Source organism: Piliocolobus tephrosceles, chromosome 13 (genome assembly GCF_002776525.5).
Source record: "Piliocolobus tephrosceles isolate RC106 chromosome 13, ASM277652v3, whole genome shotgun sequence".
Classification (NCBI taxonomy): domain Eukaryota; kingdom Metazoa; phylum Chordata; class Mammalia; order Primates; family Cercopithecidae; genus Piliocolobus; species Piliocolobus tephrosceles.
The window spans coordinates 16321153-16393241 of record NC_045446.1 but is presented as its reverse complement, the minus strand read 5'-3'; the positions used below and the strand labels follow the sequence as shown (position 1 = coordinate 16393241).

The following is a 72089-nucleotide window of genomic DNA, read 5'->3' as shown; positions in this document are numbered from 1 at the left end:
CATTTTCATCACAAATGCACTGTTATTCTTATGTCAACTACTCTAAATAGTCTGCTAACTAAGTTCCATTATCTGGCTTCCAGCTCCTTACTGGATCTCAGCCCACACCATAAAAAACACACAAAGACCTTCACTAGAGAGATATCCCAAGAATTCCCCTTCTTCAGATTCCTCTGTATCATTTCACTCATATTGTGCATAACATTTCACATTTCATTATTTTCTAAAACAAAAAAAGAGCAAATTTTGAGCTTTGCATTCATGTGCTTTACATTTATATTCTATAATCTTTTTAGGCTTAGTTGCCACTATGTGTGCAATCATTCAACTTTCAGTCATTTCAGATGATTAAGTATTCACAGATGGTCTCCTGCCTGTGTGCTACAAAAGTTTCTTATGTCAAAACTCTTAGCACAGTCTTCACCAGGGAGGCAATTTGAGTAAACTTACAAAACTCAAAACTTTTTTCCTATCTCAGAAAAAATCCTCAAATCACAACCCAGTAGAATCCAAGAATTTATTATATTACATATTACAATGGAGAAGTTTAACAAATTTAAAGATGTATTAATAAAAATTGTTTTCTTTTCAGGTAATGTAATTAACCATCATTTGAAATACATGGCAAATAGAAACAATGTGACAGAATTTATTCTACTGGGGCTTACAGAGAACCCAACAATGCAGAAAATCATATTTGTTGTGTTTTCTGTCATCTACATCACCACCATGACAGGAAATGTGCTCATTGTGGTCACCATAATTGCCAGCCCATCACTGAGGTCCCCCATGTTCTTTTTCCTGGCCTATCTCTCCTTTATCGATGTCTGCTATTCCTCTGTCAATGCCCCTAAGCTGATCACAGATTCACTCTACGAAAAGAAGACTATCTTATTCAATGGATGTATGATTGGTGAACATTTTTTCGGAGGTGTTGAGGTCATCCTACTTACTGTAATGGCCTATGACCGCTATGTGGCCATCTGCAAGCCCTTGCACTGTACCACCATCATGAAGCAGTGTGTGTGTAGCCTGCTAGTGGGAGTGTCATGGGTAGGAGGCTTTCTTCATGCAACCATACAGATCTTCTTCATCTTCCAATTACCTTTCTGTGGTCCTAATGTCATAGATCACTTTCTGTGTGATCTAAACCCTCTGCTCCATCTTGCCTGCACTAATACCCACACTCTAGGACTCTTCGTAGCTGCCAACAGTGGGTTCATATGCCTGTTAAATTTTCTCTTGCTCCTAGTCTCCTATGTGGTCATACTGTACTCCTTAAAGACCCACAGCTTAGAGGCAAGGCAGAAAGCCCTCTCTACCTGTGTCTCCCACATCACAGTTGTCATCTTATTCTTTGTGCCCTGCATATTTGTGTACATGAGACCTCCAGCTACTTTACCCATTGATAAAGCAGTTGCTGTATTTTACACTATGATAACTCCTATGTTAAATCCCTTAATCTACACCATGAGGAATGCTCAGATGAAAAATGCCATTAGGAAATTGTGTAGTAGGAAAGTTATTTCAAGTGTCAAATAAGTGTGACTGGAGCCCAACATGATTCAACTGAGGCAAGGGTCAAAAGGACATTTTGGGTAATGTCAGCAAGGAATACTGATTGGATAAATAAAATAATTAACCACTAGGATCAATACATTATGCCTTGAGGGGAGTCAAAATGGGTTCAAGAAAAAGGAGAAAACCTAACCATGTATTATTCTCACCAACTGGGAAAATTCTACCAATCTGGGGCTCAGTTTCACTAGCTTCATCCATATGTATGAAACTCATAGGCCTTCCTTCTAATAAATGTAAAATAAGTAATAAAATAAATATATCTACATTAAGTAACAATGTCCATAACAAACTGAGGGAGGCATTACTCTTATCCCCATTTACCAAAGAGGAAACTTAGAGAAGGAGACGGTGTCAAAATAGAAATATCAAATAGACAGTAACCAGAATCTCACTGATTTCCCAAACCATGTGCTTAACTACCATGATACCCTGCCAGGCAATGATGACAGAAAGATCGGATCATCATAACAGCTATCATTTATTGAGATAGGGACTATGCCGGACACATTGTGTATGTTAGTTCATTAACTAAAAATATAACCTTTTCATTAATAATTGTTTCATTTTTATGTATCAAAATTGATGGCCTTTGTTTTCTGAAACATTATGTTATCTAACTACTTCAGGGCTATAAAAGCAAAGAACTATTTAGCATCTTATGGGTAAACAATGAAGTTTATACCATGATTCCAAATGTCCTTGTAGGCTTCAGAACAATTTTGTATTACTTACGTTTCCCTTTTTATACAGATAATCGACCAGAAAGAGTCATGGTTCAAATAAAGAAGATGGTTTGATATCAAGGAGGAATTTCTATTTATTAAATATACAGTTATACTCCATAAAATACTTGCCTGATAGCTAACAATAGTTCCTACAAGGTACCATGTCTGGTATACCATAAACATGGAATCAATGAATAAAAGGATTCATGAAAATGAATAAATTCAATAAAATATAAAGCAAAAGTAGTAGTGGAGGCTAGGAAAGTTTTTTCTACCTTCAAACTAAGAATTCTGGTTGGACCTCATAGGGAAACCACATTTTTTCACTCTTACTGAAACAATGAGAAAGAAATTGAAACTGCATTCTCAGCATATGAACATATAGTTTATCTTGATATTTTTCCTACCCCCAGTAAGATTTTATTATCTTATGTATATAGGCTCTTTATAGTTTTCTATTAATCAGTTTGCTTTTTGGTAACATTTTCATATTAAAAGCTGTTTTGTTTGTTTGTTTTTTGTTTTTGACATGTAGTCTCTCTCTGTTGCCCAGCTAGAGTACAGTGGCACAATCTTGGCTCACTACAACCTCTGCCTCCTGGGTTCAAGCGATTCTCCTGTCTCAGCCTCCCGAGTAGCTAGGACTACAGGAACCTGCCACCATGCCTGGCTAGTAGAGATGGAGTTTCACCACATTGGCCAGGATGGTCTTGATCTGCTGACCTAGTGATCTGCCCACCTCAGCCTCCCAAAGTGCTGGGATTACAGGTGTAAGCCACCACACCCAGTCTAAAAGCTGTTTTTCAAATCATATAGCTACACACAAAGCAATTTCAGGATAACTGTATTCCACTTATTCCTTGCATTCCTTATTCCTTAATCAACAAATACTTTTTATCTCCAGGAATGTATCAGGCACATTGATAGTTCCTGGGGCTTAGTGGTGAATAAAGAGAAACCAGGGTCCTCTTTTCACAAAAGTTAGGATACTCTGAGAGACTTCAAGAAGAGAACAGAGAATTATACAACATAATACTATCAATAGTAAGATCATGGAATTACAGAGTGCTGTGAAAGCGTGTTAGAAGAACACACAAAAAAGACCTAGGAGATCTAAAAAGAATTCCTAGATGAAAAGACATCAAAAACAGAAGCTGACCAGGCACAGTGGCTCACGCCTGTAATCCCAGCACTTTAGGGGGCGAAGGAGGGTGGATTACTTGAGGTCAGGAGTTCGAGACCAGCCTGACCAACATGGCGAAACCCTGTCTCTACTAAAAATGCAAAAATTAGCTGGGCGTGGTGGTGCATGTCTGTAGTCCCAACTACTTGGGGGACTGAGGCAGGAGCAGGAGAATCACTTGAACCCAGGAGGCAGACGTTGCAGTGAACCAAGATCTCGCCACTGCACTCCAGTCTGGCTGACACAGCAAGACTGTCTCAAAAAAGAAAAAAAAAAAAAAAAAAAGGAAGCCAGAGGGAGAAAAGGAATCAGCAGAATGAGTGGGCATAAGGTTGAGCTAAGAGTGCGTCTATGAGAGGGAATAAGTAACAAAGGCCAGAAGATGAGAAAGAGTAAGCAGGAAACCCAAACAATTCAATATGACTGTAATTATCAATTTATCTATTCATTCAACAATTATTTATTGAACCCCATTGTGTGCCGGTGTAGGACACTGAGATTGTAAAAGGGAAAATACGAGACATGAAGCTGGAAAGTAGGATGTTTTGTAAGATCAAAAAGGGTCTCATAATTGTGTTAAAACTAAATACTAAGTACCGTGGAGAACATAGTGAAAGTACTTTTAAACTAGCAAGAAATATATGTGGATTTGTTTTGGGAATGATAACTCTAGTTACAGTATAGGAAATGGATTGAAGGGTCAAGCCTCCCAAGAGAAAAGCAACTAGGAGGTAATTATAATGATTTAGGTGTGGGTAAATGGGGGTCTGAACTTTGGTGACTCCCAAGAGATACCGAGTGTTAGGGACACTGTTGCATCCAGCTCAAATGCCCTTTGCCTGGTAAGTGAACTCCTGCCCCACCTGCTATGTCTGGGCTGCTAACAGCTCACAGTCCCACCCTTCCCTGAACAATTGCACCACAGAAAATGGGAGGTGCCACACCCAGAAGATTATGCCCACCGTCAGGGCCCAGCAGTGGCCAATGACTAACAGACATGAAAGTTTAAAAGGTTGTTGTATAATACAATGTATCCTCCAGAGCTTCAACGGCTCCAGACTCAAGGCAGACTTCAGTTGAGACCACATCTGAAGCCAGACTCCAGTTGAGATCATGTCCTTTCTTCCCTCTACCATAGCTAGCTTCCCTTAACCCCTTTTCCTTATAAGTCACTTTTGTGAAAATTCTCATCTCAGATCTGCATCTAAGAAATCCAAACTAACACAGAGCAATAGAGACAGTTTAAGATACATTAATGAATTTTAAGGAAAAGAACTTGATATAGGATGAAGATTAGAGAGAAAAGAGTCATGGATAAAACTCCGTTTCTGCTTCAGAAGGAGGATACTGAGAAGATGGAACAGAGAAAAGATGAACCTGCTTTGCCAGCTGAAGAGGCCTCCCCAACTCTAGTAGAACCTTCCCTTCACCCTTAGTGGAAGAAACCTCTTCACCCCCACTGAAGGTTTAACCTCGCATTGCCTAAGGAAATTATATGTCCTTCCCTGAAGCAGTTTCCCAGCAAAACAATGTTGATTTCCCTCAAGACCCATCTTCATCATCCCTCTTTGCTTCTAGACCATAACTAGACTCAAGGTTAAACTCAGCTGTGTAAGGTTAAGCTGTGATGTGGCAGATGGCATCTGAACTCACTCCCAGAAGATGATAAACGTTAACTTCAGAACAAATCAAGAAAACTTGATTTGAATAGAGATAAAGCAATGTCCTTCCCTAAAAAGTCTTGAGTTTATCACACAGTTTCAGTCAGGTTAGCTGAAGGTGGATTAGTAAGGGAGTGGGGAAAGAGAAAACAGATGTAGGATTATTCTATTTATCTCTAAGTGCTCATGGAACATACACCACAGTAGAAAATACGCTGGGCCACAGTACAAGATTCAATACATTTCAAAGGACTAAACCATACAGAACGCATATCTAATAATAGTAGGCTTCAACTAAAAATTTATAACAAAAATATAACTAAACATCCCCTAATTATTTACAAATCAAGCAACACAATTCTAAATTATTCATATATTAAAGAAGTGCCAATAAAAAAATTTTAATGAATTTTAACTGAAAGGCAGTAAAAACAAAACAAAAAAAATACTAGATGCAGCTAAAGAATTGCTCAGCTGCTGCTATAAAGACACATGCACACGTATGTTCATTGCAGCACTATTCACAATAGCAAAGACTTGGAATCAACCCAAATGTCCATCAGTGACAGACTGGATTAAGAAAATGTGGCACATATACACCATGGAATACTATGCAGCCATAAAAAAGGATGAGTTTGTGTCCTTTGTAGGGACATGGATGCAGCTGGAAACCATCATTCTCAGCAAACTATCGCAAGAACAGATAACCAAACACCGCATGTTCTCACTCATAGGTGGGGACCGAACAATGAGATCACTTGGACTCGGGAAGGGGAACATCACACACTGAGGCCTATTATGGGGAGCTGGGAGGGGGCGGGGATTGCATTGGGAGTTATACCTGGTGTAAATGACGAGTTGATGGGTGCTGATGAATTGACGGGTGCAGCACACCAACATGGCACAAGTGTACATATGTAACAAACCTGCACGTTATGTACATGTACCCTAGAACTTAAAGTATAATAAAAAAAGAAATATATAGCTTTAAATGCAAGTACTAGAAAATAAAAAAGATTAAAGGAAATGAACTAAGCTTTCATCTCCAGAAGCTAGAAATAGTAGAGCAAAATAAATGCATAAAATGTGGTATAATATGAATAGTAAGTAGAAGACCGATATACTTGAAATAAAATTAATTTAAAAATAGAGAAAATACATAAAGACAAGGGTGGGTTTTGTGTAAAAATTAATAAAACGAATGTCCTTAGCAAAATGGGTTTTAAAATATAAGAAAAAAAACAAATTATGAGAATCGGCAATGAAAAGGCTATGCTGTAGATTCTACAGATCTTAACAAGATAATAAAAGGACATTACAAATGAATTTTGCTAATGTCCTTGCCAGTTAAAAAGAAATGAACCTCTGCTTTGAAAAACACAGCTTTCTATTTTTTGTCATCCAAAAATGTCTGTAAAAACAATATTTCGATTGAATAAAGGAAATACATGCATCCTCCATTTGCAAAGAGTCTTACAAGTTAATAAGAAATCATTCATCTACAAAATGGGCTGAGGACAAGAACAATTTCCAAAAGAAGAAAAATGAATGGTCAATAAACATATGAAAAAACTTTCAACTTCATTAGTAACCAGAAAAATGCAAATTTAAAATATTTTGTGGTATGCAACTTTTAATTTTTATTGACAAATAATAATTGTACATATTTATGGGGTAAATAGTGATGTTTTGATACTTATAATCTACAGTGATTAATTCAGGGTAATTAGCATATCCATTATCTCAGACATTTATCATTTATTTGGAAAAACACAACTTTCTAAAACACACACACACATATATACACACACACACAAGCAAAACCTGAATAACATACATGTACTAAATTTGCTCTTGAAAAATTTTCCCCTGACTTCTCCCAAAAATATCAAGATTACATGCCATGTAGCTTTATCAGTGAATTCTACATTTCACTCTTAAAAAATACTACCAATTTTATATCAACATTTTCAGGGATTAGAGAAAATGAAAAAGGGCATTACAAGAAAAAATATCAGATAAATATCTCTCATTAACACAGACACAAAAATTCTAAGCCCAATATTTAGCAAATAAAATACAGCCATATATAAAAATAATAATGTATCATGAGCAAGTAAGTTTTGCTCCAGGAATGAAATGTCGATTTCACATTCAAAATCAATTCATGGCCACATGCGGTGGCTCATGCCTATAATCCCAGCACTTTGGGAGGCTGAGGTGGACAGATCGCTTGATCTCAGGAGTTCAAGACCAGCTGGGGCAAAATACTGAGACCCCCATCTATACCAAAAAAAAAAAAAAGTTTAATTAGCTTGGTGTGGTGGCATGCACCATAGTTCTAGCTACTTGGTAGGCTGAGGTGGGAGGATCACTTGAGCGCAGGAAGTTAAGGCTGCAGTGATTGGTGACTGTGTCACTGCCCTCCAGCCTGGGCAACTAAGTGAGATCCTGTCTCAAAAAAAAAAAAAAAAAAAAAAAAAAAAAAAACCAATTCATATAATTAATTGCATGAACAAAATTAAGTAGGAAAAAATGTGATCAATTCAATAAATAGAGGAAAAAACTTGGTAAGATTTAACATACGTTCATGATTTTAAAAAAAGTCTAAGAAAACTAGGAATAGAGCTTCCACAGTTTGTTAATAAAGCCTATTAACAAACATCCTACAGACACATTGTACTTAATGAGAAAATACTAAAAACTTTCTGTGGGAGTCCAGAACAATGCAAAACTATCCATTATAACTACATCTATTCCACATTGTGCTGGAGAATCTAACCAGGGCAATAAGGCAAAGGAAAGAAATAAGTAGCATTTATAAAAATGACTAGGAAAAATTTTAAACTGTCATTATTTGCATACAATAACTGTGTGTGTGTAGCAAATCAAAATTTATAAACTATTAAAACTAATACATTTATGAGATGCTACATGGTACTAAAAATTTACAATTAAAAAATATGCAACTACAAGATGACTGACTAGATTCGGCCGGGGAGCACCTCTTCCACAGAGCAGAACCAAAATATCAAGTAGATATTCACACTTTAAATAGATCATCTGAGAAAGAGCACTGGAATTCAACAAAGAGGCAACAGGAGACACTGAGGGTGAAGGAAGGAAGGAGACATGGGGCTGCCTGTTTGGGGTTGGTAGGAGCCAAGAGCTGCCGCAGACCCAAAGAAGGGGGAAGTGAAGGAACCCCAGAGCTCCACATTCCTGCTGCAGACTTCTACAATCCTAGCTACAGGAGAGTCCCTCAACACCCACAGGCCTCAGACTGGCATAGACAGCTGTCTGGAGATCATGCACAGGTGCGTCTCAAACTTACATGGAGTCTCACAGACTTCCAAGCACTGGGCAGCTGGAGCATGGTGCCATTCTGGGAGCCCATTACCCAAGGATCTCTGTCCTGCCCTGAGGCTGCCACTGCTGGCTGTTGGGCCAGGTAGTGAGAGGGGAGGCCAGGTGCTCTCACGTGCCTCAAGGAGAGGCTCCACTGCTTCTACTGTGGGACTGAGGTCATTTGGACCACATACCCCATGCCTGCCAGTCTCTCCCAAAGCTGCCTGCCTAGCCATTCCTATGGAGAGAGGACCACCCTTCCAAGTGGCAGGCCCACAGTGCAGCCACTGTTGCCCTACCTGAGTGTTCCTCCAGTGGCCAGGGACCAGCTTGCCCTCCCTATCACAGCCAGCACTTGAGTCCAGGGACCCCGAGGACAAGGTTGTTGGCCTGGTCCTATCCCTGCACAATTCAAGCATGTCATCCAGGAGCATGGAGATGAGATCTGAGATCTGCTCTGATGTGATCCGGAGCCCCCACAGTCAGAAGTGAGAGGAGAGTGTGGTGTGGGTTCATGCTGTGGTACAGGAGCCGGGTACCCCTCCCTTCATAGGACCAGACCAGGAAGGGTGTGGCCTGAGAGTCAAGGTTTCTGCCCCAGACAGGGAGTTTCATGGCCTGGGGAGGCTTTGACATCTGAACCCAGATAGCTTAGGATGGGCCTAGTGGTTCTAGACAGCTGCTGGTGGCCTGATGCTGTAGGGAAACCCATGGGGTTGGAGATTTGGGGGCGGAGCAGATCCCACTGCCACTTCCAGCTGCTGATTCATGGCCACTCCTCCCCCTAGCATGAAGGTACTTTGATGCAGCAGAAGTGCCTCTGCCCTGTGCTGGAGGGTTGCCCCAGTAGCCTGAGACCTGACCACAAACCCCCAGCAGAATCAGCACTTGCACCAGCCTTGGAGAGCCTGGTCCAGGACTTCCCAGACCCAACCATGCCTGGCTTTGCCCCATCCAACCACTGCAGCAGCAGAGCATGGGACAGGGAGCCCTGGGAGTTCCATGGCCCCACCCCTTACATAGGACACCCAGACTTTCTGTAATGAACAAAATCCAAGGAAAAATCCCACTGCTACCTCTCTCCTGGAAATGCCACCTACTGGCTTGGAAGTCAACCTGCACAGCTTATTAAACTGCCCACACAACTACACAGTGCTCAGCTGGCTCGTATCACAAGTGCCACCTACAGACCTGGAGGTAAAACTAAACAACCCAATACAATCCCTGCTGACAGAAGTGCACAGTGCTGGGGAATAAAATAAGAGACTTCCCCTGCTGATTTCTGCAGGAGGCAGTGATCCCTCTCACATGCCCAACTGACTGTCGCTACAACCTACAAAAAACAGTATTTGAGAAAACCATTACACTAAGGCTATCTATCATCAAAAAATTCATAGATTTGGCCCCCGGGAAGTACCCAGAAGCTAAAGGACCCTACACAATATATCCTACAGTCACACCCTCAAGAAAGGAATAAAGTTCCATCCAAACAAAAGCAAATCCAAAAAGGAACCACCATTGAATTCTGGGACCATAGGAAAAAAGAGTGTTACGACACACCCAAAAGATCATACTACCTCTCTAGCAATGGACACTGCTCCCCACATCCCAGCTGCTCCAGCTTCAGCCACAGCTCAAAGGGATCCTAGCACAGCTCCAGTTGCCACTCTAGAGGGCACAAGCCATAAGCTTTGGGATTTTCCATGTGGATTAAGTCTATAGGTACACAGAGTACAAGAGTGAAGGTGAGTTGGCAGCTTCCATCTACATTTCAGAAAACGTATGAGAAAGCCTAGATGCCCAGGCAGAAGCCTGCTGCAAGGGTGGAGCCCTTATAGAGAACCTCTAACGAGGCTCCACACAGAGTCCCTACCAGGGCACTGCCTAGTGGAGCTATAAGAAGGGAGCTGCTGCCTTCCAGAACCCAGACTGGTTGAACTTGCAACATCAGCATGGAAAAGCCACAGCGCAGAGCAGCCCAAGGCTTTGGGAGCCCACTCCTCACAACAGTCTGCCCTGGATGTGGGACATAGCGTCAAAGGACATTATTTGGGAGCTTTAAAGCTTAATGACTGCCTTGCTGGGCTTTGAAATTGCATGGGGCCTATACCCCCTTTCTTTTGGCTGATTTCCCCCTTTTATAAAGGAAATGTTTACCCAATGCCTATACTACTATTGTTTCTTGGAAGTACATAACCCATTTTGATTTTACAGGCTTGTAGATGGAAGAAACTAATCTCCAGATGAGACTTTGGACTTGAACTTCGTACTTTTGAGTTAATACTGGAATGAGTTAAGACTTTGGGGGACTATTGGGAAGGAATGAATGTATTTTGCAGTGAGATTGAGGGGGACGGGGTGGAATGATATAGTTTTCATATTTGTCCCCACCCAAATCTTATGTTGAAATATCACCCCCAATGTTGGAGGTGGGGCCTAATGAAAGTTTGGGTCATGGAGGTGGATCCCTCATGACTTGGTGATGTCCTCATGACAGTGAGTGAGTTCTCATGAGACTGGGTTATTTTAAAGTCTGTGGCATCTTTCCCCCACTTTGCTCCTGCTCTGGCTGTATGACATGCCTGCTCCCACTTCACCTTCCACCATGAGTAAAAGCTTCCTGAGGCCTCCCCAGAAGTCAAGCAGATGCCAATGCTATGCTTGTACAGCCTGAAGGACTGTGAGTCAATTAAACCTCTTTTCTTTATAAATTACCCTGTCCCCGGTATTCCTTTATAGCAATGTAAGAATGGTCTAACACATTCACCATCATAAAAACACGCAAAAGTATAAAATTTGAATCTTATAAAGCAGTTACACAACTGAAACTACAAAGCCACTAGGTAACAATTACCATTATGACAGAAACAAAAACATATCAATGTCCATTGTTAATGTAAATGATTAAATTCTTCACTTAAAGGATATAGACTGGTAAAGGGATTAAAAAAAAAAAAATCCAGGCCGAGCCCAGTGGCTCATGCCTGTAATCCCAGCACTTTGGGAGGCTGAAGCAGGTGGATCACCTGAGGTCAGGAGTTCGAGACCAGCCTGGCCAACATGGTGAAACCCTGTTTCTACTAAAAATACAAAAATTAACTGGGTGTGATGGCACACATCTGTAATCCCAGCTACTCAGGAGACTGAGGTAGGAGAATCGCTTGAACCCAGGAGGTGGAGATTGCAGTGAGTGGAGATCGCACCACAGCACTCCAGCCTGGGAGATAGAGCAAGACTCCAACTCAAAAAAAAAAAAAAAAAAAAAAAATATTCAACCAGATGCTGCTTATTACAAACCCATATAGTTGTTGAAGACCATTTTCAGGCTCAAGGTAAATGTCTGGGAAAATATATTCCATGCAAATAAAAACCCAAAGCAAGCAGGAGCAGCCATATTTATATCAAACATAACAAACTTTTAAATCAACAATGGTTAAAAAAAGACAAGGTTATTATATAATGGCAAGGTATAAATTCAACGGAGTTGTAACAATCACAAATATATAAGCATCCAACATGAGAGTACCCAAATACATAAAACAACTACTACTAGACCTAAGAAAAGGTGTACAGTGGAATAGGAATAGATCCAGTCTGAAGCTCCCAGTGAGATCAACACAGAAGGCAGGTGATTTCTGCATTTCCAACTGAGGTACCTGGTTCATCTCACTGGGACTAGTTGAACAGTGGGTGCAACCCACAGAGGGCGAGCCAAAGCAAGGCAGGGCATTGCCTCACCCGGGAAGCGCAAGGGATCAGGGAATTTCCGACTGTCCTGGGAGGAATGGTACACTCCTGCCCAGATACTGTACTTTTCCCATGGTCTTGGCAACCGGCAGACCAGGAGATTCCCTCCAGTGCCTGGCTCAGCGGGTCCCATGCTCACGAAGCCCAGCAAGCTTGAGAACAATTCGCTTAAAATTCTAGCTGCTAGCACAGCAGTATGAGATTGACCTGAGATGCTTGAGCTTGGTGGGATAAGGGGCATTCGCCATTGCTGAGGCTTGAGTAGGCGCTTTTATGCTCTCAGTGTAAACAAAGCCACCGGGAAGTTCAAACTGGGTGGAACTCACCACGGCTCAGCAAGGCTGACTGCATCTCTAGATTCCACCTCTGTGGACAGGGCATCACTGATCAAAAGACAGCAGCCCCAGTCAGGGACTTACAGATAAAACCCCCATCTCCCTAGGACAGAGCACCTAGGGGGAAGGGGCAGCAGGGGCACAGCCTGAGCAGACTTAAACATCCCTGCCTGACAGCACTGAAGAGAGCAGTGGTTCTCCCAGCACAGCATTCAAGTTCTCATAATGGACAGACTGCCTCCTCAAGTGGGTCCCTGTCTCCCAGGTGACTGGGAGACACCTCCCAGTAGGGGCCAACAGAAACCCCATATAGAAGTCTGGCTGGCATCTGGCAGGTGCCACTCTGGGACAAAGCTTCCAGAGGAAGGATCAGACAGCAATAGTTGCTGTTCTGCACCCTCCACTGGTGATACCCAGGCAAACAGGGTCCACAGTGGACCTCCAGCAAACCCCAACAGACTTGCAGCTGAGGGGCCTGGCTGTTAGAAGGAAAACTGACAAACAGAAAGGAATACCATCAACATCAACAAAAACGACATCCACACCAAAATCCCATCCGTAGGTCACCAACATCAAAGACCAAAGGTAGATAAAACAACAAAGATGGAGAGAAACCAGTGCAGAAAGGCTGAAAATTCCAAAAACCAGAATGCCTCTTCTCCTCCAAAGGAACACAACTCCTAGTCAGCAAGGAAACAAAACTGGATAAATGAGTTTGGTAAATTGACAGAAGTAGGCTTCAGAACATAGGTAGTAACAAACTTCTCCAAGCTAAAGGAGCATGGTCTAACCCAATGTAAGGAAGCTAAGAACCTTGAAAAAAGGTTAGAGAAATTGCTAACTAGAATAACCACTGTAGAGAAGAGTTTAAATGACCTGATGGAGCTGAAAAATACAGCACAAGAACTCCATGAAGCATACACAAGTTTCAATACCCAAATCAATAAAGCAGAAAAAAGGGTATCAGTGATTGAAGATCAACTAAATAAAGTGAGAAGACAAGATTAGAGAAAAAAAGAGTGAAAAGAAATGAACAAAGCCTGCAAGAAACATGGGACGATGTGAAAATACCAAATCTATGTTTGATTGGTGTACCTGAAAGTGATGGAGAGAATGGAAACAAGTTGGAAAACACTCTTCAGGAGGGAAAATGTGGAGTGGGAGCCCCCACACAGAGTCCTCACTGAAGCACTGCCTACTGGAACTGTGAGAAAAGGGCCACCATCCTCCAGACCCCAGAATGATAGATCTACCCACAGCTTGCCCCATGCACCTGGAAAAGCTGCAGGCACTTGACGTTAGCCCACGAAAGCAGCCACAGGGACTGCACCCTGCAGAGCTACAGGGGTGGAACTCCCTAAGGCCTTGAGAGTCCAACTTCTTTTGCATCAGTGTGCCTGAATGTGAGACATGTAGTCTAAGGAGATTATTTTGGAGCTTTAGGGTTTAATGACTACACTGCTGGGTTTGGACTTGCATGGAGCTTATAGTATCTTTGTTTTGGTCAATTTCTCCCTATTGGAATGGGGACATTTGCTTGCTCAATGCTTATAACCCCATTGTATCTTGGAAGTAACTAACTTGTTTTTGATTTTATAGGCACACAGGAGGAAGGGACTTGCCTTGTCTCAGATTAGACCTTGGACTCGGACTTTTAAGTTAATACTAGAATTAGTTAGGATCTGGAGGGACTGTTGGAAGGCATGATTGTGTTTTGAAATGTGATAAGGATGTTAAATTTGGGAGGGGCTGGGGCAGAATTACATGGTTTGGTTCTATGTCCCCATAAAAATCTCATGTTGAATTGTAATTTTCAATGTTATAGGAGGGAACTGTGGGGGGTGATTGGATTATGGGGGCAGATTTCCCCCTTGCTGTTTTCGTGATAGTTAAGTTCTCATGAGATCGGGTTGTTTAAACATATGTAACACTTTCCCCTTCACTCTGTGTCTCCTGTTCCACCGTAGTAAGATGTGCTTGCTTCGCCTTCACTTTCCATGATTGTAAGCTTCCTGAGGCCCCAGCCATGCTTCCTGTACAGCCAGCAGAACTATGAGTCAATTAAATCTCTTTTCTTCATAAATTTCCTGGTCTCAGATAGTTCCTTATAGCAGTATGAGAACTAATACATCTATATGCCACAAATTTTCCTTTAATCTCAGAACATTACACCTCCTACTTGTCAGGAAAATAGGAACCAAAACAGAATCTCTCAACCTTAAGCTTCTTTATCAATGGTATGAAAATTCTCACCAGACAACTCTCTTGTCCCTCCACAGCAGCATCAATTTGAACTATCTACATTCAAAAATACCTTCACAAGAGCTAAGGAAACCAGTTGAGATAGTATAGTACCCGGGTGTAGCACAAAAATAAGAAAAGATGCATTGAAGAGCATAGAAAGGATGATTTTACATTACCTGTGTCATCACCTGTGTTCCCCACAACCCTAGGGAGCATGGCATGGAGAGAAATAGCCTCTGCATGAAGGAAGGAGAGGGAAATGAACACTGGTCTTTGCCTCAGACTTTAACATCAGAATAGCCCCAGTAAAATTCAGCACTAGCCAGTACCCCATGGCCCCAGGTTCCAGGACTCCCTTGCTGACTTGGTCTCTGGACCCACAACATTGCCAGCCGAAATCCAATGGCTCCAGGTTTCAGGCCTACCCCAGTGTGAGGCAGGCCCCATAGCTCTAGACATAAGGTCCATATCCACAGATCCAGACTCCAAGCTGACCCTCAGGACCAGGCTCCTGGCCTGCCTAGTACCAGGCCAGCCCCTGTGACCCCAGTTTCCAGCTCTGCACTAGGTTCCAAACCAGCTCAGAGCAAGGTTGGCCTACACAGCCCCAGGCTTCAGGCCTACTCCAGCATCAGGTCAGCACCCCTGGCCTCAGGTACCAGACTAGCACTCACAGACACAGGCTCCAAGCTTATGCAGTATGAGACTGGTTCCTGTGGCCCCACCCACCAGGCTGACCCCAGCATTACTACACTTTAGCAGACCTAGGACTCAGGGCTTCTTGAATACCCAGGGTCCAGGCCCATCCCAATAAACCCCAGCACTGGGCCACCTCTGCTGGACCCAGGCTCTAGGACTGCTACTGCGGACCTAGGTTTCAGGCCAGCACCTGAGGCCCCAGGACCCATCCATCCATCATGAACTCAACCCCTAGACTAGCACTTATACACCCAGTCTCCAGTCTGGCCCCTGAAGACCCAAGTTTTAAGCAGATCCCCACAGCTCCATATTCCAGAACCCCCTGATTCCAGGCACCAGGCCAGCCCCTGCAATCTCAGACTCCACACTGGTCTTTGTAGACCCAGGGTCCGTTCCTGCCCCAGCACTAGGCTAGCTCCAGGCTCCAGGACAGTCCATAAGGCCCCATTCTATTGAGAATAGAGGAAAGTTTTGCTTTTGTTTTCTGGTCCTGGGCTTTGGGAGTGTGTCAATTTGTTTTGAAACCAAAAGTTGAGAGCAGAAAAGGTGATTCCATGCAAAGTTGCAGGCAGTTCTTCATCGCCTCAGAAGCTGAAGGAGAGAAGATAGTAGCAGAGCCTTCCTCTAGAGTGTCTCTATTCTCCACCTCTGGATGTCATCATACGTGAGTGCTTGGCTGAGTGTCATTGATTCTCAATGGCAATGTGGGAAAGCATGGTACCTACTCCAAGGCACACCATTCTGTCTTGGGGTAGAAAAAAAATACATACTCTTGAATTCATCATGAGAACATGTCTTCTAGGTAATCATCCTACAGGAAGTCGGTATCTCTGTCACTTTAAATTGCCCAATCTTTGATAGTTGGAAATCCTGCCATGTAAGTCCCCTGGGTCAGTCATTAATAAAAATCTCACTATCTCCGAGAGTAATCAGACACATGACCTTGAATACCAGCATTCCCCATTCTTCAGAGCAACCATACCATTTAGACCAGACATGGGTTCAGAAAAAAACATATTCTCTAAACTCTGACCTTTACCTAAAACCACCCCATATCCTAGGCTAGGCTCAACAATGCCACAATTAGCAAAACAGCCCTATAATGAAGGTTTCCAAATCTTATCCTCAACAATAGCCACAGACATATCTTTAACTCAAGTTCAACTGCATTTCTAAAACCAGCCACTAATGACGTTTGTGGGTGCCAAATGAGAGTAAATGAAGGACCTGACTATTGCTTTGCCAAACATTCCAACAAGGCCAATTACTAATACTCCGGGTACTTGAAAGGTCAATGCATTGCCAAATCCTGAAGTCTGTGATAATCTATTTAAATATTTCTCTAGAGTCAATGAAGAAAGAATTACAAAAAATGACAGCAGCACAGACAGGAACCAAAAAGATGAAGATGTGTTTGGGAGACACCACTCCTGAGCTTAGTGGGTTTCTAAGAAAACAGAATTGAAAGAAGAACTTGAATCAGAAATAAAAGGAATTCTCTCACCACATTTTTCAGGGACTCAAGAAAGCAAAATTTCATCAGAATAGATTTGAGAAAACAATATCCAATCAGGTGGATTTGATTCACTTACTTATTTTATAGTTGCATTTTCCAAATTTGAAGAATTTTGCATTATTCCTAGTTTTTAATTTGGACTGAATATAGTCCTAAGAGATCTGAAAAATAGATACATTTTGAAGATTGGCTTATACATTCATAGGAATCCCAGGAAGTGAGTAGACACTAAATCCTAGAGATAATGAAGTTTTCTAACTGAAACAGCTTGTTTTCTTAGTAAATTCAGACTGACAATGGAAAGCAACATAAACTGAAACGTCAGAATTGAGAGAGCCGTCTAGAGAATTCCAACGTCCCACTTGTCAGCTGGTGGAGTCTATTTGTGGCCATGTTCCATGCCTTCAGGAGAAGAAAGCAGTGACCACACTCAATCTAAAATGGAGGAATCCACAATCAGCTAGATCCAGGTCAGTGAAAACTAAATCTTTTCTCCCAAATGTTAAGCAGGTTAACTTGTTTTAGCCAATTTGTTTTCAGTGAAGTAGTCTTTGTCATTACATATGTGACTTGAAGTTTAGTATTTTTCTCTGAAAATGAATTTGGACACACTGACATAAAAATATCAATAGAAAAGCTTATGCATAATGTTGCCAGACCAGGCCTGGCGCAGTGGCTCACACCTGTAATCCCAGCACTTTGGGAGACCGAGGCAGGTGGATCACGAGGTCAGGAGATCGAGACCATCCTGGCTAACACGGTGAAACCCCGTCTCTACTAAAAATACAAAAAAAATTAGCCGGCACAATGGTGGGTGCCTGTAGTCCCAGCTACTCGGGAGGCTGAGGCAGGAGAATGGCATGAACCCAGGAGGCAGAGTTTGCAGTTAGCCGAGATCGCGCCACAGCACTCCAGCCTGGGCCACAGAGCGAGACTCCGTCTCCAAAAAAAAAGTTGCCAGATCAGATGCTGCTAAGAACTACTGAAGTCACTTTTAAAACATTATGGTCAACATTTATAGCTCACTGAATACACTGATTTTGTAGATTTCTGTTTGTCATGCTTGAAATGTTTTTCCCCTTTTCGTGACTTCTATTTTGCTACACTGAAGTTAGAATTGGTGAATTAAATCCATTAAGAATGATTAACCATATAGTCACCATCTACAGAAGCCATGAATAAAGAGGAAGCAACTTAGCAACTGAGTTTTCCTGAAAAGCGAAGATATTTTTACTCACCTTTAATGAAGCTCTGAGGTCATGATGCTGACTGATTTCTGTTTCTAGAAATTTTTGGGAAAACTATGTGGTTACATTTTTGCCAGGGGTTAGGGAAAGAAGGAGAAAAGGGGGAGGAGAAGAAATAAAATATCTTACGCTCTTTTGTAACAACATGTACTTACTCTTGAAGCTCTTGGGATTATTCAAAAATATCTACATTCTTAAATATATTCAATGTTTTCAGGTAGCAATACCAATTTCCAGTTGTTTACCAGTCAGCAATGAAAACTACAAGTTCATCTTAATTGACCGAACTTATGCCAAAAGAGAAAATTGCATTATCTCGGGTGACCCTAACATTTCTGTCTTGCCAATGGAAAACATCATGACTCATTTAATTCCATTTGTAAGATGTGAGTGGGGAAATATATCTAATCCAGTGCGTAATTCTATATGTGATAAAAGTCCAACTGAGAGGAAAATGTATTTATGAAATACTGTTAAATTTTATAACTTTGCACCATTTACATAGACACAATTAAAAGATGCAGAAAGAGTGAGCATGAAAAAAAGGGTCATTTAGAGATAGATGCAACATTCAGGGATGTTGAATGAATTATCCTCAATGAGTTGTTATTGCGATGGTTACCCAGCATTCCAAAAGAAAAATATCTCCATTTGCAGCTCTGTCTCTATCTGTGTACATGTGCATTTATATGATAGAAAAGGACAATAGACCACAGAACACAGCAGCTTAGATTTAGTGAGGCTTTGCACTTTAGTATCTAATATGCATATTAGTATCTAATATACATACTGGGTTCATATACCTATAAATAACCATAACAAGAGAAAGTATAATTTCAAAACATTTGTTATTGATAAGATTTGTCCTCTCCAAAAATGAAAGAAAGCCATATGTGAAATTTTAGAGCCAGAAAGGAAGTTTGGAAGTCAATATTTATAACAAGATCTTGTTTTATTGTGGTACTTGTAAGATATTATCATTATTTCATTAATATATGAATTAGGAGAAATCTAATCTTATGTTCCTCTTTACAACTCTGCAAGACAGCAGAGATGAGTGGCAAGGTAGCTCCATCATCCCCAAAAACCAGGACTAAGGAGGTGATGAAATATTTCAGTATTGAATTTAAAATATCATCATTCAGAAATACTGTTTTTTTTTTTTTTTTTTTTCCAGATAGGCCATCTACACACAACCTGAGCTACATCTATGAAAAACATGAACAATGTAACAGAATTCATCCTGCTGGGCCTCACTCGCAATCCAGAACTGCAGAAATTCTTGTTTGTTATGTTTTTAATCACCTACTTGATCACATTGGCAGGTAACCTGCTCATCTCAGTCATCATCTTCATCAGCCCAGCCCTGGATTCCCCCATGTACTTTTTTCTGTCCTATTTGTCCATTATAGATGTTTTCTACTCTTCTTCCATAGCCCCTAAAATGATCTTTGACTTGATTTCTGAAAAAAACACCATATCCTTCAATGGCTGCATGACTCAGCTCTTCACAGAACATTTCTTTGCGGCAGCTGAGATCATCTTATTAAGCGTCATGGCCTACGACCGCTATGTGGCCGTCTGTAAGCCCTTGCATTATGCAACCTCATGAGTCAACCTATGTGTGGATTCCTGATGGGGGTGGCTGGGATTCTGGGATTTGTGCATGGAGGGATCCAGACTTTGTTCATAGCCCAGTTACCATTCCGTGGCCCCAATGTCATCGACCACTTTCTGTGTGATTTAGTACCTCTTCTAGAGCTGGCCTGCACAGACACTCACACCTTGGGGCCTCTGATAGCTGCCAACAGTGGATCACTGTGTTTCCTCATTTTTTCCATGCTGGTTGCTTCCTATGTCATCATCCTGTGCTCCCTAAGGACTCATATCTCTGAAGGGCGTCACAAAGCTCTGTCTAGTTGTACCTCTCATATCTTTGTTGTCATCTTATTCTTTGTTCCTTGTTCATACCTGTATCTAAGACCTCTAACCTCCTTCCCCACTGACAAAGCTGTGACTGTGTTTTGCACCCTATTTACACCTATGTTGAACCCTTTAATCTACACCCTCAAAACTAAGGAAGTAAAAAATGTCATTAAGAAGCTCTGGAAGCAAATAATGAAAGCTGATAATAAGTCTGATGACACAAACATTTAGGCAAGAATATCTGATGATATTTTATAGAGATTTATTCTATTTCTTGATCGATGAAACTTGGGACAGTCAATTATCTTATCCTGTCTCCATCAATTTTTATTAGGAGGACATATAGTAGGCTGCGCTGACCTATTCATTAAGGCCCAGTAGTAGTGCCAACAGACCATGATACTTTTAGGAGCCCTTGAAATGCTTAATTTCTTTAAAAGAAGAAGAAGAAAATAAATATAATCTAAGTACAACTGGATTATATTTATCTTTATGCCAATACACTCATAAAATACAACTTTTAATACTTTTTATGGAGGAAAGAACTTACAAGGGCAAAAGTTTCAAGGGCTCACAAAATTTATATTGTTGTCCTGCTTGTGGATATGAAACGGATTGACAGCAACATTCTTGACACCTTTCATACCCAGCACTACAGCTAGAATGAAGTTTTCTTTTACAAGAGGACAAACAACTATATATGAAAGGGCTAAAAAGAGCGTTTTCATGAAAACTTACTCTTAAAAAATTATATCTCCATTCTCTATAGTATACAATTAACTACAAAAAGAATTGAAAGTATTTTTTTTTTTTTTTTTTTTTTTTTTAGTCAGAGTCTCACTCTGTCACCCAGGCTAGAGTACAGTGGCATGATCTTAGCTCACTGCAGCCTCCACCTCCTGGGTTCAAGCGATTCTTGTGCCTCAGCCTCCAAAGTAAATGGTATTACAGGTGCACACCACCATGCTCAGCTAATTTTTGTATTTTTAGTAGAGACAGGGTTTCACCATGTTGGCCAGGCTGGTTTCAAACTCCTGAACTCAGGTGATCAACTCACCTTGGCCTCCCAAAGTGCTGGGATTACAGGCATGCACCACCGCACCCAGCAAGAATTGAAAGTATTATTGGCTGGAGCAAAAGAAATAGAATTGATAAATATAACTGATAAAAATAACAATAAAGTCAAGGCAAAAAATATCTGCACATTAAAATCAGGTTTAGATGCCAGCAAAGGAAAAGAAAGCTCTGAAAACTAAACAGCTGTCATAGGAAATTGCCAGAGACATAGAAATAAGTTTGTGTCATGAAACTGAATTATAGTGATCAGAAATCTAAATTATAGAAAAGAATCCATACCATGAATGCAATGAAATGCTAAAAGATTCAGATATAGTCATATGCTTTGAAGTTAGGGATTAAGAACCTTGGATCAAACAGACTTGATTTCTCACCTGGTCTCTGCATTAGTTAGCCTTATAAATGTAAGCAAATTGTTTAACCTCTCTACCTGTGCCTTCATCAGTAAAAGGAAAATAACATTTTTTTTCAATTATGATAATTAAATGATTTAAACTGAAACCATGAGTCAGCTGAAAAGTATTAAAAATTGCTCCAACACTGAATACCCTTCAGGGATGTCACCAGAGTCTAAGATGTGCAGCGAACTGCAGTTCCTGACAAATGATAACAAGAACATCACTACTCTTCTTCAGTCCCCACAGGCACAGCAGGATTCAGTGTCTGTCTCAGACCACTGCATTTCAAAATCTAACATTAATGTCATCCATTTACACATACAGACAGCACAACGGTAGGTTGTTTTCTTACCTAGGACACTTACTGGAGCCAGCAACCAGGTCTTTGGAAATTAAAGTCTATCCCATCACTTACTTTCTCTTCTGAAATGAAAATACTCTTCAATGTCTCTGCAGTTACAAATGCGAGAGCTGGTGGGAGCCACTGTGAGATGCCTGAGCAGAAGTAAGTTTAAAAGCTCTGATGAACGAAAGATCCCATCCTGTTCTGGTCCTCTGAAAGAAGGAGAAAGAAGAGTCAGTGCCAGGGACCAAAAGATCTGTCTCTGTACTGAGCTTGTGGTTCCGGTGGGAGAGCCCAGAAACATGTTTTCTAACCCACGGAGCTGCACATCACCAGATACAGACATTTTCTGTGTTCTCAAGACTTTATATCAGGTCACATCTTGCATACAATGCCTTTTTAAAAATAAATGCATTGTCATAATTTCCTATCAGTGCCTATGTTGTAAATACATGCAAACGACAGTATGTTTTTAAAAATTAAATGTATCCTTTAAAAATGTAGTTGTATGCCATTTGACCCAGCAATCCCATTACTGGGTATATAACCAAAGGATTATAAATCATGCTACTATAAAGACACATGCACACATATGTTTATTGCAGCACTATTCACAACAGCAAAGACTTGGAACCAACCCAAATGCCCATCAATGATAGACTGGATAAAGAAAATGTGGCACATATATACCATGGAATACTATGCAGCCATAGAAAAGGATGAGTTCATGTCCTTTGCAGGGGCATGGGTGAAGCTGGAAACCATCATTCTCAGCAAACTATCACGAGAACAGAAAACCAAACACCACATGTTCTCACTCATAAGTGGGCATTGAACAATGAGAACACATGGACACAGGGAGAGGAACATCACACACTGGGGCCTGTTGGGGGGTGGGGGCTAGGGGAGGGATAGCATTAGGAAAAATACCTAATGTAGATGACAGGTTGATGAGTGCCGCAAACCACCATGGCAGGTATATACCTATGTAACAGACCTGCACATTCTGCACATGTATCCCAGAACTTAAAGTATAATTTTTTAAAAATGTAGTAGTTCCCAAGAAAAACAGAATGAGAAATAGGATAATATAAAAATAAGAATGACAATTGTGATAATGATTATAACTAATTTTTATTAAGCACTTTCTGTGAATAAAGTCCTGACCTCAGCACTCTCTTTATGTTTTAGATGTATTGGAAGCCGTGAATTTCTTTTTTAGCATTTTATCTGACAGATAAAACTACATATATTTATCATGTATAACATGATGTTTTAAAATATGTATACATTCTGGAATTGAGGCGGATCAGCAGGACTTGCTTTCCGAGCACCAGTCACAACCCTGCTGGTCAAAGCAGGATGCAGTAAAGAAACTGACTGATATCAGCTAAAACCAAGATGGCAATGAAAGTGACTTCTAGTCGTGCCCATTGCTCATTATACTCTAACTATAATGCACTGGCATGTTAAAAAGACACTCCCAACAGTGCCCTGACAGTGTATAAATGCCATGGCAATGCCCAGAAGTTACCTTATATGGTTTAAAATAGGAGGAACCCTAGGTTCTGGAAACTCTCCACCTCTTTTCCAGAAAATTTGTGAATAACCACCTACTACTTATGATCGTTAAGGAGTAGCTATAAATATAGCTAGCCAGCAAGCAACGAGCACTACTCTGCCTATGAAAAACCTTGCTTTGTCTATGGAACAGCCATTTTCTTGTCCTTTGTTGCTCTAATAAATTTACTTTCAGTTTGTTCTGAATTCTTTCTGGCACAAAGCCAAGACACTTCCCAGGCTGAGCCACAGTTTGGGGGTTCATCTGCATCATCTTTCCTGGTGACTACAAAGGGACCAATAACATGAAGGGACTAACAAGCTGAAGGGATCTGAGGGAGACATTTACCTGAACCCCAAATTAAGACCAATTGGCACCATTTGGCCTTCATGGATGGGGGAGTGTCCCCTTTGTTCACCTTCCTATTCGGAGGATTGCTTCTATTCAGGCCTTGTTTGTTTCTTTTGTTATTTTGAGAGGTCCCCCATTGCACTCTGGATTTTTTTACATTCCCTCTAGAATTGTGGGTTAGAGTCCCACCCTACGGGCAGTCTTGGTCTTTGTCATACCACCATTTTCAGCGACCTCCTCTAGTCCCTCTTTTTCCTCAACCAAAATGCTTTCTTCCCTTTTTGTGGAATTCAGACTATGAGAATCCTGTCACCCTATTTTTTGGGGGTGGGGGTTAAAAAAACCAAGAATTTTATTGGCACAAATTACTGGTTTCTATCCCATATTTTCTCAACTATCATTTTGTATTTTTTATTTTTTACTTTAAGTTCTGGGATACATGTACAGAACGTGCAGGTTTGTTAAATAGGTATACATGTGCCGTGGTGGTTTGCTGCACCTGTCAACCCATCATCTAGGTTTAAAGCCCCACATGCATTAGGTATTTTTCCTAATGCTCTCCCTCCCCTTTCCCCCCACCCCCCAACAGGCCCCGGTTTGTGATGTTCCCCTACCTGTGTCTCTGTGCTCTCATCGTTCAACTCCCACTTATGAGTGAGAACATGAGGTGTGTGGTTGTCCATGCCTGTGTTAGTTCGCTGAGAATGATGGTTTCCAGCTTCATTCACGCAAAGGAGATGAACTCCTTCTTTTTTGCTGTCACCCTATTTTCACCTCTCCTTCTATACTTTGCTTATTACAACACATCTTTTCTTGTATTCCATTTGCCAGTGGACGCAGTCATCACTCTACTGCCCACTCATATCTCATAATTCACTTTCATCACACCCTGCTAACTGTACTTACACCCTCTTTGCAGGAACTGGTGACAACTTCCCCACTGACCTTTCTTGAGAAAAAAAGGTGAGAATTTAAAAGGGAAAATAACTGGGCTCTCACTAGACTTAGAAAAACTTCTGTAGAGATCCTCATTAGACACGGGGACAATGGTGAGCATCCCAAAAAACTCACCACTAGGGTGCCTTTTAGGCAACTGGAGCAAATGCATATTAGACAGCTTCAAGAGAAAGAAATTCATTTCCTACTGCAATACCATTTGGGTCCAATACAAATCGGAAGACCAAGAAATATGGCCTAAAAATGGTTCTTTACAGTATAATACTATTTTACTATTTTACTTATTCTGTGAAAAGGCAGGAAAATGGACAGAGACCCCTTATGTACAGGTGTTTACAACCCTTAAACAGAACGCTCACTTAAGGGAGAGCTGTAGGATGTGTCTAGCTCATGTTACTTCCAGATACCAAGAAGCTGCACTTCCTAGATGATACCCTCCTAGATGCTCTCCCTAGGAGGCCCACATGCCCCCTGGAGCCTCCTCAGTTCCCTGATTCTGAGGGGAGTCCCACTAGTTCTCCAGTGCAGGATTTCACCTAAGGTCATCAGACATCCCTCCTCCTTAGCCAATTAGGCCCAACCTATACCCCCTGCTGCTTGAGGAAATAAGTCCAACCAGTACCACCAGGAGTGAGGCCCCGTATCAGCCCCTAAAATTGAACCTCTGTCCATTGCAAGAGGTAGCTGACAGATATAGGGGAACAATCAGAGTACGTGTGCCTCTTTCTGTGTCTGATTGGACTTTAAGCAAGGAGAAATTTGGCCCATTTTTGGAGGATCCAGGGAAGTTTATAGAGGAGTTTGTTAAGTTGACCATATACTTTGACTTAACTTGACAAGACTTGCAAATATTATTGTCCACCTGCTGTACCATAAGACAGAAACAAAGGATTCTGGGTACTGCCCATGAATATGCAGATGGAGTAACTGCTTGAAACAAAAGCCATGCCATTTATCATGTGGAGGGAGATGCAGTTCCAGACCTGGACCTCAGTGGGATTACCAGAGGGGTTCCCAAGATTTCAAACGCAGAAATCACGTGGTAACTTATTTAATAGAAGGTATGGAAAAGTGTATGGTTAAGCCAGTTATGACGAGGTTACAGAAGTAACTCGGGGGAAAGAAGAACATTCTGCTCTGTTTCAGGACAGTATGGCTGAGGCACTCAGGAAATATACTAATGCAGACCCAGACTCCTGGGAAGGGCAAGCTCTGCTAGGTATGCATGTTATTACTTGATCTGCCCTTGACTTAGGAGGAAACTACAAAAGGCAGAGATGGGACCTCAAACACCCAAGAGGCAACTCTTAAACACGGCCTTTGGAGTTGACAACAATCGGGACAAGGCAGAGGAGGTGAAGAAAATCCAAAGAAATAGCCCAAAAGCACAATTATTAGTGGCTGTCTTAAACTCCGTGCCACCTCAGGGTTACCCATTCTGAGAAAGTGTCATGAAATCAGCCTCTGGAATGTCCAGGTGAGAGTCCCTGACTTGCTGTCCCCTGGGCCAGTGTGTTTTCTGTAAGCAAGAGGGCCATTGGGAAAGGGACTTCCTCAGGCTCTGGAAAAAGCCTCAGCCACCCACACTCATAAAGGCTGAGAGAACAAAGGACTGAAGGGGCCCGAAGTCCTCCATGGTTTCCACTGGTCATCTTGCCATCTCCACAGAGGAGCCTTGGCTAATTCCTGATTTGGTAGGTAAGAAGACTGAGTTCTTATTGGGTAAGAGTTCTGACCCATTTCTCAGGGCTAGTGTCTTCCTGCTCTTATATCATAACAGAGATTAATATCCAAGAATTAGGAGATTCACCCACTGCCTTGGTTACAATGTGCGGGACCATAGGTTTTAAACCTGAGTGCCCTAGGTCTTTACTGGGAAGAGACTTACATTCCCAATTACAGGCCACAGTTCAATTTGTGGAGCTTTATGATAAGGCAATAGGCCACGAAGGGCTCTAAATGCATACCTTAATACAGACAGATAAATAAAAGACCTCCCTTCCACTGCATATTACTTCTCAAGTAGACCCCTCTGGGAAATAGAAGTTGCTGGTAGAGCTGCTAATGTACCCTCAGTCCAGGTTACCTTGAAGCCCAATGTTGGTTACCCATGAAAGAAACAATATCCATGAGACCTGAAGCACAATCAGTCATACAACCCCTGATAGCAAAATTTCTGAAGTATGGACTACTGCAACCCTGGCAGTCCCCATGTAACACCCCCATCCTGTCTGTAAAGAATGAAAATGGGGAATACAGATTTAACACCCGAGGACAGTTAATGAGGTAGTAGTCCCTGTCTACCCAATAGTTCCTAAACCTTACACAATATTGACCCAAGTCTCTGAAGAGGCTAATTGGTTCACAGTACTAGATTTAAATGTGCTTTCTTTTACATACCTTTACACCCAGACCTCCCAGTATATTTTTGCTTTTGAATGGACTGATCCCGACCTTCATGCTATATCTCAGTTTACCTGGACTGTCTGTCCTCCAAGTTCTTAGGGACAGTCTCATCTTTTTGGGAATGCATTGACAAAATAATTAAGGGAATTATAGTTAAAGAATGGATCCATTTTACAATATGTAGACGACCTATTAATTTCCAGCCCTACTAGGGAATACTCTGATAAAAATACAATTCGGGTCCTTAATTTTGGGAGAAAACAAGGGTATTGTGTATCCCCCCACAAGCACAAGACCTAGATTTCTGTTCAAAATGTTAAACACTTGGGATACATGTTCCCTCCTGGGACAAGGACCCTAGCCCAGAAACAAAAAGAGACCATCCTGGCACTTCAGCCCCTTCAGAGTAAGAAACAGTTAAGAACCTTTGTGGGAATAACTGGATTAGGCTGGATTTGGATTCCTGAGTTGGGGCTCATAGCAAAACCACTCTATGAAGGTCTAAAAGGGAATGATCATGAGCCTTTGAACTGGGATGGAACCTGCCAACAGGCATTTCTAACCTTAAAAGAAAAGATGGGAACAGCCCCTGCTTTGGGACTCTCAAACTTGGAAAAACCTTTCACCCTCTATATGGCTGAAAAACAAGGGACAACTTTGGGTGTTCTAACTCCAAGGCTCAGGAATAATCCTAGACGAGTGGCTTCTCTAAACAGCTGGAACAGGTGGTAGCTGGATGGTCAGGATTCTTGCAAGCTATGGCCACCATCACTCTATTGGTAGAAAGTCAGTAAATTTACCTTGGAGCACCATTTAGATGTTATGACCTCCCCATCAAGTACAGGAGGTTCTAGAAGCAAAAGGATATCAATGGCTAATAGGAGGCCAGCTACTTAAATATCAGGCCCTTCTGCTTGACATCCCCAGATGTTACCTTTAAGGTATGTTAAGTTTTAAACCCTGCTCCCCTGTTCCCAGACTCCACATCCCAAGAAACAGATCCCCAATTCATCCACTCATATGTGAACACCATGAAACAGACCTACTCCAGCAGGTCTGACCTTAAAGATGAGCCCCTGATAGCTTTGATGTTTTGTGGTCTACAGACAGGAGTAGCTTTATTCATAAAGGAGTAGTAAAGAAGGCAGGTAATGCTGTAGTTAACCCAGAAGAAGTTACTAAGACCAAAGCTTTACCGCCCCAGGCTTCTGCTCAAAAAGTGAAATTAATTGCTCTAATAAGGACCCTCCAACTGGGAAAAGAGTCAACGTATTTACTCATTCTAAATATGGCTTCCTGATGCTCCATGTTCATGCTGCCTTGTAGAAAGAAAGAGGACTACTAACATCTAAGGGGTCCCCCATGAAACGTCACTGAGATCTTAGAACTTTTAGATACTGTCCAACTCCCAAAAGAAATAGCAGTTATTCATTGCAGGGGACACAAAAAGGGAGACATGTCTATTATTAGAGGAAATGCTCTGGCAGACAGAGCAGGCAAGGCCACTGCTACAAGAAGATCAGGGCCACTGGCCACTGCACTGTTGGCTATACTCCACCCACGTCAGCAGAATCATACTATACACCTGAGGAAATGAAATGAACAGAAAGAAAGGCTTACAAAAAGAGTCCCTTGTGGTAGTTGCCAGAAAGCAGTAAACTTTCTCCCCAAGGCTGAGCAATGGAAAATCATTAAGCATTTCCCTAACTCCTCACATTTGGGATGGAATTCTCTCTTCAAATTGTTTCCCAAATATTCTTGGAGAAGGGACTGTTCCAGACTGAAAAAGGGGTCACCAGGGCCTGTGAACTCTGTGCCCATAATAACCCAGAAAGCCACCTACTCAAACCTTTATAACGTCAAGGAACATACCCTGGGGAAGACTGGCAAATAGATTCCCTCAGACTGCCTTACAGAGTACTACAACATTCGCTAGTACTTACAGCCATTTTCACCAGGTGGAGAGAAACTTTTCCCGCAAGGACGGAAATAGTATTGGAAGGGTCCAAATTCTTACTTAAAGAATTTCATCCCAAGGTTGGAATTACTAAAAAGCTTGCAAAGTGCTAATGGACCCTCCTTCATAGGTAAGGTGACCCCGCAGGCTTCCTCAGTCCTGGGCATTGGGCATTACCTGTCGTCGTCGTTCCTCCTGGAGGCTTCAATCCTCTGGTAAGGTAGAAAGAGCCAACCGTGTTTTTAAAAGGACATTAGTAAAACTATGTTGGGACACCTGGGAGGCCTGAGTTTTTCTCCAATCCATAGCCCTCTTGTGCATAAGGAGGGCTCCAAGAGGAACCCTAAAACTTAGTCCATTTGAAATAACCTATGGAAGGCCCTTTCTAACTTCAGATTTCCTGTTTGATGAGGAGACACCTAGAACGCTCACTCATATGATCAACTTAGGCCAGTTTCGAAAGGCCTTTCAAGAATATGGAAATAAAGCATTTCCCTTTCCCACAAAGGAAGAGTAAGTCCCCTCTTTAATCCGGGACTTAGTCTGACTGAAAACCTGGAAAGAAGGGAGGCTTCCCCAAGGATCTACTACAACCAAACTAAAAAGCCCCTATCAGGTGTTGTTAAATACCCGTGCTGCTGTGAAACTTCAGGGAGTCACTAGTTGGGTACACCTGTGTAGGATTAAACTTATTTTCTCATGAGTCCCTGCAGGTGTGAGAGAAGAACACCACCTACACTTGTGAACCCTGAGAAGATTTAAAGCTATTGTTTCACAAACACACAGATAAGTAGCATGACAAGGAAAAGTATGTGCAGTAATAAACCACACCTGTTGTTCTTATGTTAACAATTCAGAGTTAGTTGAACTGCAAGCTCAAGGCCTTCCACCCTTCTGCAACGCTTTAAAATTAAGGAGGAGTGTATAATCTCTGAGGGGAAAATGAAGTCGATCAGCAGGACCTGTGTTCCAAGCACCAGTCACAACCCCAGCCATGACGCACAGCTGGTCAAAGCCCCAATTTTGGGGTTTGCCTGCATCAGAATGGTTAAATCAAGCTAATTAACATAGGCATTACCTCACATAGTTATCCTTTTTGTGGTGAAAACACTTAAAATCTACCCTCTTAGCATTTTTTAAGAATACAAGATATCGTTATCTACTATACGCACCATGCTGTACAACAGATCTCTTGAACTTATTCCTCCCATCTAACTGAAATTTTGTATCCTTTGACCTACACCATGAAGGCAGCGATTTGCGACCTTAAGTTATTTCTGTGCTTACCTGTTTAAGCTTCAAAGCACAGAATTTACCTCTATCTAAAATATTTCATTATTTGAACATAGTTGTGACCCTACTCACAGTAAACTGTCAGTACCAACAAAACAATGATATTGTATTTATAATTATGATGGCTATTTTTAATTTATTTGAGTGTTCATTATGTGCAAAGTACTTTATATTCTTTATTTGTTAATAATTCTCACTGCCGCCCAATAAACATGATAACCTTGATATTCCCATTTCATAAATTAAGAAACTAAGAGACAGAAAGGTTAATTATAGTGTTCAAGGTTAAGTAGCTAAAATTTGGCTTAGATAAAATTCTGGTCTAAGCCTGTCCAACCCAAACCCCTCATGCTTTGCCAAATTCTATTCTGCTTCCACATAATATAAATAACCAAGTTAGTGGTCTTAAATGTCTTATATTTACATTGAAATTGTCTTCTTGAAACTTTGGCCTTCTTTTTTTAAATAAATTTTATTGCATATATCACTTTTTGAACTAATTTGCAGGTGAACTAGTTTTCAAACACAGATCAGGCTGAAAATGTTGTGTCTGCAAAGAACCAGCTAGTGACTTGTCAGTAATTCGTAACTCCAAAATATTTTGATTCACACATATCAGGGAACTTCTTTGAAATTAACTGTCTTTTTCTCCACCTGCACCACTTTGTACATGAAGGAACAGCCCATAACTTATACAGTGCTACTTTCCTGTGATAAATAACAAAAGAAAAAAATAGCAAATATTTTTATATGAGTATGCATTCATTTTGATGTTGCTCATTAAAACAAAATTCCACTTGAGGGAGAGGGGTTCAAGAGAAGTGAAAAAAAATGATTTTTTAAAGTTGCTTGCCAGTGGCCATATAACAATCAGCTGCAAAATAAAAAATCTCAAACACAGGTCTTCTCTTTTTACTCAACCAGTATATTTTCCACACTACTTAAAATTCAGAGGATTACATTATTTCTAACCTTTATTCTTCTGTTACCCTTTTCTCACCAGCAAGGAATGAAACTTATTTATCAGACTCCTATCACCTGCCCAACACTCATCTTCATACACATTTTTCTCTTACAAGGGCATGACCTAAGGAATAAAATGTCCATTTATAGTTGAGGAAACTAAGCATCAGATAAGTTTATTTGCCTATGATGACTTGTAAGCTGAACAAATAAATAATTTAGCCCTGAAGTGTAGTTTCCACCTTTTAGGTTGGCAGAGGCTTAACCAAGGGTATAGATTAAGCTGAAGTTATGACAAAAAAGCAATAATTGAGAAGTGAAGAGGTCTTGGAGGTAATGTGATGGGAGGGGGTCATGGGGATCAGTGAAAAGACTGGCCTTGAATAGGAGGATAAGTCAGAATAATTGTCGGTGTAAGTAAGGGCACAGGGAATTCATGTGAGTTCATGTCCTTTGTAGGGACATGTGTGCAGCTGGAAACCATGGTTCTCAGCAAACTTTCACAAGAACAGAAAACCAAACACCACATGTTCTCACTCATAGGTGGGAATTGAACAATGAGATCACTTGGACTTGGGAAGGGGAACATCACACACCGGGGCCTATTATGGGGAGGGGGAAGGGAAGAGGGATGACATTGGGAGTTATAACCGATGTAAATGACAAGTTGATGGGTGCTGATGAATTGATGGGTGCAGCACACCAACATGGCACATGTATGCATATGTAACAAACCTGCACGTTGTGCACATGTACTCTAGAACTTAAAGTATAATTTAAAAAAAAAGAAGAAGAAGAAAAAAAAAGAAAATGCAGAAATCACCCGTCTTCTGTGTAGCTCACGCTGGGAGCTGGAGGCTTGAGCTGTTCCTATTCGGCCATCTTGGGTGCGCCCGTCATATGTATCCCACTTACCTTATTTGTCTTTGGTTGCCTGTGTTTTTGTTGTTGTATCTATGAAATCATTGCCAAGACCAATGTGATGAATCTTTTCCTGTGTGTGTGTGTGTGTTTTTTTTTCCTACTAAAAGTTTTATAGTTCTAGGTCTTTGTCTTTAAATCTCTAATTAAATTTGAATTGATTTTTAAATTATGCTGTACAATGAGTCTGTTTTCGTCATTTGGCTTATGGATATCCAGTTTTCCCAGTATCATTGTTTAAGTGACTATCTTTTCCTTAGAGTGTATTTTTGTCATTCTTGTTGAAGATGAGTTGACCATATCTCCCTGGATTTATTTGCAGTCTCTATTCTGTTCCATTGGACTATATGTCTGGATTTATGCTAGGGTCATACTGCTAAAATTAGTATAAGTTTTGTAAAATATTTTGAAGTCAAGAACTGTGGTATCTGCAGCTTTGTTCTTTCTATAGATTGTTCTCATTATTCTGGGTTCTTATGAGGTCTGCATGGATTTTAGAATATTTTCGTTCATTTCTGTATAAAAAGCCACTGAAATTTTGATAGGGATTGGATTGAATCTGTTGATCCCTTTGTTGTATGAACTATTAACAATGTCAGGTCTTCCAATCTATGAACATAGGGTACCTTTTCATTTATTTGTGTCTTCTTTAATTTTGTTCATCTATAATTTGTAGCTTTATAGCACAAGTCTTTCATCTCCTTGGTTAAGTTTATATCTACAAATTTTATTCTTGGCTTAGAATGGTGGTGCATTCCTGTAATCCTAGCGCTTTGGGAGACTGAGGCGGGGTGATCCTTTAACCTCAGGAGTTTGAGACAAGGCTAGGCAATGTAGTGAGACCTTGTTTCTACAAAAAAAAAAAAAAAAAAAAAAAAAGGCTGAGTAGGGGGTGCATGCCTGTAGTCCCAGCTATTTGGGAGGCTGAGGCTGGAGGATGGCTTGAATCCAGGATATTCAGGTGGCCATGAGCCATGATTGCACCACTGCACTCCAGTCTAGGCAACAGAGTGACACCTGTCTTACAAAAATAAAATAAAATAAAATAAAATAATTTTATTACTTTTGATGCTATCCTAAATGGGATTGTTTTCTTAATGTCCTTTTCAGTGACATTGTCATTAGTGTATAGAAATTCAACTAATTTTTGTATATTGATTTGTGTTCTGCAACTTTGCTGTATTTTTTGAGATCTAACATGTTTGTATTTTTGTATTTTGTTATGTCATTTTAAACAGGGATAATTGTGCTTCTTCTTTCCCATTTGCATGTCTTTTATTTCTTTATCTTGCCTAATTGCTCTGGCTAGTACTTTCAGTGCTAACTGAAATATAAAAATTAATTTTGAGAATAGACATTCTTGTCTTGTTTCAATGGATCTGGTCATTTTTAAATATGAGGTACTGTTATTTTATGTCAGACTCTCTCCTTTCAGAACATTTAATAATTGATTTTTAAAATTATTTTCAATTAGTTTTTTTGATATTCAATATTATCGAAATTATTTATCTTTATTTTTATTTTTTGAGACAGGGCTGGAGTCTAGGTTGGAGTGCAGTGGTGCTATTATAGCTCACTGCAGCGGTGCTATTATAGCTCACTGCAGCCTCGAACTCCTGGACTCAGTGATATTTCTGTCTCATCCTACAGAGTAGCTGGGACTACAGGTATGAGTCACCACACCTGGCTAACAATTTCTTTACATATTTATATGCTCTGCTGTTGGGTGCAGATATAGTTAATTGTTACATCTCTTGGTGAATTCATCCTTTGATCATTATATTAATAGAATTATCTTCTTTGTGTCTTTTCACAGTTTTTGACTAAAAGTTTATTTTGAGATGTAAATATAGCTACCTCTGCTTTCTTTTGTTTTCCATTTGCATGGAATATTTTCTTCTATTCCTTCACTTTTAATCTATGTGTGTTCTTACTAGTAAAATGAGCCTCTTATAGGAAGCATATAGTTGTATCTTGTTTCTTAATCCAATCAGTTGCTATAAATGTTTTTACTGGAGAATATAACTCATTTATATTTAAGGTAATTATCAATAGGTAAGAACTTACTACTGCCATTTATAATTTGTTTTCTGATTTTTTTTTCAGATCTTTTGATTCTCTCTCGTCTTCTTTTGTAGTTTGAAGGTTTTATGTGGTGGTGTGCTTTGAATTCTTTCTTTTCATGTTATGTGCAAATAATTCAGGTTTTTGTTTTGTGGTTATGATGGGGCTTACATAAAATATCTTACCCTTATAACAGGATACTTTGAGCTGATAACAACTTGCCGCCTTTCATTGCATACAAAAACTCTATACTTTCATCCCATTCACCTTTTATGATTTTGATGTCAACATTTACATTTGTTTTTGTAATTTTTATGCCTTACCAATTTATTGTAGCTACAGTTGTTTTCAATAGTTTTGTCTTTTAAACCTCAATTAGGGATAAAATTTCTTTACACACTAACCTTACAGTATTAGAGAATTCTGAGTATGAATTACTTATGCCATTGACATTTTTTAGTTTCATATGTGTCATGTTATTAATCATCAGTCTTACAGTAATTCCTCTGAAGACCTCCTGGTGATGAACTTCCTTAATTTTTCTTTCTCTGGGAAAGTTTTTATTTCTCCTTTTGTCTCTGAAGAACAGCTTTGGCAGGTAAAGTATTCTTATTTGACAATTTGTTTGTTTGTTTTCAGCATGTTGAATATATAATCCCAATTTCTTTTTGCCTAAAGAGTTTCTGCTGAAAAATCTTCTGAAAGCTGTATTTGGGTTTCTTCGAATGTGGATTTTTAAAAATTTTTTAAATTCTTGCTGTTTTCAGTATTCTTTGTCTTTGATAATTTGATGATGATTGTCTTGGTGAATTCCTCTCTCAGTTGAATTTGATTGGTGACCTCTAATCTTCTTGCACCTGGATGATGTTGGTTTTCCCCAGATTTGCAAAGTTTTAGCTATTATTTTCTTGAATATGTTTTCTGGATCTTTTGCTCTCTTTTCTTCGTAAACTTCTTAAAATATAAATGATAGTTTGTCAGATGATGTCCCATGATTCCTGTAGGCCTTCTTTTTTGTTTTTCATTCTTTTTTATTTTTGCTCTTCTAATTGGATAGTTTCAGATGTCTTATCTTTGAGCTCACTGATTTTTTTCTTTTTTTTTTTAAGATTGCTTTTGTAGCTTTCTATTGAATTTTTAAATGTAGTTATTCTTTATCTCTAAGATTTTGATTTTCCTTTTAAATTGTTTCTATTTCTTTGTAAAATCTTTCATTTTATTCATTGTTTTCCAAATTTTATTTAATTTTGTATATATGTTTTCTTAAAGTTCTCTGAACTTCTTTAAAAGGATTATTTTGAATTCTTTTGTCAGTTGTTTCACAGATCTCCACTTCTTCTGAGTCTATTATTGGAGCTTTATTAGTTCCTTTTGTGGTGTCATGTTTACCTGACTTTTCATAATCTTTGTGTCCTTAGATTGATGCCAGTGCATTTGAGAAGATAACCACCTCTTCTAGCTTTTGAAGCTGTTCTTTGGTGGTGATAAACCTTTATCATTTGTCTAGTCTGGGTTCTGGATGAGCTGGCTGGTAGCAACTCCAGACAGGCTGACCCTGGTGTTGGGTTATCTAGTGGTGCTGGATAATGTTTTGTGTTCCAAGGTTAAATGATACTGATGGCTATGCTCCATGGACTGATGAGATCACTCTGACACCAAGCGGAGCTGCTGGTTGGCACTATAAACTTCTCTGATTAGGCAAGGTGACAGGTTGTCTTTCCTAGATGCACCATGGTTGTTTGGAATCTGTAGTTTTGCAGAGCTGTGTGCTGGAATCTGAAACTGGGTGAGGTCGATGGGCTTGCTGCTAGGCCACACAAGTATGGCAGGGCCTAAGATTATGCTTCATATGTTTCGACTTGGGCTTGACTCTCAGCCTGGGGTAGTCTTAAGCAGAGTACTGATGCTTGGTCAAGTCATGATGCAGCTGCTGGGGCTGAATGGGGGCAGACGCTCCCTCCGTGGATAACACTGACTTGCAGTTGGCTCCTGGGCTGAGGAAGATGTGAAAATGTGGCTTTCCTCAGTTCTTTGGTCCAAAAGGCTTTCTCAGACTCACTCTCGAGGTCTGGGATATTCGTGATAGTATTTTTTTGCCTCTGGATAGTTGCTGGTTGAATTTCTGTCATCGTCAGGGGAGTAAAAATGGGGAACTCCTATTATGCCATGCTGCTAACATTACTTTCCGTGATCAACCTCTTTGTCTTTTTATTCTAACATTTTATTTACAATGTGTCTTTATGGCAATCTTTTTAGGTTCAATCTATTTGGAAAACTTTAAGCTTCTTCAATGTCAATTTTCATTTCCTTTACTATGCAATGTATAAGAATTTCTGTTGTCCTACATCCTTGGCAACATGTGGTGGTGTTATTTTGAATTTTGGCCATTCTAATAGGGGTGTAGTTGTATCTCATTGTTTTAATTTGCAATTCCTTAATAACATATAGTGTTGAGCATATTTTTATGTGCTTATTTACCCATGTATATTCCCCACTAATTTTGCTTTGTTTTTACAACCCTGCCTCTCAATGGTGTCTTCTAAAAGTGTGTGTACAAAGCATGGTAGAAAATAGATGGGAAGGCAAGGGAAAAGAAGATTAAAGAGGAAGGAAAATTTCACTAAGTATTCAGTAGTCCAATCAGTCAACCAAAATTGTTCTTGTGGGACCTCAATATAAATAGATTTTCAATAATCTGTCTCTTTCACCTTGTGTCAGCATTCACGTGAAATGAAGAATAGAGAAGGCAGCAGAAGAGTGAAAAGTAGAATATACTATTCCAGGTTATGTGCTATTAACTATGTGTAAATGATAATCTAGAATTTGTTCACCTCTTATCTCTCCTATTTTAAACCTTAGTTACATGCCAGACACCAACTTAAATTGATGTCCCTTTGCCCTACTTTATGATTATCTCTTATATGCTCATATCAGAAGGATGCTCCTCTCTTTCCTTTATATATGGACTATTTAAAGTTGATGATGCCAATGTGCAGATACGGGAACGTGTTCCATAAAGACTCCCTCTTTTTATTTTTGAGTGATACCAATACTTTCAAAATTCTCTTAGGTTTTTATTTAATCCTATTAAAACAAAACTTGACTGTGCTATTTTCAGTTAAACTTTATTTCCAATTATAAATTACATTCTTTGAAAACAAAAGAAAAACATTGTTAATAAATATGGTTTATATTAATTAAAAAGTAGATTTAAATTAATTTTTTGAAAAATCTATTTTATTATGAAAGCTCATATTAAATTTGTTATTTTAAGTTCTTTATGAATATTATTTTCTTTAATTCTGATGACAAGCCAATAAAATAGAAACTACTTTAACTTTTGATTTACAGATAAAAATTAGGTCTAAGATTTCACATATTTTTCTTAAAGTTACAAGGCTTTAAATTGGCAAAGCCAGGATTTGGATTTATGCAGTGTGACTCTAGGGTGCATACTACTATAATCATCGTATTCCACCACCCATCTTAAAGTTAAAAAAATTGCAGTTCATAATCACTGTATCAACTTCCTAATACTTTTTATATTTTTGGCCATTTGAAAAGATGTTTGAATTAAGATTTTTTACTAACATAGGAGACATATAGAACTGAGTTAAAACCTTAATGCTGTTACTTCTTAGCAAGACAATCTCAAGGTACTAATTTGTTCAGTTCTCTAAACGTTAGATTTTTCACCTCAAAATTTAATTTTTCAATATAAATAACAAACTTGGTATTATTTTAGTGAGACACAAGTATAATAAAAACAAAGAGTTTGGACACATGTAGACACTGCTTGTTCCTGAAATGAAGAGATAATCAGAATTCACACTTTTTCTTTTAGGTCAATCACTTTTGAGGGAGGATGGTCACTCCAAAATCACCCATTGAATGGATATGGTGTTGAAGAACTTTTAAAATATTTTATCTTTATTTTCCATTTTGATTTGACTAATAGTACTTCTACAATACACAAAACATTTCAATATTCTTCCCCTATATAGCTTCTTCTTATTCTATTTTCCAGTCCTTATTTATTTATTTATATTTTAATTTATCCTTTTTTTTTTCTGTGCCTGTGCTTACCCTATACCTTTTTTCTAAACTTTTAATGTTCAATTATTTATCTGCAATGCAAATCAACATTAAGGCCTTTATAGAGTATGTGTGTGCATATGTGTGTGCGTGTATGTACGTGTGTTGTTGTTGTGAAGGATATTAGATAAGTTAATAATGGAATCATTAAGTTTCCACTGTCTATTAAATATATGGCCTTCCTCTTGTATGACATATCAACTCTGGGACACTAGTGTGAACACTGGAAACATTGTATCACAGAAAACGAACTGAAGTGAGCTCATAAAACACTCACGTTATTTAACTGAATTTATTTTATTTATTTATTTATTTTCTTGAGACAGTGTCTTGCTCTGTCACACAGGCTGGAGTGCAGTGGTGTGACCTCAGCTCACTGCAAGCTCCGCCTCCCGGGTTCATACCATTCTCCTGCCTTAGCTGGGACTACAGACGCCCGCTACCACGTCCAGCTAATTTTTTTTTTTTTTGCATTTTTGGTAGAGACGGGGTTTCACCATGTTAGCCAGGATGGTCTCCACCTCCTGACCTTGTGATCCGTCCGCCTCGGCCTCCCAAAGTGCTGGGATTACAAGCGTGAGCCACAGCGCCCGGCCAATTGAATTTATTTTAAATTTAGCTTTGACAGGAGAACATAATTTCAATGGGTAATATTTTTCATTAAATAATGATAAATAAGGTTAAAAATGAAGTGGAATCTGATAAGTTATTAAAGATGTGGTACACTTTATTACACTGAAATAGATGAATATTAAAAGTCCATAATGGCCAGGCGTGGTGGCTCACGCCTGTAATCCCAGCACTTTAGGAGGCGGAGGTGGGCAGATCACGAGGTCAGGAGATCGAGACCATCCTGGGTAACACGGTGAAACCCCGTCTCTACTAAAAATACAAAAAATTAGCCGGGCGTGGTGGTGGGTGCCTGTAGTCCCAGCTACTCGGGAGGCTGAGGTAGGAGATTGGCGTGAACCCGGGAGGTGGAGCTTGCAGTGAGCCGAGATTGCTCCACTGCACTCTAGCCTGGGCGATAGAGCAAGACTCCGTCTCAAAAAAAAAAAAAAAAAAAAGTCCATAATATAAACATCTAAAGTGCAGTATTTTACCTGCTGTACTCACTCTGGGCATGAAAATTCCATTGCCACTTCTAACCTGTGAATCTATGCAGCCCCAATTATTAGGACAGAATAAATAAAGAGGTAACTTCCTATAGCAGTAGCAGTTTCTCCCTAAACCCACTAGAGACAAGTGTCGTGAGTGTTTTCTGAATTCCTATGATAATTTTATTTATTTCATTGACATCACCCAACATTAAACACAATAGATCATGCCATTTTTGGTTTCAACTGTGTTCTACCCTTCTACACTTCAGGCTCAGGAAATATGTTGTACCTGCAGTATATTAGCCTGACTCAAAAATATAGAACTTTTAAAATACCAAGTAGTGATAAAATGTAAATGGACATCTTGATATACTGAGTTAGTTCCTTTGCCCTAGAAGTGTTCAGGAGGAAACTTGATACCTTATTGTAAATGCATTATGGAAGGAATTTGATATTTCTTTGTGGGTGCTCACAAATTTGAACACTTGAGATTGTATAAATGTCTTTCTTTTTATTAAACCAGTGTAGACAGAGTTGTGATGTGTAGTTCACAATCAGCCATGGCAGAATTGAGCTGTTAGGAAAAGGAGGAGCCAAATTGAAGATTTCAGGGAGTTTATCAGTCTACGGTCAAAAGCACAGGAAAGAAGTAAGAAAATCAGATACATTAGATTAGAATGCATAGAGATAGTCAGGTTTACACCTTAGAAAATGCATGGCTGGAAAGGAAGATAATCTGAAAAGGAAAGACTATTGGTTCGTAATCACCTGAATTAATCTATACTCTACCTAGTTCTGGCACAAAAGACAATGTCTTGGTAGTCGTAGCTCCTGTTAACTAGAAAACGTAGGAACCCACAAACTTAGATATGATGTATATTATTCCCACAACATTCAGGTACTTTCCTATTTGATATCTATACTTACTCAGTTAAATCATGATTTGACTGAATAAGTAATCAGGCCAGGCCCTCAATTTATCCTTTGTTTTCTGAAATAATTTTGCCATGCCATAACTTTCTCATGGCATTTTTCACTTCTGCATTTCTCAGTGTGTAGATGAGTGGATTGAGAAAGGGTGTTCCAATAGTATAAAATACCGCCACTGTCTTATCCATGGGGGAAGTGGTTGGGGGGCGTGTATATATGAATATGCACGGGCCAAAGAATAAGATGACTACAATTATGTGAGAAGTGCAAGTGGAGAGAGCCTTTTTCCTCCCTTCTGCACTGTGGTTTCTCAGTGAATGCAAGATGACAATATATGAAATTATCAAAATCATGAAACCACTTGAGCAAACTGCCCCACTGTTAGACACGAACAGCAGGTTGATCATGTAGTGTCCATGCAGGCAAGTTTCAACAAGGGCTGCAAATCACAGCAATAATGATCAATCAAATTGGGTCCACAGAAAGGCAATCTTAAGGCCAGGATCATCTGAGCCGTAGAGTGTATAAAAGACCCTCTCCAGGCAAGAACAATCAGGGTGATGCAGACCTGCCGGCTCATGATGGTTGGGTAACTCAAGGGCTTACAGATGGCCACATAGCGATCAACAGCCATGAGGATGAGGACAAAGATCTCCATGCAGCCAAATAAATGTAGCCCAAAGACTTGTGTCATGCACTCGTTGTAGGATATAATTTTCTTTGCAGAGAGAGCATCCACAATTAATCTAGGGGCTGTGGAAGTTGAAAAGCAAGAATCAGCAATGGACAAATAAAATAGGAAGAAGTACATGGGGCTTCCTAGTGTCCGGCTGGACTTGATGGTCACAAAAATGAGCGTATTCCCCACTACAGTTCCCATATAGAAAATTAAGAATATTACAAACACTATTTTCTGCCTCAAGGGATCCTGTGTTAATCCTAACAGTATGAATTCAGTCACACTGTGATTTTGCTGCACTGTTTCAGGTGATGTGAAGAAACCACAAATAGGAAATAGTTAATCTGCAAAGGAAAAAAGAAAAGGAAATAAACGTTCAATTTGGAGGTCAAATACATATTCTTAGCAATGAAATTGCAACTTTCCAATGGGTTATTATTGACAATTCTGTGTATTTTTTCTTAGCAAAATGGAATTCATAGTAACTATTCAATATATTTACCAAATTCCTTTTTTTTTTTTTTTTTGGAGACAGAGTGTTGCTCTGTCCTCTAGGCCAGACTGCAGTGGCATGACACAATTACACATGAAAATAATACAATGAGAAATAGAAAAGTCACTTAAAAACAAATGATTTTTCAAACAAAGTAAACATTAGTTTAGAGGGTTGGTATGAGTAGATATTTTTCTGAGCTGAATGTGTTTCTTTAGCTTATAGCCAGGAATAATAAATATTTTGTAGTCTGTTGCAATAACAGAAGAAAACGTACATGACTTACTTCAATAGGCTTTCACATTATTTGAATCTGATAGGACCATTATATTTACTTAGTAAATATACTGATCATTCTAATAATGATTATTTAAATACTTCAGAATACCTTCCTTAATAAAATTTACATGTATGTGGGCGAGCACGTGCGCACACACCCGCACACAGAGAATAAACATAAAATATTTGCAATGAACAAAATGTCAGTCATTCCAGCCCAACATGAGAATTATTTTAACCTCTTGCCTTGACTATCTTTATTTCCTTTTAATTTACCTCAAAAATGTTCTAATTCTTTTCAGCTCCAAATTCATCCTTTATTGTTCAACTGTGCACTGCTTTGTTACACTGTGTTGTCCAAAGTTAAATTCTTTCCTCTTTCATTATTTTTCTGGGTTCTTCAAAAATTTTTCTTAAGAGATAAGTAAGTAGATACTGAGGCTAAAATGAGGAAAAAAGTGGAAGAAAACTTGACATATATATCAGGACATTCTTTCAAATTTCAGTTTTACAGGTAAGAATCAGTGACTTAGAAAACGAGATCTATGTGCTCCAAGTCAGGACTGAAACTTTCAATAGAATTTTTAGTTTGTATGTTCTTGAGAATCCCATATCCTGACTGCAAGAAAGAGAAGTTAAATATATAAAGGGAATTAATAATTACTTGCATATATCAAATATTGAACAAATTGTTCCATATACCTTTTCACATATATATTCCACATGGTAACACAGTAAAAAATTAAAAGGGAAGTGCCTATATGATGAAATACATTTACAACACATATGCCAGATGTAAATGGATTTCGCAGATAAGTTTCTGAAAAACAAGACACAAATGAACATTAGGAAAACAACCCATCTTAAAAGAGATTGTTCTCCTTATGATAAAGAGTATGCCTCTGGAAAGATGCTCAATTTCATTCACAGTTAAATGCATTCAAATTAAAATTCCAGTTAGATAATTTTCACCTATAAGGCTAATAAAGTAATCCTTTTGATGAATGTCTTAACAAATAGTGTTGACAAAGGTGTGGGACACAGTCAACCCTACAAACTTTTGGTGGAAATATAAGTGGGTGCAACCTTCTAGGGAGTGACTTCAGTATCTATAATATGACAACTGCATATAGATATTGATCCAGTTATTCCGTTTCCTATAGACACACTCATTCATAGAAAGAAGGATAATCATTTTGTCTTAGATGGTAGCAAGAGATAGGAAACAACTTTATGCCCATCGGAAGGGACATTAAAGAATCAAGGATGATATTTTTATGCAAACATTAATTAGAATGAAGCAGATACATGTGTCTGTGTGTTTATACACGCGTGCACACACACAGAAAATGGTCCCTGACATATGGTGTAAATTGAAATGTAAGAGATTAATACTGCATGCTTAGAATCGTAACATTTTCCTTAACATCAGTTACAGTATATACTATACACACCTCCATATTTAAATACATGAATTATAGTAGAAGAGCATGAAAAAACTATAATGACTCTGAGCGGGGAAATTGCATTCTTGGCATTAGAGATGGGAGAAAGACCTACTTTAAAAAATATTCACTTTGGTAATATTTGACAATGTGTCATAATAATGCTACATCAAAAATAATGCTTTAAAAGCTTTACCTTGGGAGATGGGTTGTTATTCACCTTGTGATGGCATATCACTGAGCCATCACAACTGCCTTCTGTTGTAGTCAGGAATTCTAGTGGTATTCTTAGGGCTACATTAAGCTTCACAAATTTGAGTAAGTCAGATATAGCAGTAGTGTTGAAACTCAGTGCTCTGTAAATACAACATATGCAGACACACTGTCACTAACTGGAAATTCACTTCCTGTATTGAAGGTTTGTGAAAGCTCTTTAGCAAACAGAAATAAAAAATTGTATTTGTCTTCTCTTAAGTATTATAAAAAGACACACACACACACATATCTCTAGAATATATGAATAAGCAGGAATAAATAGATATAAATAGACATCATTACACATTTTTATAGTACTATATATTAGAATGAAGCAACATAAGAAAGAGTATCTTTATCTGTTCACTGCTAAATTTCAGCATTTATAGAAAAGTAAGTTTTTGATAAATATCTGTTGAATGAATCAAAGAATTAAGAGAAATTCCTATAGATCCAAATCATTAATGTTTTATACTATTTTATACTTAGTTGCCATTAAGGAGAAGGAAGACAGCATCCTACCATGGGAGACATCATCACCTTCATGGAGCACTTCCTGGAACACCCGAATAGATTTTATTTCTGTTTGTTTATTTATTCATTTTATTACTGCTCCTTGCAGAGTGGGGCTACCCTTAGGCAGTTTGTCCAGAGTAGCCTGTTTCTGTTTAATTATCTCCTACCCACGTCTACCAACAGCTCTTACCTGGTAGTGCCCATTTCCATTAAGATATGCTGTGCATGATTTTTATTCCTATCTTTTCACTTTAGAGTGTAAAGCACTTCTAGAAAAGTCCATGAATTTCCCCACCTTCCACCAGTGCACCCAGCTCATTCACCAACCCATGTATTTCTTCCTCAATTACCTCTTACTCTCTGACCTTTGCTACACATCCACAGTGACCCCCAAATTAATGGCTGACTTACTGATAGACCATTTCTTATAATAACTGCATGATATAACTCTTTACCACCCATTTTTTCAGAGGCATAGAGATCTTCATTCTCACAGGGATGGCCTATGACCGCTACGTGGCCATGTGCAAGCCCCTGAACTACACCATCATCATGAGTAGGCAAAGGTGTAACACAATCGTCATAGTCTGTTGTACTGGGGGGTTTATACACTCTGCCAGTCAGTTTCTTCTCACCATCTTTGTACCATTTTGTGGCCCAAATGAGATAGATCACTACTTCTGTGATGTGTATCCTTTGCTAAAATTGGCTTGTTCTAATATACACACGATAGGTCTCTTAGTCATTGCTAATTTGGGCTTAATTGCTTTGGTGACATTTGTTGTCTTGATGTTGTCTTACATTTTTATATTGTATACCATCAGAGCATATTCTGCAGAGAGCCGCAGCAAAGCTCTTTCCACTTGCAGTTCTCATGTAATGGTTGTGGTCCTGTTTTTTGCACCTGCATTATTCATTTACATTAGACCGGTCACAATGTTCTCAGAAAATAAAGTGTTTGCCCTTTTTTATACCATCATTGCTCCCATGTTCAACCCTCTCATCTACACTCTGAGAAACAGGGAGATGAAGAACGCCATGAGGAAAGTGTGGTGTTATCAAATACTCCTGAAAGGAAATTAACTTTTCTGAATTGTTTCTGCTTTTCATCCCATGGTTCCCTGAGACCACACTGATGAGTGAGAAAGATTCACTCTCATCATGCTCTTGTCCTTGTTGTTTGGAGGGAAAAGTGAGCAAACCCCTTCTGGGATTTTATACTTCTGCACTGACGTCTCTTTAACCAATTGAACATTATTCTTATCCATACTCTCCTCCGCCTTTCTTAATCATTACGATTGTGCTCATGTGATATGAAATAACCAGAAAATTTCTTAAAAATACGGATTACATGGCGTTGTGTTGAAAAAATAAAATAGATTATGCATTTTTCATGCCTTAAACTGCCAAGAAAATGAATGAAGTAGTACCTTCAACTTTTTACATTTGTACTGAAGTCTAAACAAAAAAATGCATATATTGCCTGTGTACAGCTCATGAACTTTTGCAGATTGAGCATGATTGTGTAATCAGCAACTGGATTAAGAGACAGAAGTATCAGCACATCAGAGGTCCTCCTTATTCCTCTTTATTATTAATACCTCCCAAAGTTAACCACAATATTTATTTCTAAATATTGTAGTATTGTAATCCCAGCACTTTGGGAGGCTGAGGTGGGTGGATCACGAGATCAGGAGTTCGAGACCAGCCTGGCCAAGATGATGAAACCCTGTCTCTTCTAAAAATACAAAAATTAGCCGGGCGCAGTGGGAGCGCCTTTAATCCCAGCTACTTGGGAGGCTGAGGCAGGAGAATAGCTTGAACTGGGGAGGCGGAGGTTGTAGTGAGCTGACATCATGCCACTGCACTCTAGCTTGGGTGACAGAGCAAGACTCCGTCTCAAATAATAATAATAATAACAATAATAATAATAATAATAAAATAATAATGTTTTTATCTGTTCCTGTACTTTGAAGAATAAGACTGATACAGATTTTGCTGCTGAATGTGTGTCTTATCAGTATTTCATTTGTGAGTCATTTCTCATGTTGGCAAGTTTTCTGATTGTTTTCATTAATGTATACGGTATCTTATCATATGAATATATAATGATTAATTTATCCATTCCCTTGTTGCCAGGCATTTGGGTGGTTTCCCATTTAGGGTTATTATGTATAGTGCTGCTTTGAACATTTTGAAACGTATTTTTTAGTGAATATATGTCTTTTATTATTTCATTATGCTTTATAATGTAATTAAAACAATTTTAAGAAAGTAGTACTATATTTGTATTAATATTCTTTCATAATATATTACTGATATAAATGAAAGATATTAATTGAAAAAATACTTATCTACAGAAAAACACTAAGTGAAATAAAAGATTTAGAAATAAATATGTGAAATATCTTACAGTTCTAGGATCCACACAGTGGGATATGAGATAAGCTGATTAATGCAAACCTGTCTGTCAATCACAGGAAAAAAGGAAGAATGCTCTTAGAATGGTAGTTTACACAATGAAGCTTAGAAAAACTTCCAGGGATGCAACATTAGATTATGCTAGCAAGATTAACACAGAGGTATCACCACTGAAAAATGTTATCAAATAGAATATTCATTGTAGCATATGAAGTCACTTGCCATATTAATTGAAACTGGGAAAATTCTGTATTTAGCTTCTAAGAAGGAAAAATAATGTACTTCACTGAACTCCCAATAAGGGCAATGATGCCAAATGAAGAAGGCATGCTATGAGTTTATGCTAACACTGGACTGTCACACATACACTCAGACACATACACACATGTGTGTGCAGACATTTAATGCAAAAAATAAAGTCTTTTCAGGAATTTATATTTAAGGCATAGTTGAAATAAATCTGCTAATATAGAAAACCAAAACTTAAAAGAGAAAAAATTTGCTCAAGAGCAAGTGATCACACAATAAAAATGACTGAATATAGGAGGAAATTAGGTTGGAAACAGCTACGCCAGAGCACGGCATACAAGTATACAAAGACGGGGTTTATTGTAGTTAATGGACACAAAACATAATATAAATCTTTCTTGTATAAAATAGAAAATGATTTTGAAGTCAAATTACATTTAGTTTAAAAATTTTCTGGGCTGTTAGATAACAAAATAACTTCAATAAATAAATAAAATGATATTTTTATTAGAAACTCAGTGGATAAAACATAGTAGTGTTTCTAACTAATCAGTGAATTCCGGATATCAACAAATTTACTCAAAACAAAGAAGAGAGAGACAAAGATATGGAAAAAGTTAAAGGGATATTAACAGACCTTAGAAATGGAATAAAAGGGAGCAACATATGTCTACCAGACTTCAGGATTTATAAAATAGTTAGAAAATACATTTAAAGAGATAATAATTGACAATTTCCAGAACTATGAGAAATATTTAGAAAAAAATTACAACAAAAAGAGTTGCTCTCTAAAAGAGCCCTACAAAATATTACTTCTAATTAATAATAATTTGAAACACGGGGCCGGGTGCGGTGACTCACGCCTGCAATCCCAGCACTTTGGGAGGCCAAGGCGGGCGGATCACCTGAGGTTGGGAGTTAGAGACCAGCCTGACCAACATGGAGAAACCCCATCTCTATTAAAACTGCAAAATTCGCTGGGCGTGGTGGCACATGCCTGTAATCCCAGCTACTCGGGAAGCTGAGGCAGGAGAATCGCTTCAACCTGAGAGGTGGAGGTTGCAGTGAGCGGAGATTGCACCATTGCACTCCAGTCTGGGCAAAAAGAGCCAAACTCCGTCTCAAATAAATAAATAAATATAAAAATAAAATAATTTAAAACACAGAAAGACTAGAAGCCAGAAGAAAATAGAATTACATTTTTAAAATGCCAAATGTAAAATATTATCCTTAAATTCCATAGTTTTTCAAGAAAAGTGAAGTGGGGAGTCTTCAGTAGAATAAAACAATAAACTGCAATTTAAAAATAGCCAAGAATTTACTATACAGACATACTCACTTAAAGTAGTTGTAAATATTAATTTTTATTAAGAGGAAAGATGTTCCAAGAAGGAAAATTTAAAATCCAGGAAGGAATAGTGAATCAGGAAAATACTAACCTTATTTGTAAACTGAGATATTGTGTTAAAAATATTAAACATGTCTAATATATATAAGATGAAAAATAGAAGCAAGAATGAAAAACGTAGACCACAACACATCAGTAAGTTGAAAAGAAGTATTGCTTAGTAGGAGAGAAAAGACTGATTAAATTCAGACTTGGTAATAATCATGTACAGATATGATTTTTTGAGTAATTACTAAAATAGTGGGAGAGGAAAAGAGACAAAGAAATGTATTATTATTATTTTTTGAGACAGAGTCTCGTTCTATCACCAGGCTGGAGTGCAGTGGCACGATCTGGGCACACTGCAACCTCTGCCTCCCGGGTTCAAGCGATTCTCCTGCCTTAGCCTCCTGAGTAGCTAGGGCTACAGGCGCGCACCACCACGCCCAGCTAATTTTTGTATTTTTAGTAGAGACAGGGTTTCACCATATTGGCCAGGCTGGTTTTGAACTCCTGACCTTATGATCTGCCCGCCTCGGCCTCCCAAAGTGCTAGGATTACAGGCGTGACCCACCGCACTTGGCCGGGGATGCATTTTTAAAAAGAAACAATATCATTCCAAATAAAAGGCAAGAAAATAGGAAGGAAACATAAAAATTGGGCAGAAACAAAAATAAAAGCAAAAAATGATCATACAAGCCAATTAAAATATACAAGTTAAAACAAAATTAACACAATGAAGTAAATTCAACAGAATAATGAAAATTATCATAAAGGTTTAAAATACAGTTTGTCAAATGTGCTTTCACAGAAGATGCACCTAAACCACTGATTATACATACACACGAAAGTGAAACTGAAAGCATGAAAAGGATAAAGCAGGCAAATATGTTAGCATTTGAAGCAATATTGATTATTATGTTTTAAATAATTAAATATTAATCGAATTTGCATGATGGAAACATTTACGAATTCTAACTTCGCATGGATGGAGAAGGATAGACAGAATTTGATCCAAAACCATCAAATGATCCAAAGCAGCATTAATAGACATATATAGAACAGTATAGTCAACAACTAAATTGAAGGAATTTATCATATTTTATAGTTAATTCTTCCACAGAATAATTCATTATAATTAACCTACCACAAATAAATTCTTCATCAGCGTCAAATAATCCACACCCCAATCTAGATCTGGGTTTTATACCCTTTACAAAAATTATCTTAAAATAGATCATAGACCTAAATGTAAAACATAAAACCATCAAATTCTTACAAGGTAACATTACAGAAAATCTAGATGACTGTCAGTTTGGTGATGACTTTTTAGATATAACATCAGAAGTACCATTCTTGAAAGAAAGAGTCGATGATCTAGATTTTGTAAAATAACATTTCTTTGCTGTGACAGGTAATATCAAAATAATGAAACAACAAGCCACAGACTTGCAGAAAAGACTGGCAAAAAACATCTGATAAAAGTCTGTTATCCAAAATATACAAAGAAATCTTAAAACTGACAATAAGAAAACAAACAATGTGAAATCAGCCTAAATGCCCATCAATGATAGATTGGATAAAGAAAATGTGTTATATACATACCATGAAATACTATGCAGCCATATAAAAGAATGAGATTATGTCTTTTGCAGGAACATGGATGGAGCTGGATGGAGCTGGATGCCATTATCCTTAGCAAACTAATACTGCATGTTCTTACTTATAACTGGGAGCTAAATGATGAGAACACATGGACACATAGAGGGAAACAACACACACTGGGGCCTTTTGGAGAGTAGAGAGTGGGAGGTGGGAGAGGAGCAGGAAACATAACTATTGCGTACAAGGCTTAGTATATGGGTGACAAAATAATCTGTGGAGCAAATCTCTGTGACAAGAGTATACCTATACAAAAAGAAAAAAGAAAAAAAAAATAGAAAGAAAAGAACCAAATTAAAGAAATAGGCTGAAGTCCTTAACGGACATCTCACCAAAGATGATATACAGATGACATGCAAGCCTATGGAAAGATTCAACATATTGCAGGTCACCAGAAGAATACGAATTAAAGCAACAATGATATACCAATGATATAACAGCATATCTATTAAAATGACCAAATCCGTAACACTGGCAATGCCAAATGCTGATGAGGGTATAGAGCAAAAGGAACACTCATTCATTGTTGTTGGGAATGAAAAATGGCACAGCCACCATAGACGACAGTTTAGCAGTTTCTCAAGTACTAAACATACTTTTACCGTAAGATACAGCAATTATACCACTTGGTATTTACTCAAAGGAGTGAAAAATGTATGTCCATGCAAAACCCTGGCATTCAGGTGTTTATGTTAAGTTTCTCTGCGTCACCAAACCTGAAAGCAACCAAGATGTCTTTCAGTAGGTCTATGCATAAATAAACTGTGGTATATTCCGACAATTAAATATTGTTCAGTACTAAAAAGAAATAAGCTATTAACCCATGAAAAGACATAGAGGAGACTTAAAAGCATATTATTAAGTGAAATAAGCCAATCTGAAAATACTAATAATGTATGACTACAACTATATGACATTTTGGAAAAGGCCAAGTTATCGAGATAGTAAAAATGTGTTTGGGGTGTTGGAAGGATGAATAGGTGGAGTGCAGGCAATTTTAGGGCAATGAAACTATTCTATATGATATTAGAAGAGCGCAGAGATGTCTTTATACGTTGTACAAACCCACAGAATATACAATACCAAGAATGAATCCAATTGAATCTCATTATAAAACCCTGTTGTATAACAAGAATACACCTTATGGACTTTCAATGATGATGTATCCATGTAGATTCAGCAGTTGTAAAGAATGAAACTCTGGTGGGACAATGTTAATAATAAAGGAACTTATGTATAAATAGGGCCAGAGGCGATATCAGAAATATGTATGCCTTCTGTTCAATTTTGCGAGAACTAAAATTTAGTGAGAAACTAAAAGTGCCCTAAAGATAGTCTGTTTTTTTTTAAAAAAAAAGACAAAAAAGAGGATAGAATGTAATACTATGCAAAAACATTTCTTGATTAGGTCAAAGTAATAAAGAAAATTGAGAAGAAAGTTATAGAGGAGACAAAGTAAACTGCAGTAATAGAAACTTAAATTCAAAAACCTTAATAACGTTAAATATAATTATACTACATTTAAAAGACAAAAGTTGTTACAGTAAACATTATAGGATGCTTTTCAACAAGCACTCTTCTGCAAAGGAAAATAATGGACTAATGATATGCAAAACAGCATGATAAATCTCAAAAAAGTCTAGACACAAATGAATAAATGATCGTAATAAAGTTCACAATGGGAAAACTAAAATTGAATCATAAAAATCAGAAAAGTAGTTGTATCTGGGGGAATGAACTGAAAAGGGACATGACTTCTGAGTTGTTGAGTTTTCTACATCTTGAATTTGTTAGTGGTTACATGAATGTATACATGTGTCAAAAATCATCAGAGCATATACTTCAAAACATTACATTTCATTGTATGTAATTTTAACCTAGAGAAAATAATGTATTACAAAAAAGTGTTCATGTCTGTTCATCTCAAGAAAAATATGACCTTCAAATCCCACTTATAAGTGAGAACATGCCTTATTTGGTTTTCTGTCCCTGTGTTAGTTTGCTAAGGATGATGGCCTCCAGCCTCATCCATGTCCCAGCAAAGAACATGCTCTCATTTCTTTTTTATGGCTGCATAGTATTCCATTGTGTATATGTATCACATTTTGTTTATCCAGTCTATCATTGGTAGATATTTAGGTTGATTCCATGTCTTTGCTATTGTGAATAGTGTCGCAATGAACATATGTGTGCATGTGCCTTTATAATAGAATAATTTATATTCCTTTGGGCAGATACCCAGTAATGGGACTGCTAGATGGAATAATATTTCTGCCTTTAGCTCTTTGAGGACTCACACATTGTCTTCCACAATGGTTGAACTAATTGACACTACCATCAATGGGATTATCTTTAAGAACACTATGGCAAATAAAGAAGCAAGTTACAAAAGACCACATATTGGATGATTATTTTTATGTCAAAAAAAGTCCAGAAATGCCAATCTATAGTGACAGAAAGCAGATTAGTGTTTGCCTAGAGCTGGGGGTGATGGTGGGAGAGAGGAATGAGGAGTGATTGCTAATGAGAATGGGGTTTTATTTTTTTGAGGGTACAAAGATGTTGTAAACTTAGATTGTGTTGATGATTGCACAACCCTGTGTATAAAACACCAGTTAAATTGTACACTTTAAATTGATGAATTATGTAGTATATGAATCATATCTCAGAAAAGCTATTATAACAAATGAATGTTAAATCTATTGATCATTTCTCTGTACTATTCTTACATATTTTATTAATTTACTGTCATTCTCCTATCACATTATATGTAGCTATCTTTTTTTATCCAAGAGATTATTATCATCAGATATCCTTCCTTTGCACACATTTCTGTTATAAAATATGGACACTAATATTCCATTATTTATGTATTGTATTTAGCATTTGTTCCAAAACATATTTTGAAACATCTCCTAGATCTCAAAGTACATTTTGCAAAGTAGGAATAGAAGATAGACTGACTTTCCCCACTACTCATCTAAATAACTGAGTAGCAGAATAGGGATTCCCCAAAGATGTTCTCATCTTAGTCCTCAGCACTTATCAATATATTTTGTTACATGGTAAGGTGATAAAGGTTGTAGATAAAAATTAGGTTTGCTAATCAGTGGACCTTAAAACAAAGATGTTATCTTGCACTATCCATGTGGGCTCAATGTATTCATAAGGTTTATTTAAAGGTGGGAAAGTGAAGCAGAAGTTAGATTTGACGATGCTACACTGCCTGCTTTAGAGATGAAGGAAAGGGGCCATAAGGAAGCAGGTAGATTCTAGAAGCTGGAAGAATTAAGGGAATGAGTTTTCCCCTACAGACTTCAGAAGGATTTATCCATTACAATGCCTTGATTTTAGCCCAGTGAGCCTCATTTTGGACTTCTCACCTGCAGAAATGTGAAATACTGATTTTGTATTGATTTAAGTCACTAAGCTTGTGGTAATTTGTTGCAGTAGCAACAGGAAACTAACACACTAGCTTAATCATGATGAATGTTTCCACAAACCTGGGCATAATTGCGTTTTTACTTCCTGCTCTTGATGGTTCACTCATTTCTTCTGCTAACTCCAGAAGTGAAAATGTAAGCAGGATCTCTTTGACATTTTGGATGCTGTTTGAAATAAAGAAAAATGTGAGATAAGGTAAGAAGAGTAAAGTAAAAAGTCAAGCATGGGGAAAGAAACTAATAGGAATAGGAAGAGAAAAAGCAAGATTATTATTAGTTTTCGTGAGTCAACCTGAAGGATTTACAATATAAAAGTAAATGATTTAAATTCAACCCATACTTACTCCAAGCATAGGCCAAACATGAACCTTACCCCACCTATTTCTCCATAAATCAGCATAGAATCAATTAAGAAGAAAAGCAATGTTCCCAAATAGCACAATCGAATATACTATTTTGTATTAAAATGTAGCTTTCAAGAAAGAACAATTACAATTCAATAAATAACATAAAACAGATATCTTAATATGTTATATCAAATATGGACTAGTTAATGCACATAATGAAGCATATTAATTCAAAAAACAAGGTATAGAATGATAAAATTATTACTTCTTTTTGCTGAATTGCTTTGGATTAGGGTCACAGTCATTAATATGAGAATTGATCGGTTTTTGTATTTAGCAATAATTTTTAAAATTTAATTTTAAAAAATTGAACAGACACTAGAATTAAAGTTCATTGGTAGGGCTGCAATTTGTTTTGACTATGGAGGAAGACTTTGGGGAAAATCTGTCTCCAAGGTCATTTATCATTTTGCATCTTCCTCTTTAAATAGACCTATAAGAATAGAGAAAAGAACATTTATTGTCAGAGACCCTGTGAAATGGCAGATATCATTAGGCGAGAAAACCAGGAACAACAAAGACTCATTTCTACCAGCCTTTCAGTCTGAGGGGTCAGGTATTTTCTGGTACTAATTATTCACAAAGGAATTCCTCAGACATCACTGTTACTTTGCTCTGGGCAGCTGCACCCAAATTAACTCAAGAAGAGATAGAAACATAAAGTGAACTCAAGCTCCGGAAAATACTGGTGAGTTTTTTTTTTAAAAACTAATACAGAATATTTGTGGAAAAAGATAATTAAATTGTTAGATTTTGAACATTTGTAATATAATTGATTGAGATTGTTCTTTGAAATACAGAGATAATGAAATTATTAAAACGATGATAGTGGAGATAATAACATGTAACTAAACATGACTATGGGGTAGGGTAGGATGGATACGAATAAGAAAATGTCAATAATTTCAAAGGAAAGTGAGTCATTATGCCCAAAATACTCAGTAAAAGGAGGAAGGCATCCTTGTGATGGATATTGGCTTAAGGAGATAAACAGCAAGATGCTACTGCATCAGTTGGAGTCAAGAGAGGCCGTGATTCAGGTTAGCAGCCTTTACTAGGATGCACATTCTGATAAATGGAACTTTAAATCTCAATCCTGCAATCAAGATAAATTAGTCCCTTATCTTGGTGAATGAAAAAAAAAATTCCTCTAGAACATTGTGATATGGACGGTAGAGGAAAAATCCTCAGGTTTGTGTGCAAAAGCCCAGTTTCTTGTAGATGAGAGCCAAGCAACATAAATAATTGTTGCCCAAAACTGCTATGATGTGAGCTTCCTTAAATTGAGGGGCTTTCTTAGTGGAGGATAGTATATTTCTTTAAATTCAGCAGGAAAACTGAAGAGGAATGAGCATGTAAAAAAGCAGGGAATGTGCATCAGTCTGTACCTAAATCATATTATTACTATTACATTTATAATCATTATTTTGTAATGCACAAGAGATGGCACACCTGTAGTGACTACTGTGCCAACTCTAACATGAACACCTGAAGAAACACAGCCCTGTAGTTTCCCAAAAGCTGGAAGTGTTAGCCACAATGTCACTGTACAGGGATAGCCGAGAGCACAGAGTTCAGTAGGTGTTGTCAGCATTCAGCTGGGTGGATCTTGAGAGGATCTACAGGTCTCTGCTACACAACCTGTAATTGGAGGAATCACTTACATCTATGGTTGATTTGAGAAAGAGTCCTAACAGCTCCTTTAATCAAAACTATTCCACATACCCTTTTCCATCCAAACATACCAACGACCCCATTGTAGTGCCTGAAATTTCACCACTGAACATTCATCTATTTAAATTAATGTTGTGATTTTCCTAAACCCATTAAAATTATCATTCAGTGATGATCTCTTGCAGAACTATAAATCGAACAAACTGGGAGAATGAATACAGCCCGAATAAAACTTGAAAGATTAGAAAGATGTATGAAGCAATGTTGACATTAAGGGACAGTCTTCTCTTTTTTACACCCATTTTCTTTGTTTTAGTTGATAGACAAATGTTTAAAATACAAAGCAAAGTCGGTCCTGGAAAATCCTAAAGTATTCTGAGTCTATACATGGAGAAATTACATAAGATTTCACTCCCCCTCCTTTCAAATCAAACAGGTCTTGCTTTCTCTCTAAAAGTTTCTTTTATTGCTTTACCTTCTCTCTGCCTTCCTATCAGGGTTTTATGAATATTTCATACTGACAGAAATGATTTAATTTCATGGTTGAAATAACCATTAATATGACATGTAGTAGTGAAATTGAAACTGTCATTTCACAAATGGGATAAGAAAATTTCTGTTAAGTTAAATAATTTACCTGGGGTTACAGCACTGTCATTTTAGAATCAAGTTTGTGTAATTTTGCTCTTCTTTCTATAACGTCACACTACATCTTGACTATCAGGGCTCAAGACGACATTGGTGGAGGTGCAGACATCATGTGCACAAGGATAGAGTTTCATGAGAAGAACTTACAAAGCCCATGAGTGGATACACTTGCAGAGAAATTGCAGCGTATTTGTGAGTGGACGTGATAATCAGGCATGGCAATATTCAAAAGGTGAAATGTGGATGTTTTCACTTGTGGGTCTAAAATAAAGCAAACATTTCCAAATGTTTGCTGGTAGATAACACAGATGTGACCATATCCCAAAATACAGAAGTTGTTTCAAAACTCAATGTCTTGTACAAAATAAAAACTAAATAAAGTTTAGAAACAGCTAAATAAACATTAATAAAAGGTGAGAGAAGAGAGGCATATGGTAACATATATATGAGACTGGGGGTTTTACTTTCTCTCTCTGGATATTGCTTTCTCACCTGAAGTGAATGAATGTGATTTAATCTTGAGGTAAGATGATCAAAATAGATGCACTACAATTTTGTTAAGTATGCATGCCCATTAGCATTTTTTTCCCATTTTCAACTACTGTGATATTCCATTGGTTCTGTGCTAGAAATAGAAGAAATATAGTCCTTTTTATGTTTCCTTTTTTTAAGGTAATTTAATTCTCTCTTAAGAACTTGACCCTTGCCATGGAAAAAATAAACAACGTAACTGAATTCATTTTCTGGGGTCTTTCTCAGAGCCCAGAGATTGAGAAAGTTTGTTTTGTGGTGTTTTCTGTCTTCTACATAATCATTCTTCTGGGAAATCTCCTCATCATGCTGACAGTTTGCCTGAACAATCTGTTTAAGTCACCCATGTATTTCTTTCTCAGCTTCTTGTCTTTGGTGGACATTTGTTACTCTTCAGTCACAGCTCCCAAGATGATTGTTGACCTGTTAGCAAAGGACAAAACCATCTCCTATGTGGGGTGCATGTTGCAGCTCTTTGGAGTACATTTCTTTGGTTGCACTGAGATCTTCATCCTCACTGTGATGGCCTATGATCGCTATATGGCTATCTGTAAACCCCTACATTATACGACTATCATGGACCAGGAGAGATGCAATAAGATGTTATTAGGGACATGGGTAGGTGGGTTCTTACACTCCATTATCCAAGTGGCTCTGGTAGTCCAGCTACCCTTTTGTGGACCCAATGAGATAGATCACTACTTTTGTGATGTTCATCCTGTGTTGAAACTTGCCTGCACAGACACGTACATTGTTGGTGTTGTTGTGACAGTCAACAGCGGTACCATTGCTCTGGGGAGTTTTGTTATCTTGCTAATCTCCTACAGCATTATCCTGGTTTCCCTGAGAAAGCAGTCAGCAGAAGGCAGGCGCAAAGCCCTCTCCACCTGTGGCTCCCACATTGCCGTGGTCATTATCTTTTTTGGCCCCTGTACTTTTATGTACATGCGTCCTGATACTACCTTTTCAGAGGATAAGATGGTGGCTGTATTTTACACCATTATCACTCCCATGTTAAATCCTCTGATTTATACGCTGAGAAATGCAGAGGTAAAGAATGCGATGAAGAAACTTTGGGGCAGAAATGTTTTCTTGGAGGCTAAAGGGAAAAAGTTGGACTTAATAATTTAAGCTAGATGATCTTAAAATTTCTCAGCCTTGCTTAACTCATCTATGCAATGGAGGCAATAATAACAACCTCATGGGATTTGGAGTGGAAAAATGAGAGAATAACACATTCAAAAGAGTAAGGTATTATTTGTCATTATTATCGCATTTTTCTAATATTTCATAATTAGATAACTTCCTGAAATATCTATGACAGAGAAACATTATTAAACATAGAATCACAAACATGCAGAAGAGAAATTCCTCCCGGCTTTCCATTGGGGACCGGTTTCGATTACCCTGTCTTGCTATTCACTGGTCTTGCTGTCATATCCCTGAAAGCAGAAACTCACCATATGTTTAAAGTGGAGGAAATAAATTTTAAAAAATTTAGAATTTCCAAGTGTGTGGGCAGTGTTTGCATATTTATGGGCTTAATTTTTGAGGTGTCAGGCACTATAGTATGACTCATATATTTCCCCCTAAAAAAAAAATCCTCTACCCTGCTGCTGCGGCTATGTATAGAGTAGTGGGGAATTGATAAGATTGTAATGTGTGCTGGCTGCTGACATCCTGGGAGCAGCGAGAAGAAAAGGCCTCATAGTTCACAGCATAGATTTCACTTATCCTTGTACGTGCACGTTTCATCACTGTCCCCCACATTAATTCCAGGAATTATTTAGCTCAGTCTTTCAAAAGAATAAACCTCCAATCTTTTGTGTAATAATATAGAGGAATTCTTACCTGGCTGTGTAGAAAATGGCCCGTGGAAATAAAATAATTTTCATGTAATACAATGTATGTTTCACTCCTACATTCTGTAGAATCATATGCTACAAGCATTTAGCATCTCAGGAGTTTTGCAGGTGAACTAACTTGCTAGTTTTCTACGTCCTTGCTCAGATGGCTGTAACTTCCCCCACAACACTGAGTCAACTACCTGGTAACACTGTTCTCTATTTTTCAAAAAATGTGTGAAAATCTTTCACCAGCCAGTATTTCCTGCCTGCTTTTTTGTCATTGTGGATTAACATATAATTTCTATTTTACTCTTATTTTAGCAACAATTCAGATGACAAAGGAAATACATTTTTGTGGACAGTTTACTATGTTTAACAGAAATTTTATTTTTTAAAATATGCATTTATTAGCTTTTGTCATAATACAATGACAGAAGAAAAGAAGAAAATGAAAAGTTACATAATATTACCATACAGATGTCTTATTTACATGAAAATGTAAAGGAACACATGCATATTGAACTGTCTGAAAACTCAAACAGTTCAATAATGTAAAAACTGAAAGAAAAAGCGTAATAATCACTTTCCTATCTTTTCTTAGAAACACACCACTGTTAGCAGTTGCTTATGATTCCTTTCATTAAAAATAATTTTATACCCATATTCACTTATAATTTCTATTTTATATAATGTTTGTAGTCACAGAAAGGAATAGTATAAACATTGACACGTAACTTTTTCCTTTAGAGAATAATATGATCTGACCGTCTCTCCACGGCAGCACTTACAAATGAAACCCCAGGGTCTAGTCAGATTGGACGTGGATGCTGTCACCATAGCAGGTACCCTGGAGACCATGCCAGAAAACAGTCCTCTCCCAGGGAAGGTCAAAGCAGCCAGCAGTGTGACAGGGTGAGATGAATGAGGTAACATCCAGGGTTCGCAACTGATTGAGCATGTGGCCAGAGACTGGGAGGTAGTAATTGAGAATGTCCTTAGGATTGTGACCAGTCCTGTTTTCCGAACTAGACTTAAAGAAAAACACAACTGAGATAACTTCCTTAATGTTGCAGCAATTCCCAGAACGATGGCTGATAGAGAACATCTTCCTCTTCCAGCACCCATTTTCTCACCCTTGATTTCTTTCACCCTTGGCCAGCACTTCAGTTGGTTTGGGTTGTCTACCCTGTGGGGTGACTGAAAGCATTATCCATAAGAGTTTGATCCCTAGTTGCCTTGTTCTTATTTACTGTAGTTGCTGCAATTGTCCAGTTACAGTTATCCCTGGTGTGCAAGTGCTAAGAGAGATTCCACTACATTCTCTGTGTTCTGGATACAGTCATCTCTGTCCTAATCCATTATGACAACACTAGCTACTCATAATAACCAGAAGCAAGTACTCTAGCCAAAATAGTAACTATTTTTTTTTTCCTGCTGGTCCATTTGCATAAGGAGCACAAAATAGTGGTTCCTGCTGTGTTCCTGGAAAATATGTTTTTCTCTCTAGAAACCAGGACTTCAGTCCTCATGAATCTGAAGACTAAGAAAGTGAGTTTCTGGGAGTGCAAAAATTAGAAAACACTCTACTTTCACCCCTTGGATCTCAGAATGATGTATGGCAGGCAAATGGGGACTCCACACCATGTAGCAGGCATCGGTTCAGCATTCAATGCATATGCTGAATCCTGAAAAGAGCATCCTGTCTCCTCCAGAGCTGACTTCTAGCTAGTCCCTTGATTGAGCGTTTAACAGTCCTTTCCCTTCTTCTATGAAGCTAGATGCTTATGGGTGATGGGCTATACGGGAAGATCAGTGAATTCTGAGATCATGAGAACATTTTATATCTCCTTTGCCCCAAAATAGGTACCAGGTTCTAGGCAATCTTTAATGGATGTTATGTCAATGTGTCAATCCGTCTGCAAGCTGTCAAATGTTGGTGTAGATGAAGGTACTATGGAGATGGAAGACAAATCTGCATCTACAGTGTCTATTGTTTCTGATTAGGACCAATTGCTTTCACTTTCAGGGTGGAAGAGGTTTTATATAATTAACACGTTATCAGGCACATGAATATTTTCCCAGAGACAGGCATCACATTGAGTGCTCAGGCATGGATTCTGCTACTGGCATGTTGGACACTCAGTGGGGGCAGACGGCAGATCAGCAGTTATGGTAGGGAGCTTGTTTCGCTGAGCCCAGGCATAAAACATCCTTGCCAGTATAGACACTCTGTTCGTGGGCTTATTGTGCCATCACTGGAATATCCTTAGGGATGGACCATATCAGAGCACAGTTCATCCTCATCATCTGGTTAGTTAAAGCCTATTCTCTTGTACATGCTTTCAAGTTAGGTCTAACTTCAATAGGTCTATTCACGTAACTCTTTTCCAGATCACTTGGTCCAGTCTTCTGAATTTCCAGGCACTTTATCAACAAACTAGGCATTTACCACTGCCTCGAGTCCATGTATATTTATTACCCAGGACTCTTCCCCTTCTATACAAAGTTGAAACCAAGAATATTATTCAGGGTTTTGTCCACTAGCAGAAATTCTCTATGCTACATATCTTTAAGCCACCATTTAGGGCTGGGATGTCCTTTTAGGTTAATGTCAATGTACTGTGGTGACTTGTATGTGAACCTGACCAGAATCCTTTCCTCCTCTGTCAGATGATCCCAGAGCCTTCCCGGTGAGGCCACATGTGTGACTTGAGGAAGAGGCATTGATTTAACAGAGATGAGTCCTATGAGAGTCAGAACTATCCATTTGTTCCTGAACCACTCTTGTCTTCTGACTTGCTCAGGCCAAGCTTTTACCAGTTCAGGCTTTTATTTGTTGAATTCAAAAGATTGTTTTATTCCAAATACTATATTTTATTATATTTATTTCATATATTAACATTAAACCTTGAAAACATTTGAGTATTCATTTTTTTCCCTGTTCCTTTCTCTAAATTAGTGTCAAGATTATCTCTTTTTGAAAGCAGCCTTCCCATGGAATATTGGAAAAAAAATTTTTTCCTGCATTTCAGAGGGAATACTTCAAGACATGATAAAAGGTATTAGCATCCTAGACAATATTATTCCCTAAAGTTTCCCTTATTTTGCAAATTGAAATCAATTCCAGTGTTGCAATAAATTTAACTTTTGTTGTGTCTATTTAGCCTACACAAACAGTAAGTTAATCTTCCTCATACTCAGTAATTAGATACAAATGAGGATGTGGAGGTGCCTCTAGCACACCAAAGATACGAGGGAAAAAGAGGAAAAATACAAATGGATGGTGGAGAGAGTGGGAAAAAACAGACAGTCATTGGTTAAAGAAGATGTGGATCACCAAGAAATACTTCTGCTCTCACCAGTAATTTAAATTTGCCCCTCCTTGCATTGGGAAATGAATTTTTCTAGCTTCCATAATACACTTATAATTTATTTGCAAGTAGTATGCAGGAAAGGAAGTATGATGTCTCAAAACAAGAGGTTCTACTCTGTGGGATATAGACATCTCCCTCCGAGAACCATCATATTCATAGCAAGTTGTCTGAGGATTAATATGTACACCAAGAACTTAATCTCACTTTTTTCAACTTCATTTCTATTTATTAACTCAAGTTAGTAAAATAACACTCATTACAACATGTTTTTATTAATATAATTTTATTCTACCAAATATGTATTGAATGCTTTTTATATACTAGGCTCTGTTTATCACTTTGGAAAAGTTTGATCTTTTAATCCCCATAACTATTCCATGAAGTAGGTAACAAAACTGAAAGAAAAATGAAACTCACAGAAGTTAAGCAGCTTGCCCAGGTTGCTCACTTATCTACCCTAAGAAAATGTTGAAAATGACAATTAATTGTCGGCATTAAATAATCAATTGCATATTTATTAAGTAAATTAATAAATATGACAAATGGAACCACATTGGAAGAGAGCTTGGGTAATAATTTGTAATTAACTTTTCTGTAAAATGACTTATGCGATGGTTAAGGATGTAAATAAAAGATTCTGAACTACACTAAAACTACTCATTTAAAAGAACAGCAATGTAAGTGAGGCTGGGACTTGAGATACATCAAATGCTGCAGTAGAAATCTCTTTCACTGATACGACTTAGCACTTATAATCAACACACCAAATGAGATGTTGAAAATGTCAGGATTTTCAACATCTATTCTATTTCAGCACCTATTCTAGAGTGCACTATTTTTCATAATATAATATGGAATGTAGTCTCAATAAGGAGAAAACATGCAATCTTCGGTGGTCGTTTGTTGTTTTTCTGTACAATGTCTAAATACTTTTGCAGATGCATCCTGCCTGCCTCATAAGAATACTAACGTCAAGTTGTGGAAACTGTCTTGGTGGGCTCTGAACTCTCATTTTCCTCTAAGTAGCCATAACTTTGCCATTTTCAGCATATTTGTGTAATGTTTGGATTGTATTATTTCTTCCCAAGTGTGTGAATATGACTCTCACTAGATTGATTATAAAACAAGTCCCCTAGGAGTTAATGATTGGATTGAAGCATTATTAGCAAATAAATGCAAAGTCAACACATTTTTCTGGACTATTGAGAGAAGTCATTTTCTTTTTCCTAATAGAGTTGCTGAGAGTACAGATACAGGACTCCTGCTTATAATCTTACCATGAGTGAAAAAAGCCAACACAGAAGGAAGCAGAGCCAACAGATAATTAGAAGGAACCAGTTTTATAATAAAATTTTAACATCAGAATTTACCTATTTCCAGACAATTTTATCATTTTTTATTTATTTTACGTTGTTGCTTTTTACATTTATTTAACTAATATAACAAATATATGTAAATTTACTACCCATACCAAAACTTAAACTGTTACCAAAAATTAAATATATTTTTAACCTCTTTTCTATCCTGTCCCTTGTCTCACCTTAAAGGTAGCCAATATCCTGATTTTGTTAATGCATAATTCTCTTATTGCTTAAAAATAAAACACATTTGCCTAAGACGGGTATGTTTTATAAAGATTTATCTGGTTTTGAATTTTAAAGAATTTAACATACTATATGTAGAGTTTTAGGAATTGATTTTATTTTGTATTCGGCGTTATTAAGTTTTATACTGGTTATTAAGTATAGTTGTAGATACATTTCTTTGATATACAGTATTGTTTGTGTGATTATTTCAAAATGGGTTTATCTCGTACTCTGTCAATGAATAGTTGACTTCAATGAATAGTACAAATGTGGATATTTTTGGAGTGTTTGTGAACCAACTTAGGAAGCTGCTCACACTAGGAGAGAAGGATTGGGTAGCAGAATGTCCTATATTTTTGTTATTGTTTTAATTAGAGGAACAGATAAATTTTTATTCCACAAGACAACTTGGGTTTGCATTTTTTACTGTCAATTTTAAAATGTCAATTTTTAGTCATTTGATCTATGTGATATGTGGAATAAAATTTCTTGAACACTAAAATAAACTGGTATCCTGCGAAAATGTGTGATCTAGAAGGTTAGATTTGAGGTATTTGATTATGCTTCTGGTAATGAGCAACATATCTAGAAAAATATACTCATCTACCCCTACATACCTACATTAATTAAAGATCACTTGCATAAGTTAGGAGAGGCATAATAATAAAGAATCTTGGAATATTTTATATCTTAGAATTCTTTCTTTCTTAGAATATAGACTGGACACAAAAGTCCAGTCAAGTAGAATAATATCTCTTGTCTGAAAAATTATAATGAGATGTATCATCTTTACTTTCTTATTTATTTGTTTCACGGCTTAATAAATAGATTTCCAGAACCTTGATCCTTAAATGAACCTGGTAGCTTCTATTGGAGACGTTGTCTGCAGTTACTTTAGCCTATAAGAAATTCTTTAAAATGAAGACCTCAAAAAGCTGGCAATCAAAGACTAATTTGCCTTTTCATGATGGTTTCTTGGTGGCCTTGGTTAACCCAGCTTTACCTCACTTTTCTTGCTTGTGGTTTTCAGAAAACCTGTAGATTGTGCTGGAAATGCAACATTCTGAGATAAGTGTGTGGAACAGCCCAGGCTGTTTCTGCTCCTCCTAGAACAGGATGTCCTACAGCTAGCATTTAAGCTAGTTAGGCGTCCTTGGGGCATAAAATTCAGAGAGAACTTGTTTTAGCCTCCCTCAACTATAGGCAACATGAGGCAAACACAGATGAGATTCCATCTGCCCTTGGCATCCTTTCTGAGCTTTAGGTGACCGGCTTGCCATGAGTCCTAGACTTTACTGTCACTTGCAGGCTATCTGTGAGTAATAAAGTGTAACTGTTTTGTCTCATCAGAGTCAGGCAAGTGGTGGAAATTACAGCCCAAGATGCAGTGGGCTGAAGTGTTCACACTCTTATTCCTGGTGAGTGGCATTGTGATAGCCTTTACTATCCTCCCCTCAGTGGAAGTCCTCGCTTGGGAATGATAGGCTGTGCACAGTAAATCTACTACACAATTTTCATTCTATTGCATCAGCTTAAAACTCAATATAATTTGTTAGATTATATAGAGAGGTTAAATGCATAGGTCAAGTGTTTCGCTGGTGTGTAATTTATTGGAGGCTTCACTAGTCTTGCCATCGTATCTGAAACTTTTAAAAAACCTCCATTTATGTTTAAAGTCTAGGAAATTAAAACAAACAAACAAACAAAACCCAGTTATTTGGAATCTCCAAATGTGTGGCCAGTGTCTGTATATTTTTGGTTTATTTTGTGGGCAAGCAGCCAGTGTAACAGTCATATATTTTCTTCTAGAAAAAAAAATCCTTCACTTTCTTACTTAGCATATATGCATAGTAGTGGAAAATTAAGGAGTTCACGATGCTATAGTCACGAAAAAGAGATAGTCTAACCCTTGTCACATAACTTCCTCCTTTAAAGAAAAATGTATACTGACTATCTTTCCATAGCAACACTTAGAAATGAAACTCCAGGATGTAGTCAGTGGGTGCTCTGAACCCACTGCAGATACACTGGAGACCATGTCAGAATGGGTGTGGTGGCTCACGCCTGTAATCCCAGCACTTTGGGAGGCCAAAGCGAGCAGATTACTTGAGGTCAGGAGTTTGAGATCAGTCCTGGCCAACATGTAGTGAAACCTCATCTCTACTAAAAAATACAAAAATTATCTGGGCGTGGTGGCACATGCCTATAGTCCCAGTTACTTGGGAAGCTGAGGCAGGAGAATGACTTTAACCCTGGAGGCAGAGGTTGTAGTGAGCCAAGATCACACCACTGCATTCCAGCCTGGGCAACAGAACAAGACTCAGTCTCTCTCTCAAAACAAACAAAGAAAAAAAACACTTCGGGAGACTGAGGCAGGCGGATTGCCTGAGCTCAGGAGTTTGAGACCAGCCTTGGCAACATGGTTAAACCCCATCTCTGCTAAAATACAAAAAATTAGACTGGCATGACAGCGTGCACCTGTGGTCCCAGCTACCTAGGAGGCTGAGTCAGGAGAACTACTTGAACCCAGGAGGTGAAGGTTGCATTGAAAGGAGGTGGCACCACTGCACTCCAGCCTAGGCGACAGAGCGGGACTCCATCTCCAAAAAACAAAAACAAAAACAAAAAAACACAGTCCCCTCCCAGGGAAGGCCAAAGCATCTGGTAGTGTGAGAGGACGAGATGAACGTGATAGCAGCCAGTGTTCTCAATTGAGTATGTGACTGGAGTCTAGGTGGTAATAATTGAGAATTCCCTGAGAATTGTGACCAGTTATGTTTCTCAAACGAGATCTAAAGAAGGACACAGACCTGAGATACATTCCTGATTGCAACAATTCCCACAACCATAGCTGATAGAGACCATCTCCCCCTAACACCTCTCATTCTAGACTTCTCTCACTCTTGGCCAAAACTTCAGTTGGTTTGGGTTGTCTGCCTTGTGCGGTGACTGAAAAATTTGTCTACAGGAGTTCTGTCCCTTGTTGTTATTGAGTTGTAGTTGCTGCAATTGTCTAGTTACAGTTATCCTTGGGTGTATAAGTGCTAAGAGAGATGCCACTACGGTCTCTGTGTTCTGAATACACTCATCTCTGTCCCAATCTATAGTGTCAACCCTAGCTGCTACTCCCAACAAACAGAATCAAGTACCCCAGCCAGAACAGTAACTCTTTTTTTTTTATCTGCTGATTTACTTGTATAAGAAACACAAAAGAGTGATTTCTGCTGTGTTCCTGGTAAATATTGTATTCTTCTCTAGAAACCAGGACCTCTGTCCTCATGAAACTGAAGACTAGGAAAGTGAGTTACTGGAAGTAACAACAAAAGAACACACTCTACTTTTATCCCTTGGATCTCAAAATGATGTAGGTAGGCCAATGGGAACTACACACCATATATCAGGGATCGGATCAGGATGCATGTACAGAATCCTGAGAATCGTATCCCATTTCCTTCAGAGCTGACTTCTAGCTATTCCCTTGATTGAGTTCTTAGCAGACCCTTCCCCTCTTCTATGAAGCTGGATGCTTAAAGGTGATGGCCTACATGGGAATATCAGTGAATTCTGAGATCATTGGAACATTTTATATCTCCTTTGCCCCAAAATGGGTACCAGATCCTAGGCAATGTTTAAGGGATATTACGTCAATGTATCAGTCCATCTGCAAGTTGTCAAATGTTGGTATACATGAAGACCATGTGGAGATGGAAAGCAAATCTGTGTCTACAGTGTTTATTGTTTCTGATAAGGAGAAATTGCTTCCACTTTCAGGATGGAAGAGGTCTTATATAATCAACCCACTATCAGGCATTTGACTATTTTCCCAGGGACTGGCATCACACCGAGTGTTCTGGCATGGAATCTGCTACTGGCAGATTGGACACTCAGAGGTGGCAGAAGGCAGATTAGCATTTATGGTAGGGAGCTCATCTTGCTGAGCCCAGGTATAGCTCACATTCTTGTTAGTACAGACACACTCTGTTCATGTGCCTTTTGTGCTGTCACTGGATATCATTACGATGGATGGATAGAGCACGGTTCATCCTGATCATCTGAATAATTAAATCCTACTCTCTTGTACATGTTTTTTAGTTAGTTCTCACTTGTATAGGTCCACTTACACAAGTCTTTTCTAGACCACTTTGCTCAGACATTTTGTCTTCCAGATGGATCAACAATCCAGGCACTTGCCACTGCCCCTGAATCAATGTACATCCATAATCCAAGACACCTCTCTCTCTTTATACAAGGCAGAAAACAAATTTGTAATTAAGGACTTTGCTCAGTACCATAATTTTTCCATGCTACTTATCTTTGAGACCACTTTTGAATTATGCTGTGATGGGCAACTGTTCCTTACAGATTAATGCCCATATGTTGAGATGACTTATCTGAAAACCCAACCAAAATCCTTTCCTCCTCTGTCCATTCATCATAGAGTACTCCCAATGTGGCCATACACATGAGTTTGGAAAGAAGCATTGATTTAACAAAAGTGAGTGATATGAGAATTAGAATCATTCACTTGTTCATGAATTATTCTTGCCTTCTGACCTGCTCAGGTCAACCTCTTACCATTTCAGGCTGTATATCCATCAGAACTTAAGATTTGTTGAATCCTATAATATCCAGTTCATAATGTGTAATTGAAGTTGCAAAGATTTTTAGCATTCCTGGTCGGTCACTCAGTATCTTTTGTATGGCTATTTAAATATAAGCTGATTTTGTCTTCTGTATTTATAAGGATTGAGAAGTATGCATTCACCTGCTGTCAAAATTTCTGTGATCAATCTAAATGCAAAGTACTCAGGAAAAGGAGCTGTGATTGAGACACCATCATTATCCACTATAGTCCATTTGGTTTTAGCGGAGACCAGACAAGTTAATAAAAGAGACAAATGGTGATAGCCATCTCCATTGCAGAAATATACTTTTCATCCAAACACCTCCATTGCTCTAATCAAGTTCTTTTCTTCTGCATTATTTGAAAATGTCACTAAAATAATTCATATCTGTGTTGCAACTATTTCTGTTTCAAATCCTAAAATTATTTTCTGGGGTTATCACATTCCTTGTTTAATCTGTTAATATTATCAAAGTTCCTACCATCAACTTTTTGCACTCTTTATTTGTAACCCACATAAATATCTCCACCTTAACTTGAGCTATGTATCTTGTAGTCATAATAGCCCTCTCTTATAAACAAATTACTGTAATTGTTATGATTCAAGAGAAACATTAATGCTTCCCCAAATTAAAAGTAAAAAGTAGATTTTACAAAAAGTGTAATTATATGACTACAACTCTAGGAATGAGAGCCTTCCTAATATCAAGAGCTCTTCCAGAAGGGTGAATTTTCTGTCTGGGTTCTGTCACTGTTATAGAAAGATCTAGGTAAACTTATGAACACTTATGATAAGATTTCAGTATATGTCTCAAGAAATTGAAAGGGAGATTACTTACATCATATATACTTCCCTTACAACAAGAAGTTTCTGCACTTATTTAAATCTGGTACTTTCTGCTGAGTCAGGAAGAACAACTAAGTTGGTCATCCGACATGACAAAACCAAAATATCTAATAAAGAAAACCATTCAGAAGAGGTAAAACTTGTCAGACTGTGAGTAACTATTAGCAGGGAACTCCAGAAGAAGTCAACATGGAGAAGAACAGACAAACCTCAGACCAAAGCCATAAATAACATTTGGCAGTCAGGAGAGCCAGAAACATGGCAGTAAAGGAAATAAACTTTATGTATCTCTTTGTACCTCATCCTGTCTCTTCCTCACATAAAACTGACTCAACATTACTCAATGTTATTTATCCACACTGTCTCTTTTCCTGGAGGAACTAGCACTCATGCTCCAAGACAGAGTTAAATTAAATCAACAATAAAGAGATAATATTCTCTATTGACTTCTTCCAGGTCATTCTGAACTATAATGAAGAATTTGGGACCTTCATTCACGTTTTTACATCTGAGATCAATTTCTTGCTCCACAACTTTCTCATGGCAGTTTTCACTTCTGCGTTCCTCAGCGTATAAATCAGAGGGTTGAGCAAGGGTGTTCCAAGTGTATAAAACACAGCTATCATCTTATCCATGGGGAATGTGGTTGCAGGGCGTGTGTATATAAATATGCAAGGTCCAAAGAACAAGATGACCACAATGATGTGGGAGATGCAGGTGGAAAGGGCTTTCTTTCTTCCTTCAGCACTGTGGTTTCTCAGAGAATGCAAGATGATGACATAGGAGAACATCAGTATGACAAAACTCAGTGTACAAATGGCCCCACTGTTGGAAACCAGGAGTAGGTTGACCACATAGGTGTCTGAACAGGCTAGTTTCAGCAAGGGCTGCAAGTCACAGAAATAGTGATCGATCACATTGGGGCCACAGAAAGGCAAACCGAGGGCAAGAAAAATCTGAGCTAAAGAATGCACACAGGATCCCACCCAGGCCACGGCCACCAACACACCACACACCCGGTGGCTCATGATGGTCATATAGTGCAGGGGCTTACAGATGGCCACATAGCGGTCAACAGCCATGAGGATAAGGATGAAGATCTCCAGGCAGCCAAAGAAATGGGATGTAAAGACTTGGATCATGCACTCACTGAAAGAGATAGTGTCATTCTTTGAAAGGGCATCCACAATCATTCTAGGGGCTATGGAAGTAGAGAAACAGGTATCAGATAAGGATAAGTAGAAAAGAAAGAAGTACATTGGACTCTGAAGTGTCCGGCTGGTCTTGATGGTGACAATAATCAACAAGTTACCCAACAATGTCTCCAAATAGAAGAAAAATATACTAACAAACACAATTTTCTTCCAAAAAGGATCCTGTGTCAACCCGAGCAGAATGAACTCAGTAACACTATTATTCAGTTGCATGGTTTTCATGAATGAGAAGAGGCAAATATGAATTTTTTTATCTGAAAAAAATAAAGGAATTAATTTTTTGTATGCTATGTGACGTTATTAAGCATTTTACGCAAAATTGAATATTTCTCATCAGGGACATTAGTGGTTTCTTAATAAGTCACTTCAATACTTTGTTTTTTCAATTTTAATGACCATTTCATAGGGTTACTATGAGTCTCAAATATGCTTATGAATACCATGCTTTACTTTAGCATTCTTCACATACAAGCCCTTGTTAACTTTGACATCATTCTGATTATTTTCCAACTCAATGTATGTAAAAAGGTATGAATCTCTTGTAAATTAACTTCATTTTTTTCCACTTTCAATAAATATTAGCATCTATTTTTTGCATGGTTTATCACTCAGCATTTAGGATATAGTAAGCTGCCCTTGGAGATCCATGATATGAAGTCCCACAACACCACCATCCCACACAGAATGTTTTATTTATATATAGTTTATGATTACAGATTCATATAGATATATATTATTGATAAATATATAATAATCTCAACTTCTAAGCAAAATTTTCCCCAGGTTAAAAAGAGGCTAAGGAAACACCCACAACCTCTAATTAATATGCTTCTACTTTGAAGTGTCATTATGATTGTACTGACATATACTAATAAATAAAAATGAATATCCTTTGATAGTTGGTAATATCTTAAATTTTCCATTTCTAATTTTCTCCTTCTTATGTACTAAAACACCTCTTGGAACACTCAGAATTCCTGAGTTTACATTTATGTGAAAATAAATGAGAATGGGGTACTACTACTCACTAGTTTATGATTTCACAATTTAAGTTTTCAGCTTCAGCATTTTGTAACTGGGGTTGTTTGGAAGGATGTCATCAGAAAGTTGGTGTAGGCCTGGGTCATAGCCGTAATCCTCAGCAGGTTTTTTATTATCCACATATCTGAAAACCCTGTGTTCCTAGAGCAGAGCAGAGATTCAGAAAAGGGAGGAAAATGTGGTTTTAGAGAAAAGATATTATAGTTAGTCGGTAATTGACTTCTTCAATTTTTTTCTTTTCCAGAAAAGTCAGTGATCATTCAACTTTAAAATGTCACTTCTTTCAATGAAGATTTGTTTATTTTAATGTGGAAAAAATATTATCATGAGGCTTCACTTTCAAGAACAAAATCTTTACTCTAGATCTTTCTTGTTAAGATGATATTGGAAGGTATGTATATACACATCAAAATATAACTGGAAGTGTAATTTATTTAAATATAATCTAGAAGACATACTTAACCCATTGTATTTCTCCCCAGTTCCATCCTTACCTACAAAACATCGTGCTGAAAGTTGTGAGCTGGCCAAAGTAAACAGTATGATAGACAAAACAGATACAGAATTCCCCTTATATATATTTATTCCTCTCCCTGGATAAATTTTCCTCTCCTGAACAGATATGAAATTTACCTTATTTTCCTCCAAAAAAAGAAAAAAGAAAATGATGAAGTTATTCATTTTGAAGTGCTCAGAATAAAAATGTATACGTATCTTTGGATACTATAACTTCTGTCAAGTGCCTTAAACTATAAGGGAACTGAGTTGGTATGTTAATCATTACAATAAGCTATTTTTCCCTTATTCATTTAAAACCGCAATCCATCAAAAAGTGTTTG

The 72089-nt window shown here is 38.2% G+C and overlaps 5 protein-coding genes and 1 pseudogene across 5 annotated transcripts; 4 read left to right on the top strand and 2 right to left on the bottom strand.

Moving 5' to 3' along the window:
* The first annotated feature begins 595 nt into the window (after nucleotides 1-595).
* Nucleotides 596-1603, top strand: LOC111544809 (olfactory receptor 4C13). Its single transcript, XM_023215458.1, has one exon. The coding sequence runs from the start codon at nucleotides 622-624 to the stop codon at nucleotides 1540-1542; it is 921 nt and encodes a 306-aa protein (XP_023071226.1). The 5' UTR covers nucleotides 596-621; the 3' UTR covers nucleotides 1543-1603.
* Nucleotides 1604-19505: 17902 nt separating this feature from the next.
* LOC113224777 (olfactory receptor 4C45-like) lies at nucleotides 19506-20443 on the top strand. The gene is given in 2 exon segments (XM_026454107.1): nucleotides 19506-19890; nucleotides 19893-20443. Coding segments are annotated over 2 exon segments (936 nt in total).
* A 14533-nt stretch (nucleotides 20444-34976) lies between these two features.
* Nucleotides 34977-45387, top strand: LOC111544796 (annotated as a pseudogene).
* On the bottom strand, nucleotides 40596-41626 carry LOC111544819 (olfactory receptor 4C11). The gene has a single exon (XM_023215466.1). The coding sequence runs from the start codon at nucleotides 41506-41508 to the stop codon at nucleotides 41032-41034; it is 477 nt and encodes a 158-aa protein (XP_023071234.1). The 5' UTR covers nucleotides 41509-41626; the 3' UTR covers nucleotides 40596-41031.
* Nucleotides 45388-56894: 11507 nt separating the features above from the next.
* LOC111544950 (olfactory receptor 4S2) lies at nucleotides 56895-57848 on the top strand. The gene has a single exon (XM_023215829.1). It carries the CDS (start codon nucleotides 56895-56897, stop codon nucleotides 57846-57848), a length of 954 nt encoding a protein of 317 aa, XP_023071597.1.
* An 11641-nt stretch (nucleotides 57849-69489) lies between these two features.
* On the bottom strand, nucleotides 69490-70422 carry LOC111544794 (olfactory receptor 4C16-like). The gene has a single exon (XM_023215448.1). It carries the CDS (start codon nucleotides 70420-70422, stop codon nucleotides 69490-69492), a length of 933 nt encoding a protein of 310 aa, XP_023071216.1.
* Nucleotides 70423-72089: the final 1667 nt, after the last annotated feature.

Excerpts from the sequence above, each read along its gene's own strand:
- LOC111544809 (XM_023215458.1), top strand. The coding sequence starts at position 622 with ATGGCAAATAGAAACAATGTGACAGAATTTATTCTACTGGGGCTTACA.
- LOC111544819 (XM_023215466.1), bottom strand. The coding sequence starts at position 41,508 with ATGGGAACTGTAGTGGGGAATACGCTCATTTTTGTGACCATCAAGTCC.
- LOC111544950 (XM_023215829.1), top strand. The coding sequence starts at position 56,895 with ATGGAAAAAATAAACAACGTAACTGAATTCATTTTCTGGGGTCTTTCT.
- LOC111544794 (XM_023215448.1), bottom strand. The coding sequence starts at position 70,422 with ATGCAACTGAATAATAGTGTTACTGAGTTCATTCTGCTCGGGTTGACA.